Source organism: Notamacropus eugenii, chromosome 4 (assembly GCF_028372415.1).
Source record: "Notamacropus eugenii isolate mMacEug1 chromosome 4, mMacEug1.pri_v2, whole genome shotgun sequence".
Classification (NCBI taxonomy): domain Eukaryota; kingdom Metazoa; phylum Chordata; class Mammalia; order Diprotodontia; family Macropodidae; genus Notamacropus; species Notamacropus eugenii.
This window is the reverse complement of record NC_092875.1, coordinates 164,551,137-164,623,225: the sequence shown is the minus strand read 5'-3', so window position 1 is coordinate 164,623,225 and position 72,089 is coordinate 164,551,137. Positions and strand designations below refer to the sequence as shown.

The 72,089-nt window shown below is 36.6% G+C and overlaps 1 long non-coding RNA gene across 1 annotated transcript; it reads left to right on the top strand.

Annotated features, from left to right (window-relative positions):
• Positions 1–41,867: 41,867 nt before the first annotated feature.
• LOC140500751 (uncharacterized) lies at positions 41,868–71,807 on the top strand. Its single transcript, XR_011965858.1, has 6 exons — positions 41,868–43,157; positions 58,713–58,746; positions 59,957–60,092; positions 61,071–61,174; positions 69,481–69,535; positions 70,052–71,807. It is a non-coding gene; the product is annotated as an uncharacterized lncRNA (long non-coding RNA).
• The last annotated feature ends 282 nt before the right edge of the window (positions 71,808–72,089 follow it).

The window sequence follows — 72,089 nt, the reverse complement described above, 5'->3', positions numbered from 1 at the left end:
GTATGCTCCTTGACATACTTAGACTTTTCTTTTATCACCATCAGTCAACAATACCTTCCTTTTAGAAGTTCTTTCCATCTACCCTGTCCATATCCATGCTATTATTATCATCAGGTTAGTCTTCCTACTTTGTCAAGAAGTGGTACATAGTGGTACAATATATGATACATACATAGTCTTTCTCTCAACCCCATCGCCTAGCTCCATACTTGACACTGTCAATACATACATCAATGCCCACTAGAGTATACTGACCTCCCAATTTACTAACCTTTTCATCTCTCATGACATATTGTATTGCTACTTCAGGAAACCACAAAGTCGGTAGCATCTTAGATGTCACCATTATCTATAATAATGTTATCTCTATGATATTGACCTCTGGGATTCCTCTCCAAATTTTTCTCCTTATAATTCTCCCTCTGCCTCATTTCTCCTAAATCTATTTTGTCCTCACTTGACTTCAATATGTTCCTCTGTCCTTTCCTGCGATCCAGACCTCCATCAGTGTCCTTGCTTCACGATCCCTTCACCTCCTAGCAGTCCTCAACTTTGGGTTGTGCCCACCATCTGCCTTCTTGGCTCCTACATATGCACTCTAAATTTTGCTACAGAATATCACACAACTGTTCTAAGACCACTCCAATTCATATTGTCTAATCTCAACTGGGCCTTCATTGCTCTGTAGCAATACTTTTATTTCCCCCTGAATCACTAGTATGCTACCTGCTTCAGCTGTTTCACACCATTTCTACTCTTCTAAAATACCCAACCGAAACCCCAATTCTTATCTCTTAGTAGATGACTTCAGCTCCAAATTTACTGATATAGGGATACATAAATGCATAGAATCTGTTTTCTCACAATGATTGGGACCAAAAGAAGTTTTTCATCATGGGAGGGAGGGGAGGAGGCAAAAGAGAGACAGAAAGAACTCTCTAGAATACATTCCTTGAAGTGTTTTGTATAAGTTTACATCATAGCAGCCTGAACTTTCAGTAAGGACAGTTTAATACAGTATATGAAAGATGAAAATATCAAGGTTAAAGGAGTTATGGGAAGCCAGGCATGCTAACTGACCATTGGTGGAGCTGTGAGTTGGCCAATCTAGAAAATAATTTTGAATTATGTAAGAAAGATCATCAAATTGTTCATACCTTTTGACTTAGTGATGCTATTATTGGGCATTCTCACCAAGGAGAGTAGAAGAAAATATCTCATTTTAACCACATTATTCATAATTATCTGTGGTGGCAAAAAGAAAATAAATAAAAACTAGTGGGAAATGGATGCCCACTACTTGGGGAAATGTGTAAGTGAATTACACTCAAAAAATATGCAGTTCAGAGGACCATGAGAAGATTCAGATGAAGTGGTAGAGAGTGAAGAAAGCCAAACCAAGAGAAAAACAATGGCTGTAATAAGGTAAATGCCAACCTTGATAAAAGGTAATTAAGTTCAGATTAAAAGTAACAAATAGCTTTGGTTCCAAAGCACAAATTGCAAAAGATGATTCCTCTAGGGGAGGGGGAAGGGGATGGGCTGTGGGTTGCAAATGCAGTTAGATAACATTACTGCGTTGTTTGGTTTTACTTAAATGTTTTTCTTTTTTTAATTCTTTCTTATGAGTAAAGTCTCTACTGGACAGAAATGGCTATGATGTAAAAACTACAAGATATGAATAATACTAAATTAAATAATTAATAAGAAAATCAGTGTAATTGATTAATTGAAGGAGGTTGCAAGAGTTTCATCATGGTGGTAGTGAGATGCTAGTGGTGATAGCCAGCAGATTTGGATTGCAGGACAGAGTAAAACAAGAGAAAGATCAGAAGAAATGGAGGCCATATCTACACCATGCTGAGAGCAAAGACCAAAACTGTGAAGGCCAAGCTGGAGTAGGAGGAGATGTCCAAGATATCTGACAGATACCTGACTTAAGCCTACTGAAGCTTCAGTTCTGAGCTCTCAAAGCTCTTGAGCTGTTAAGCTTGGATGGAAAGAGGGTAGTGGTTAAGCAGAGAATGGAATGGATGCTAATGTCGAACACCTTCTCTGGGATGATATGTGTGTGTGAATGTATATGTATATATATGGATGTATATGTGTGTATATATACATATGTGTGTATGTGTATATATGTATATGCATGTGTGTATTGTGTGTATATATTGTATATATGTTTGTGTGCATATACGTGTATGTGTATATACATATGTGTATGTATATTGTGTGAATTATGTGGATATATTTATGTGTATGTATATGAGTGTTTATGTGTATATATGTGGGTGGGTGTGTCTGTGGGTGTTTGTGTATGTATATTCTGTGAGTGTGAAACATGGGTATATGTGTATATTTACATATAAACATACATATATTTATGTCTATATATACATATGTATATATATATATCCATGCATGCACATATATACACACACACATACACATATATGTGTGCGTCCTTCAGCAAGGTATATGTAACAGAAAAAATACTACGTTCTAGAATTGTCAGTAAATTGAAGTTAAGGTCACCAGTATTTTTTTTTAAATTTCTATCATTTTCTACCTCTCAAAAATTCTTGAACAGCACTTCCCTTTCCCTGGTGCCAAGATACCTCTCCTGTTCTCCATGATCTTTCCAATATTACTGACAGTGGTTCAATAATCACACCTACTGAATTCATTCGGTACCTGAGGATATAGTTCATCTGGGTCAGGCAACCTGCATTCATGAAGGCAGCTAGGGGCTCCACAGCAGTCCGAGCCCTGTTGAGATTAGATAACATGATTTTATAGTGGACCCAGTTGGCACAATCATGCATCCTCCCCCAGCATTTAAGTAATAGAACCAAAAAAAGAAAACAGTGCTGGTAACCCCATTCAGAGTATAGGTAGGGCATAAACTGTAGTAGGGCAAGGATGCAAAGGATTCAAGGGGAAAAGATAGACCTATTATTTCTGTAAGGCCTGTGGAGAGGACAGGGGAAGAAGGAGAGTGTATCTAATAAGGGACTAATCAGGAATGACTGGATGGCCAAAGATAACTCACCAGGCAGGATCCTATCAAAAGCTCCTAAATAGGACTATGGAGGAGATGGTAACAAAGAGGCTAAATTCTGTCAATTCTACTTCTATTGCTTCCCTGCAGCAGCTCTCTCCCCTTCTTTTTATTGCTATTATGTTCATCTCACTCATACTGAGACAGCTCCATCTCAGAGGCCTCTATGTTATATAAGTGGGAAAGCTGGCTGAGTTCTGTGTTGGAAAAGGAACCTTCTCCCTGAGCTCTGGAGCAGTTGATATGTAAGAGTGATTGAGGAATGTTTCTGCCAGGTCTCCAGGAGAGGCAAAGGAAGGGGAAAAACATTCATTAAGTACCAACTCTTTACTAGGCCCTGTCCTAAGCACTTTATGAATTAGAGAACCCTCCTCCCAAAAAAATACAGCCTACTCAGTGGATAAATGACACCTTCCTTCTATTTCTCAGAAGTTCAGATTTGAAATATAGGAACAAAGGAATCTCACATCAGTTACTCCCACTAAGGTGATAATTGTTTTCTCCCTTCCATCTTCAGGGGGTCAGCTCTACAGAGCAAAAGCAGGGAAGAAGTTTGAGCAATTACCTTTTGAATTTAAAGGGTATAAATCATCAAAGCTGGAAAAAGCCTCCACAAAAGTCCTGCTCCAATAACTCAAGCACATCATGGGGGTGACCCCAGGATCTCAAAGGCTTTGCCAGGGAAGTTGTGACAAGATTTGCCAAGCTAAAAAAAGCTTCATTTGCCAAGGGTGGGGAATCTGTGGCCTCAAGACCACATATGGCCCTCTAGGTCCCCAAGTGCAGCCTTTTGACTGTATCCAAACTTCACAGAACAAATCCAAAATTTAGATTGACTCAAAGGGCTGCACTTGAGGACCTAGAGGGCCACATGGAGCCTTGAAGCCAGAAGTTCCCCATCCCTGGACTAGACCTATCATTTCATCACTATAGTGAATTTCCAGAAGAGAGAATTCCCTCTTCCAACACAGACTTTTTCTACATTTTTCTCTACAATTTATAGTTGTCAGTAAATATTTATTAAGCATCTACTATGTGCCAGGCCCAGGGAATATTAAAAAAAAAAAGCAAAAGACAGTCCCTGCCCTTAAGGAGTCAACAAACAAACATATATGGAAATAATTAGAAGAGGGACTATACTACAAAAGAGAGGTTGGGAAAGGCTTTCTGTAGAAGATGGAATTTTAGTTGGGAATTAAGATTTTGACTATTATAAGTACCCAAATTCCAAATGACCTATGAAGGAAGATGCTGTGCCCATCCAGAGAAAGAACTGGTAAATAGAAGTATGTACCAAATGATTTTTATATATACATGTGTGTGTGTTTCATATATGTCTACCAGTGCCATGCCAGGAAACTGAATTGCTTCCATTTGAACTGTCTTAGGAAGATTCTGAAGATCACCTGGTAGGATAAGATACCAGACACTGAGATCCTTGCTCAAGCTGAACTGCCAAGCATTCAAACTGTGCTTCAGAGAGTGCAACTCCAAAGGGTTGGCCATGTTGTTCGAATGCAAAATGTATACTTGCCAAAACGACTATTTTATGGAGAACTCACATGGGGCAGGCAATCACACGGTAGTGAGAAGTGATGCAAGGACACTCTCAAGGTCTCTCTCAAGAACTTTGAATTTGATTGTGCAACATGGGAGATCCTGGCACAGGACCACGCAGCATGGTATGCCCACATCAGAAAGGGTGCTGTGCTCTGTGAGCAAAGTAGAATTGAGACAGCACAAAAAAATGCAGGGTGTACAAATTTGGAGTATCCACCCCAAATATTCACATGGACAATGTGTGCTCAACCTGTGGTAGAGCATTCTAAGCTCATATTGGTCTGATCAGCCACAGTCAGACACTGAAATTTCACTTTATCATGGTGATGTCATTTTGATCCTCTTCAAGAATGGACAATCACCACCACTACCACCATGTATATATGTACATATGAATTTATATATGTGTGTGTGTGTGTGTGTATCTAATTTGTATCTAATGGTAGTCCTTAGGGTGGTGAGGGAAGAAAAAGAGGAAAAAGACTTACATGATAACTTTAATTATATATTTAGCAGGCATAGCAAGTTGTACATAATAGATTTGCAGTTTCATATAAAATCATCCTTTTTTTTCTCTTCTACTGTTATAGAAATGCTTGTTTTATTCCTTAAGTTCAGAACAAAATTTTTCTAAAAGATGATTGATAGGAAATTTTCCAAAACAAATTTTTTTTTAAGATTTGTTGAGAGTACTAAGAGGTTAAGCAATTTGTCCAGGGTCACACAGCCAATGTGGGTCAGAGGCAGGACTTTAAACCCAGGTCTTCCTGTTTTCAAAACCTGCTCTACCCATTATACCATGCTTTTGTTCATAATACATTAATGGCTTGTTGAATGATTGATCCATGTCAGAGACCAATTGGTCTCTTGTCCTAGGACCATCAAGCTAAGTTTGGGCTGGCTCCTCGGTGATCATAATTATGGCCACAGCAGTTATCAAAAAACCATCTACTATATGAGCTGCCTCAGTAGAAAGAGTAGTATAAACACCCAGGAAATCATGAATCCTTGCAGTAGTGAAATATTGAAGCTGTCAGAAAGCTCATATGTTCCTAATGAGAATTTTTCTATTGCTACCAGAAGTGTATGGTCTTTATCCACTTTCTTCTTTCCCTATGTTTCTGAAGAAAGTGCATTCCTCCCCCAAGTCCATCCCCTTGATGTAAACAGTACTCTTTGCTTTAACATCCACCACCTTCATCAAGGACCTAAGCAGGGCTGCTTTACTCCTGGAGCAAAACTAGAGGAAATGAGAATATATTTAGGTAAATTTAGGCCAGATGTAGGGAAAAACTTCCTGAAATAAGTTAGAGTTTATCAATAGACAACATGGACAACCTGTGGAGGTGGTGAATTCCCCCTTTCTTGGTGGTCTAAAAGCAGAGACTCTGTGATGACTTGTTAGACATGTTATCTAGAACGGGAAAGGTTGGGGGAGAGCGAACGGTGGAAATTAAAGCTTGAGAGCCAAATCCGATGAACTAAGAATGGTTTTTAAGCAATGCGCAAATCTGGCCCACCACCTGTTTTTCATAAAAATTTAAAAACCATTCTTTGCTTGTAGGCCATAGAAAAACAGGTAATAGGCCAGATTTGGGCTGTATTTTGCCAACCCCTAATATAGATGATCCTAGACCATGATTCACATCCTTTCTATCAACCACCAGGATTCTGGGGATGCTGGATACTTCCCTGCTGCCATTGGGTATATACTCTCCCTCTACTGTACATTCCTTGTTCATGCTACAGTAGTAGGAATTAAATTAATATAAACATCTACTGGAAATGACTGACTTCACTGCCTTATTTCCCCACTCACAATCTCTGAGACTTCCCAGACCAGCTCCTCGCCACTACTCCCCATATGAAGTGATATCTCTTTTAAAATAAATGTAAGAATCTTGAGGACAGGGACTATATATCTCACCTTGGGGTGTAGTAATATCTAACACTTATATAGTACTTACTTATGTGCTTTTACCAAGGTAGGAATAAAGGAATAGTGGGGTGACTATTCTAAGATTGTTATCTGACAGAATAATTTTTTTAGTTCTATAGTTAACAGTAACTCCTAAATTATTTCTTCTATCTGCAATGTTATTACATATTTTCTTCCATCTGTTGTAGCTTAAAAGAAGCATAGAGACATAAAGAGATTAACAACTTCTTACATAAATTTCTTGATCTCTATATATGCATATGTGTGTGCTTGTACCTGTATGTGACCTTGTGTCTGTTTCATTAGAGTAAACATATCCTAAATTCACAGGGATCATTCTCATATGAAACCATATTAATTATCCTAGTTCTCTCAACATTTCCTCTCATTAAGACAACAGATTTTATTGCCAAAATTAGACAATGATGTTTTCACTTATTGACATTTTTTCACCTGTGGCATGCCAGTAAAATTGGACTACCTTTGAGAGGCAGGCCATGTAAATTCCTTGGCCTCTGAGAAGAACTTCTGTTGTCCTGTCCCACCACCAATGAAAAATTTTAAAAGTTCATAACACACTATAATTGCCCTAGTACAATGTTTTGGTAAGAGGTCTGTTCTAGGTAGGAGTCAGAACACCTGGGTTCTTGTCCTAGTTGGATTCCTTGCTAGACACGATCCTTGAGGAAGACACGTAACCTCTCATACAATGATGAGTACCTTACAATGTTGTGAGAATCAAATTGGATAATGAATACAAAAGTAGTTTTGGAAGTTTTACGGCACAATATATTTGTGAGATTCTATTCACTTTACTTAATATGTGCTCGATACCTGTTTTGTTGAATAAGTTCATCCTCCGGTATTTGTCATTCCAGCAGTTTGATTTTACTCCTCCCATCACCAACACAGATTTCAACCTCTCTAAAACTTAGGAAATGAACTTCAAGTGTTGCCTTGGAAAACACCTCATTCTGAAGCCAGTGAAAATTCAGCTGTGTTGGTCCAATATACCTCACCAGGCCCACATTAATTTCACTCTGTTGAGAACTGTCAGAATATATGCTTCACTGGCATTAATGTCATAATGAGAGGCAATTGGGTATTTGCTACAAAGTTACAAATTTTGAAAGTAGCAAATATTTCTTGTATCACTTTATCAAGTTTATATATATATATATGCATGTAAAATATAGAACATGAAAAGTATGAAAAGCAAGGATAATGAGATAAATGAGAAAGTGACTGAAGTTGTGTTCATTTCATAAAACACAATAATCGAGTCCAGAAGCATTTATTAAGTACCACTATATGGCAGGCATTGTACGAAGAAAGGCAAAAACCCTCACGGAGGTCACAGTTTAATGGGAAGAGACAACATGCAAACAACTATGTACAAACAGATATAGGCAGGATACATTGGAAGTGAGTAACAGAGGGCAGATAGAAGTAAGGGAGACTCACAAAAGGTTTCTCAAAAAACAAGAGGGGATTTTAGTTGGGACTTGAAGGAAGCTAGGTAAACCAGGAGGTGGAGGTTAAAAGGGAAAAAATCCCAGGCATAGAAGTGCTGCAATAAATAAAGAAATAGTCAAACCCTAAACTCTGGCAGTCACAGTTTTAAGAAATCATGACTGACAGGGCTGTTGAACTTGGAACTGGGACTGTGCTCTATTGGAATTGAGCTAATCTATGAACCTGATCCTCTTCTTCATAGAGACTGAAGTGGTACAAAGAGTGGAGATGATTTTGCCTCCCACATCTTGGGGGGAGGGGGGGAGAGTAAATTTGTACATTTATGTGAGCATTCTGAAGTAAATATTTGTGTGTAAAAGCCAAAAAATAAGAATAAGTAAAATCGTGGCATTCTCCTAACATGTCAGAACTAGTTTATGCTAGAAAAACCAGCATGGTTTGAGCTCTTGACCCTGTGTTTGAAGCATCCTTATTGCAAAGCTGTCATGTACTGGAGCATCGAACAGTTGAATCATTTGTTTCCTCACCTTAATTTAGAAACGACAGGAATAGAAGATGATGTAAAACCCATTTGGAGATAATCGGACCTTGATTACAAGTACTTAAGGTCTCATATGCATGCAGGTTCATCAGAGATGCCACCGAATATTTCAGTACCTGAAATTTATCATTCTTGGGCCCAATTACTATTTCATCATGGCAGTATCAATGTCATAACGAAGGTACTATATTTTCCCTGGCAAGTTCATATGGGTATTGATGCATAGTTTCTCATCAGTGTATGTCTGAAGTTAACATCTTTCTTTTAAGAATTCATTAGCTATGTTTTGCATTTCTTCTCCTGTAAAATAGATTTATTGCTTGCCTTTTCAATGGGTCAAGGAGGGGCAGGAGAAAGGGAAGAATTTTGAAATCAAAATGTCTATAAAAATAAATGCTAAAAATGCACTAGAAATTCTTTAAAAATTATGTCTCAGTGGTGACTGGGAATATTATCAGCTCTCCATGATTCTCAGACCTTCTAAAACATAATTTTGACCCAAGAAAGACTGAGGATCACTATGGATATTCTTATCCTTGTATAAAATTTTTTTAAACTAAAATGTTATGAAATAAGATCTGTCTTTCATAATCACCTGTAAGAAGTTTGCTTATTTGTTTGTTTGGAGATCTGTTTGTTTTTTCCCCATAGAAGTGACACTAACATATGACATCTTCATTTTGAAATGAATCAATACTTCTTTTTTAAGAACACCTGCGGGCAGTAGTTATTTTCAGCCCTTCCCATTACCTTGAGATTACCTAGTAATGAATACTGATCAGCTTAGTAAGCACCAAAAGAATTTTCTAAATTAAATCCCTCTGGGTAGATGAATCATATTTTGGTGGAAACATCAATCACAATTTGACCTTCTCCCACTCTGCTGTTTATAGACTACATCCACCTTCCAAATATGCATAAAGAATAACTCATTCTTAAATTGTCTCATATCAGTGAAGTATGTGCAATGTACTACTGCTCAGAGACAGTCTATTTTGAAAGAATCCATGATGGATTATTAGTTTATAGAATCTGTCTTTACAAATGAGAAGACTAACTCATAAGTGGCATGGCCATGAAGATAAATGCTATAATAGTCCATTTTATATATATATTAGGAACCTTGTATTAAATTTTATCATTCAGTTTTAGAATTCTTTCCTATTGAAAAATTTTCCTTTTATGCACCAAGACAGGAACAAACAGGAACCGTCTAAGAGAGGAGAGCATGCAGATGAAAGAGGGCAATAAAGGAAATAAACATGTTCTAGAGACACCTCCAACACTTTGCCTTCTTATGTATAAAGCTGTCACAACTAAATTAATAGCCCTAGAGGTCAGTCATTTTATAGCTGTTATGAATGAGCAGGGTTGCCAAGTTGAGAACTTTGAAATCAGGCTCCATTAAAAAAACAACTATTTTGCATGTGAATTACCATAGATTGATTTCAAATGGATTTACTACATTAAAATAAAGCTTTGGTTTTCAGGAAATGTATTCATGGAAATGTGAGGAAAATGTCCCTTGCTAGCAGCTTTCTTATAAAATACTGTTTTTCTCCTGACAAAAACTCTGACCCATTGTATGGTGTTGGTGCTTTATTTTTCATAGGCTGTCAAGTATTTCCTGCCAAAAATTACTAAGGATGAACTTAAAAGAGTAATTTTTCCAACAAAATAGTGAGGTCTGCTCACAACAGGGCATATGTTCTCCTGCTACTATACCCTGATCATTTTATGTGACGTGAGTCCAAATTTTGACTTTTTTTTTTCAAAATCAAACCAATACATCTTGGAAAGTCATGATAGCACTATCATCAAAGCTCCAGGATATGATGAAATAACCTCTTCATAAGATAATTCTGGAATTTAAATAACCAAACATTTTTTGGATAGGGTCCATGGCAGGATCTCTTCACATCTAATTTTATTCTATAGAAAAGAATAGTTATGTTAGTTATAACTAAGCTGCATATGACCAAGACAGAACCTAGTCCAGATGTTACAGTTGCAAAAATGTGGTCACTTGCAAAGCTAGATACAGTGAAATTTCTACTAACCAGAATCCTCCTGAATGCTCTCATTGAATTTTATGTTTAATTATAAAAATCTTTTCATTTCAATCTTCATAATAATTTTTCTGAAATTTATGGATACATTTCCTGAGTCTCTTCAGACCTTTTTCCTCCTCAATAAAATAAGGAAATTTAGCTCCATTCTTATTCTAAGATTCTGAAAGTAGGAAGATTATTGAGTATAATTGACAAAGTCAGCTTGCAATCCCTACAGAGTATATTTCTGAAAATCAGTTTTCGTCATAGAGTATTATCTGCATATATATGAGATGTACATTTATAAATACACATATATACATGAAGATAAAGATATAGGCATAGATGTGGATGCAAGAGACTGACATGAAGATGAAGATGTAGGTATAGATATGGGTGTAGATGGTGCAAGAGACTGACCAACAGGGAATACTAGATTTCTAAACACCACTATTGAATCAATCTGTAAATGAAAGGCTTAAAGTAGCTATAAACAACTGAGTTAATCAAGTTGGAAAGAGTGAAGTTCTTTGAGTCATTCAATGGAATCGAATCATTAGATGTATTACAATTGGTTGAAAGAATTAGACATATTTCTGGGCCTGCATGTGCCAGATAAGGTGATTCTAGCAGAAATATTTTCCCAAATGCTTTGGGAGAGTTTGAAGGAACCACATCTTTGCACCTGTAATCAGAAAACAGCGGGAAGGTGGATAGAACCCAGAAGGAATGTCACACTCACCTTCACTTCATTGATCATGTCATTGAAGATAATGGACTGGTAAAAAAAACAATACATCTAGATGGGGACAGAGAGAGAGCAAACCAGAAAAGCTGAAAAAAGGCAGCATCGGGTAGCATGACTTCTTCAAGATAAAGATGGCTGCAGCTGCAGGATTCTACAAATGCCCCAATTCTAGGATCCCAGAAGAAAGCTACAACTCTGACTTCCATTAGGACTCCAGAAAGGAAGAAATGAAATTCCATCCCAGCAGAAACTGGTAGTTACCACTTTGTGACATGTGTTTCCTAATCTTAAACTTACTTTCTCCTGGACTCTATATCTACTTGTAAGAGAATGACCAGTGCTTGCAGGGAGGGGTGGAGTAGGGTGGAAGATGAAAAAAGGAAATGTTTTATACCAACTACTCTTATTGGACTACTTAAATAAATCTGTTCAGTCATTTTCAGTCATGTATGACTTTCTGTGACTCCATTTGAGGTTTTCTTGGCAAAGATACTGGATCAGTTTGCCATTTCCTTCTCCAACTCATTTTACAGATGAGGAAACTGAGGCAAACAAGATTAAAGGACTTGCCCAGGAGCACAGAGCTAGTAAATTCCAGAAGCCAGATTTGAGTTCAGGAAGATAAATCTTCCTGATTTTAGGCTCAACTTTCTATCCACTGCACCTCCTCACTGACTCATCTAAGTAAATACCCCTAACAAAAAATAAACTCTGAATGGCTAATTGATATCTACTGAATATTGGAAAGCACCTAGTGTGGGCTCCTGAACAATAATGTTTGAAACCATTCTCAGTCCCTCAAAGTTATCTATAGAGCATTGAGAAAAGAATTAGTCAGCCACCCTATGCAATTTAACTTGTCGGTTCACTTGAGGTTTAGGAAAGTGAGAGGAGTACTGAACTGGAATGCATTCCCTTCTCTTCTCCACCCTCAAGAACCCTCATTTTCCTTCAAGGTAGAGCTTATGCACTGTAACTTTTATGAAGCTTTTTCTGATTAGCCAAATTTTAGTGCTTTTTTCTTCCTCAATTAGCCTATTATTTTATTTGAATATATGTTTTGTTACCTCCCCCAGTTATATATAAGTTTCTTGAAGGACGAGGATTAGTTCTATTCTATATTTCCAGCATTTTTTAATGAATAACTTAAGCATAATATATTCATGTGTTTTTTTCTCTCTTATTTTTCCCAATTAAATATTTGAAAATTTTAATATCCATTTTTTTTTAATTTTGAGTTGAGTATTCTCTTCTTTCCCCTTGGTTTCACATAAAGTCGTGTCTCTTTGTGCTGTCAAGGTAAATCCTTCTATGTGCACTTTTGATTTCATTCCATGTAGCAGATTGCCCTCTCAGTCATCCCCAGTGTCTCACTAATCTTCAATCTATGTCTACTGGCAACTTCCCTGCTGCCTACAAACATGTCCTTGTCTCCCCAATCATTTAAAAATCCTCCCTTGATCTGTCCATTCCCAGTAGCAGTCATCCTATATCCCCAACCCCTTTCATGAATAAAGTCCCTAAAAGAGTTGAACACTTCTATTTCCTCACTTCTCATTTTCTTATAAAGTGGCTACAGGTCAGTCGGTTTACAACTTCATCATTTAACTGAAACTCTTTCATCCAAACTCACAAATGATCTCTTAATTGCCAAATCTAATGACTTTTTTTCAATTCCTATTCTTTTTGACCTCTCCTCAGCATTTGACATGATTTTGACATGACCTTTTCCTAGATACTCTTCTCCCTAGGTTTTTATAACTTGGCTCTCTCCTAGTTCTTCTTCTGGTCATCTGACTACTTCTTCTTAGTCTCCTTTGTTGGATTTTCATCCAGATTATTTCCACTAATGTTGGGTTTCTCCCAAGGATCTGATTTGCCCTTTCCTCTTCTCCCTCTGTACTGCTGATGCCACAAGATATTTGGCATTTAACACCAGAATCTAGATATTTCACCTGCAAACATTTGTTCAAAATTAAGTTGCTGGAATTTATTTGAAAGGAACTCTTCATCCACTCTTAGAGGTTTGATTCTAATATATATATATATATATATATCATAAATATTATATAAATTATATCATAGAAATAACTAGTACATAGATATTGATTCTAACATAGTCTGTTTGGAATTTCCTGCCAATATGACTGTGGCATCTAAAGAGGGATCATAGACTTAGAGCTGGAAGGGACTTTAGAAGTCACTGAGTCCAACTCTCTCCTTTTATGGATAAGGAAACTGATACCCAGAAAGGCTAAGTGAGCTGCCTGGGTCAACCCCCTAGTAGATATCTGAGGCAGGATTTGAATTCAGGTCTTCCTGACTCCCTCCCTCTCCTACCCAGTGTCCAAACCACTGCACCATACTGACTCTCTGACATGTTGTTCAGTTTAATAAAAGTGTGAGAAGACACCAATTCCTCTATCTTAAGTTACTGCCATTTCTAATGGTCTTTTATCAACTCTGATCTTTTTTTATCTCTAAGCAACTTTCGGTACTATAAATCCTCATCTTCTCCTTCATACTAATTTCTTTGTGTTGTGTTGTGTTCTGAAAATTGTGTTCTGAAAACACTGCTCTTTCCTGGATCTACTCTTACCTATCTGACTGATCCTGCTTAGTCCCCTTTGATAGATCTTCACCTAGGTTGCCCTTTCCATGCTCCCCAGGCTCTGTCTGGGCCCTCTCCTCCTCTCCTGTACTATTTTTCTTGATTATCTCATCAGCTGTCATGGATTCAGTTATCATCTCTATTAAGGTTATTCTCAGATCCAGTTATCCAGCCCTGACCTTCAGTCTCACATCTCTAGTTGTCTACTGGGCTTCTCTAACTGAATGTTCATTAGACATTTTAAATTTAATATGTCCAATGCTGAACTTGTTACCTCTTCCCAAAGCCTCCCCTCTACTGAACTTCTCCAATGTCATGGAAGGCACCACCAAACTCTCAACCACTCAGTCTCACATCCTAGGGGTCATCCTTCACTCCTTACTCTCACCCCCTGATGTCAAACCTCCTGCCAAATCTCATCATTTCTACCTTCCTATAATTCTTATTGTGACAGCACCCATTTGTCTTCTCTGACACAAACATAACCATGAAACAGACCCTCATCATTTCACATTGTACTAGCTTGCAGGTTGATCTACCTGCCTCAAGTCTCCCATACTAGTCTATTCTCCATTCAGTTGCCAAAGTGATATTCCTAAAGCTCAGGTCTGACTGTCATTCCCCTACTCAATGAGTGTTAATGGTTCCCTGTTGATTCTAACATCAAATATAAAATCCTCTATTTGACTTTTAAAGGCCTTTACAACCTGGCCCTTCCTATATTTCCAGTCTTCTTACACTCAACTCCTCTCTACATATGTTGTGATCCATCAATGCTATCCCTCTTCCTGTTCTTTCTCACCTCCTTCAAGTCTCCCCTCAAATTCTACCTTCTGCAAAAAGTCTTTCCAGGACCCTATCAATGTTAGTGCCTTCCTCTGAGATAACTTCCAGTTTCCCCTACATACCACTGGTTTGTATGTTATTGTCTATATTTGTCCCTCATTACAATATGAGATCTTTGTGGGCAAAGGCAATTTTTTGCCTTTCTTTGAATCCCTAGTACTTACACAGGGCCTTGCACATACTAACCACTTAATAGAGGCTTGTTGACGTGACTTCAGAATCCTTCAGTTGTTTTTTTAATATCACTCAAAATCTAATTCTCTATGTCATAGCACAGTTCAAGTATACTTCAATAATGCTGTAGTAATAGCAAGCCAAACCATTTTAATACGTATTTAGGAATGTAATCAGGGCCTGAATCACTCTTTCTTTCATCCCTCAGTAAGAGAATGATCCAAGCTCTTATAACATTTCTTCTCCTACTTTAGATGTGGGTTGTTGAACTAAATTGTCAATGATGAAATTTTTTCACCTTAGGAAATGTTATTGGGACCCAAGATATAGTTCTTTATAATATATACATTTGGCCCTTTATTTAACTTGTAATACACAGCATTTCAGATAAGAGTTAACTCATCGTGTTCTTTGTTAGGAAGTGATAGCATCATAAAAGGGCCAAAGTGCTTCATTATAAGGGAGTGACTTGGGTGAGAGAGAAAATAGGCCACATTAGACCTATCACCGTGATTTATAAGAACTTAGATCATCCTCTCTTGTTTTTGGTTTTATTTTGTTTTTTTCAGAATTGTCTTGGGTTAGTAAAACTTAACTAGGTGTTCTAAAAAAACTCAACAGTCAATATTACAAATCCATGTTCTCCAGTTTGTATTGAGCAATTATTCATTTGTTGTGGGAATAATGGCTAATGAAGGCTTAGTCCTTGAAGTATGCATTTTGTTCTTCTGCCCCATATCCATCGGGAGGGTTGGGAAGGCTGCTTCTGGAAATGTATGATGGTACATAACAGCTGACCCTCCTCTCCACTTCAGTTCAGTGTTCCTACCTGATTACTATGTGGTAATGCAAAGACTTTTATTTTTGGCTGCTAAACTAGAAGTGAAGGTACAGACAAAAGGCTCCAACAGAGGAATCAAATACCTCTATTCCTGCTGACTTGAGAGTGATGAGGAAGAAATGCTATAAGCCTCCAGGAAGAGACAGCTCTTCCCCCAACTGACCAGCATGTGGCCATGAACACATGCTATGTGTTTCTTCTGTCTCTTTTGTGTATTATATTCATTCCTGGTCTTAGGTGAATTTGTATTAGAGATGAAACAAACCAGGCTATGACCTTGTAAACTCTGAAAGACCAGGAGAGGCACCAAAGATACAGTGATGGGAAACCACAATAGTGTTTGCCAGACCTGTGGCAGCAGAATCTGGCGAGGCAGTATAACACTAAGATGGGAAATGTTCAATATCAGACCAGCAGTGAACTGACACCTGCCTAAACACCATGCCCTGTGAGTATAGGAGCAACACATTCATCAGCTATGCTAAATCCAGAAGTGAACTCAGTGAGAAATACATTATAATTACCACTTTAACTTTGATTCATTTCCCTCAGGAATCAATGTAGTCAAGGAGTGGGCCCCAATTTAGGGGGAATATTTTGAAGGCACTACTTTGATGGCAGAAGGTAGGGGAGTGTATAGAGGTAAGGGTGATGCTTTAGTTTTTTTTTTTTTTCTATATCTCTTCAATAAATATCCCTTTGTAAGAAGTACAAAGTTATATTACGTTTTCACTTATGTAAAATCATCAACAGGTCCAAAAGTAAATGACCTAAAAATTCCTTTTTATATATTGACATAAATTTTATATGGCATTTTCCTACCACAGAGGCTAAAGAATAAAGGTTTTCTCAAATAATTTTTACGGTGCCTTCTATTGTCTGTTGCTATTGGATTTTAAGAAGTCCTTCATTTGTAAATTTCACTAGCTTAGGGTCTAATTATTGTGCCTATTATTCCCACTAATTACTTTTCAGTTCTATGATCTGTAAATACTGAGATTACGTTTTCATCTTTCAATACTATTGTCCCATGAGGAGAAATTCTAAGACTTTACGAATTATTTTTATTTATTTAACTAAGCGTAAATGATTTAAAGAAAAAAAAACCTTGTTTATTTGGGATGTTTGAACCTCTATTGGAGGGTATGGTTGTGTATGTGATTAAGAATTAATACAAATTTAAAATGACTTTTAAAATATAAATGCAATCAGATGCTTTAGTCAGCTCTGATCCCTCTATGACAATTTGGAATTACACTCAACATTAGCAAAGCAATCTTTTTCACCTGATTTTTTTTTTAATTTTCAGAAGACTATTCGTGCATTTTTATAAAGTGTTGAATTTTAGGGTCTAGCAAAGTCCCAGACGAAAACACCAGACTGACATTTAAAAAGGACAGTTGGCTAACTCTTGTTAAGTAAGTGATTTATCAGATCACTTGTTACATGCTCTAAGGATTTATTTCCCCAAGTCCTTAATTACTTGGACTATAAAGTGCCACACAACAGTCAGTTGGGATAATCAGTTGAATGGCCCTTGGGTTAATCATATAATAGTCATAAATTTGGATGACAAGGGAGGAGAACGACATATCAAGCCTCAGGATGTGGTATGGAGCCAAACCCAAGGAACAAGATGAGTCATTTGGAGAAGTTACAAAGAGAAAGCGAATAAAGACGGGAAAATGAGACTGACAGACAGATTAGAAGTAGGGAATTTACCCATCTGCAAAATCAGAACAGTAATATGATATCTACCTCCAGGAGACATTTGTGAAGGCAGTCATTTAGCTTCACTTAAATCAGCACTTAATTTGAGAGACAAAGCTATGGCTATAGGAAAGTCTTAAGAATTCTTTTTGGATTTTATGGGACACAAGTTAAGTCCAAGAGACTGAGAAGATGATATATTCATAGCAAAAAAAAAAATGGATGCATGAGTAATATTTTTAAAACTTTCTTCATTCTCCACCATTATTAAATCAAAAAGGTAGAATGGTAAGTGATCAAAGAATATGGACAGATATTTCTCAAAAGAAGAATTGCAAACTATTAACAATCATAAAAAATGCTAAGTATCACTAATAATAGGAGAAATACAAATCAAAATAATTCTGAGTTTCTCCAAGTTAATTGGCACGGATGATAAACAAAGACAACATTAATATTTCATGGGAATCAGAAAGCAGACCACCTTATACATTGTCACAGGAGCGATAACTAGCTATGCTAAAAGATAACTAATCATGATAGACATAGAATTCTACCTCTATCCCTACTACAAGGAGCTCAACTGCAGAAAGACTCCACTTACATCAAATGTTCATATCAGTTCTTTGTGTATAGAAAGCCTAGAGGGAAAGTAGATGACCTTGCATTTTGGAATTAAGAAATCACAGTACTTGTATATAATAGAATATTATCATACCATAAGAGATTATGGCAAATATGAAAAATTTTAAGAAGTAATGAAAGACTTGTAGTGACTGATACACAGGTTATTAAACTGAATCAGGAAAAAAAATACATACATTGACTACAATAATGAAAATGAAAAGGACAAAAAAGAAATTAAACTCTTTGTAACTGTAATGGTCAAGTTTAGGCCTTGAAAAGAATAAATGAGCTTCCCTTACTTTTTGCAGAGCTGAAATTTACAGATTTGAAATATACATGCAATGAATGAATATTCACATATATAAAAGGAAGGAAACAAGAATTTATTAAACACCTACTATGTGCCTGACATCTAAGAGCTTTATAGAAGGATAGAGGCCATTGTCATCCCCATTATTACATATGAGAAAATGAGGGAACACAGAGCTACCCAGGGTCAGATAGCTAGTAAGTGTCTGAGGCCAGACTTGAACTTAGTTCTTCCTGACTCCAAGCCCAGTAGTCCATCCACTGAGCAATCTAGCTGATTTTGTCTATAATAGATGGTTGATCATATAATCATACATAGAGAGTTGAGAAGCTATTTAGGCCAACTGCATTACTTTATAGACAAGAAAATCAAGTCTCAGAGAAGTTAATTGATCCATCAAAGATCCACAGGAGCAAAGGGGAAATCTGAAGCCTTGTCCTCAAACTCTAGTTAAAGGTATTAATTTTCCCACTATAACACACTGCCTCTCATGCAATGGTTGATTTTGCTCAATTGCTTTTTTTTCTTCTTATATTATGTATCTTTCTGAATATCAGAGGGAAGAGGAATCTATTTGGAAATCAATATGATATAAAAATAAAAGGAATCCATAAAGTAAGATTTAAAATAGATAACTCACTTGGTGGGAAAATTAATAAAAATTCAATTACATAGCATTTTATAAAAACATTCAGAAGATAGATGTTGAAGTATTTTTGTAGAGTGCAAATATATACAAATATATACAAAAGTGTATTATACACATATAAATGTATATACATTTGAACCCATCAGGGACAGGGAACTACTTAATTTAAACATTTTAAAATAAAAAGTAGGGTCACCAAAAAGGAAGGAGAGAAAGATAAAGGAGGAGGGAAGAAGAGGAGAGAGACAGAGAAGAGTGTGTGTGTGTGTGAGAGAGAGAGACAGAGAGAGAGAGAGAGAGAGAGAGAGAGAGCGCTTTTTTTTTTTCTAATCGACTGATGGGAGAACGCCTTTTGCTAAATTTAAACACATTCAGTGCCTGAAGGTTCTCACAGGTTGATGGGCACCTAGCAACAGCATAGGGTAATTCATCAATGTTACAGAGCACAAGTCACAAGCCAGGCAAACAGCTGTTAACAAACGTGATGCATTTTAAACCACCATTTGGGTTCTAGTTTGATTTCTTATGGCATGTCACTTTAATCTTCTTCTGGGTTTTTGCTCCACTCAACCAACAAAAGCCCATAATGTTTCAGAAAGGAGGAATCAAAATACAGTGTTTTCTGTTTAGTAAAGCATGCCACCTGTGAAAAGAGAGAGAGAGAATGTCATAGCAGCAGAGAAGAGGCAAGAATTCACAAATACTAGAAAGGTTAATATTAAAAGACTCAAAAGAACATTAAGTTCTGAGATGCCTATGACTGCTCATAATACAAGATACACCAACTACACAACCATACTGTGTATCTTAGATCAAATTGTTCTGTTAGTGTGCTTTTTTTCCACTCATTCATTCAAGCATTTTTAAGGGTTCTCTCTCTCTCCCTCTCTCCCTCTCTCTCCATATATAGATGTAGATATAGACAGATAGATAGATGATAGATAGATAGATAGATGGATAGATGGATAGATAGACAGCATCATGCTAGACACTGGGGAAGATTCAGAGATAAAGGGTAAGTTTCAAAATGATATTTTATTTGGGCGTCAATAAAGATTGGGCATCAAAGAGATAACAATAAAAGACTTCAGTATGGCTGAATTTGATTGCTGTGTAACTATTTTAAGCAAAATACCTAGAAGATCATTAAAGTGCACAATTAAAGGAACTCAGAAGGATTTTTTTAAAAATAAAATTTATAGGGAATAGCAACTTATATTAAATCACAGTGCTCCTTGGAATATACAAATCACACACTTCTCCATTTGCTGACATCATCTTTTAACCAGCAGTATACCCTTTGCTGAGATGGTCTCAGTGTTATCCTAGTGACCTAGAAATAGCAGGTGACCCTGAAACTCAAATTGCAAAGTTGTTTTTATTTTTTAACATAGGACAAGCGTCCCAAAAAATTGGGGTGAGGGGTGGGTTATGAGACTCAGAGTACCATAAGGGCACCATTGGTAAGGCTATGAGGGCTGAGGGCTGAAAGGATAGAGAGAAACTCACCTGAAGTACAATTTCTGGAAAGGAATTCATTTCTTTCAGATGGCCTTCTGTTAAGGAGGCCCCCAGAGCCACTGAGAATATTTTAATCTGAAGTATGACCACAAAGAAGAGGAAGTTCCTAGTATTTTCCATTGTAGTTATTATTAACTAGATGCTAAGCTCAGCTGTTTCTATGCTTCTAGACAGACAGCCAGTGCTGTCAGCATCCACTAAATCTTAGCACCATGGGACAAAGACCCCTGCCATTCTCTGTTTATAGCTCCAGGAGATTTCCTTTCAGCCTTCACAGTGGCAAAAGAAGAATGTTTGACAACTTCACATTCTAGCTTCAGTGGGTCCTCTGATGTAGCACCATCTATTCCCTCAAAAACAAACAAAAAACCACAACAAAAGTTGTTCATTTTTACAACTTTGTTGTTACAGTATGAATCGATCTCCTTAAGATCAGTTCATTAAACAACCATGATTCCAGAGGATTGATGCTGAAGAATGCTACACAGACAGAGGTATTGGCTAAAGTTGCAGAACGAGACACACATTTTTGGACATGGACATTTGTGGGAATTTGTTTTGCTTACCTGTACATATTTCTTTCCAGGGTTTTGTTTTTCTTTTCTTTTTTTTCCAATGGAATAGGGAAAGTTGGAGACTGTATCATCAAGGCAATATTTACAGCACTGATAGCAACTATGAATTCGCAAGTATAGTTCTGAATCACAAGTATAACAGACTTTCTATATAGATAGCAGAAGAAAAACATTTATTCAGATGCCAAAAAAACCAAATCCCAACATCAGAAAGCCAAATCCATCATAATAACCAAGAAGTCAATACACATTAGCACAGCAAGGGACAATGCCATTCTAAGCCTTCTCCCCCCAATATGAGTAAGCAATCCAACATACACAGGGGGCCCTGCTACCACAGGTCCTTTGATTTGATTCTCTAAAAGGAAAGGCAACTTTTGAGGGGTTAACAATCACTTAAATCAAGCACAGGTATCAGAAAAAATCAAAATCAAAATTTCAGGGACATCAAAAATCAACAGACAGCATTTCCAAACTGCCCGACCATTAACATACATACATCTTTACCAGAGAGGGAAGCATTAGGGGCCTGCTTAGCAGCTTCCCAAACTCTCACCTGGCACTCAAACCTTCTTCCAAAAACTAAACCCTGAAGTAAGACCTCACCCTCAGTGTATTTACACACTTTCAGAGCCAGGGGGCATGACCCCCAGACCCAATGCCTCAGCAGAAAAAACAAATGGTACTTGGAATCCTCCTACAAAACAACTCCCCTAATCCAGCTTCCCTCAGTGGGTAGGTCCATCAGTAGGGGAGGAAGATCTTCTTTAATCACATTCAAATGGAGGCATTATACTACTTGATTATACTAAAACAAAAACAGCAAAAGATTCTACTTTGCTTGGGCCTCACACACCCCTGCAGGGGCCTTTCCACAAGCAAACATTCACAACTCTAGTTTTCTGCCTGCCTGTTTCCTCTCTCCATTATTCTAACTGTTCTCACCAACTTCCTCCCAGCTCTGCTCTATCCTTCCTGTTCCACCCCATATTGTTAATGTATTTTTGCTTAATTTGAAGATCTTTCCCACGAATTAATAGGCCCATGTGATCACCTTAAATCACAAAGAAGCCTAAGTCACATGTGGAGAGAGGAGCTTGCTGAACAGTTAGAACAGGAAGGGTGGAGCAGAGCTGGGAGGATGTTGGGGAGAGCAGTTAGGGCAGAGGAGAGAAGACACAGGCAAGCACATTTAGTCTTGTGAGTGTGTACTTGTGGGAAGGCCCTGGGGTGGGGGGGGGGGGTAGGGGGTAAAGGGGTTTAAGGGAGGCTTGGGAATGACATTGTGCCCTATAGTGCTAATGTGTATTGACTTCTTGGTTACTATGACGGATTTGGCTTTCTGGTGTTGGAATCCAGCTTTTGGTGTCTGAATAAATGTTCTGCCTTCTATATGGAGAATCTATTATACTTTGTGATTCAGAACTGTTTGCATATTCATAGTCCCTATCAGAGCTATGAATATTGCCTTGGCAATACATACCCATTCAGCAAGCTCTTCCCACCACATGTGACTTAGGCTTCCATGTGATTTAAGCAGGTCACTTGGGCCTATTAATGGGTGGGAAAGATCTTCAAATTAAGCAAAAATACATTAAAAATACATTAACAATACATTAGGCCCCAGAACCTTTCTTATCCATTATATAGGTTAATGAGGCAACTGGTGTCAACAGAACTTTAGAACAATATAACAGGGATCACACAGAATAAGGACATAAAATAATATCTTAGCACATAAGCACCCCATCATTCCCTCCTCAAATGGGACCTAAAATCTTGAGATAAAGGGCAAAGATCACTTCTTCCATAACTACTTTCTACTGAAATTGGATATAGAGCTATCCCTGCCCCAATAGGTCTAATTCCAGAGGTTAGTTCTTTATCTGACATCTGCAGCTTGATCTATGCCAGATCCAGGGGTGACACATCACAATCTTGGACAGGGGGGTAACATCTGGCTTAAGTGATCAGGTATCTACTGACAGAGGGTACTAAGACTGCCAGAAACAAATCTAGCAAACAAGTTTAACAGACAAAAAGACAAAAAGAAACAAGGAGACAATAACCAGAAGCAGTGTTGATGTAGGGTCAGCCATGCTTCTGAAATCCATGAATCCGCTATCATAGCCTCATTCACAGTAGAATAAATGAGTTAAGGGGACAATTTGGTAATCATCTTCTCCTGGATAAACAAGGATCACACAAAATAAGCACATAAAATGTTATCTTAGCACATAAGCACCCCGTCATTCCCTCTTCAAATGGGACCTAAAATCTTGGGATAAAGCATGTAGAGGGCTGAGCTCTGGACTGTGGCCCCCTGGTGAGCCAGGAGACGCCCAGGGGTGAGAACCTGCCTGTGGGTGCTGGGAACACCCCTTACGGAGCTGGCTTTGCCTCCAGGGTGGAACATGGGAGGAGCTACGGCAGGGTATATAGGGGAGAACAAGGGAAGGTCGGGAAGAGTGATGTAAGCAATAAAGTGAGGAGGGGCCAGATACCTCCAAAGACCGAGAAATCAGTTGGCTTACAGGAGAGGTAAGCCTCCAGGCTACGGCTCGGGGACGAGCAAAAGCCCAAAGGTCACTTCTTCCATAAGTACTTCCTACTGAAATTGGATGTAGAGCCGTCACTTGAACTATTCTATCATTTTTACAAAACTATACGGGTTCTTCACCTAAATTTTGGAATGTCACAATAATTTCTACATGATAGTTAGAATCAATCACTCCAGCCAAAACACGTATTCCTTGGGTTGCTAATCCTCATTTAGGTAATATCTGTTCAAAATGGCTTTAGTGATTCTCATACGTATTCCAGTAGGGATTTTTCTCATTTCTTTTTTATCTAACCTAAACTCCTCTAAACAATGTAAAACATATCCTGCCAAACCAGGTGTCCCTGGATATGATGCTGGGATATATGACCTCACAGTCCAATACTCTATATTTGAGATTTCATGTGTCATTTTCTAATTTGCAGGTTTGGGGTTATCATTCTGGCTAGAAGTGTACTTCCTCCCAGTGGTCTATTAAAAATTATATAGAGCAGTGAACAAATTATCTTTCCAATGTTAATAAGAATTGTGGTGGAATAGAAGGATACACCTCTAGAAGCTCTCCTCCCACAGCCCATAAAATACCTGTAAAAAATGACTTTAAACAAATTCTAGAGATGCAAAAGTCACAAAATCTCTGAAAGAAATTTCCAGCCCAAGGCAGCCTGGGAGGCTGACAGGAAAAGTCTATTGCACCAGGCACAGAGCACAGCACAGCACAGAATGGGCCACGTAAACAGCAAGGATAAGAATGGAGCAGGCTTCAAGGCACTACCAGCAACAACTGTGGGTCCCAGATTCCAAAATTCACAAATGTCAAAGATAGCTTCAAAAGTCAGTGAGAAAGCTCTTTCACTTGGGTGAGAAGGGAACACAGCCAGGGGTCTAGCTCTGGCTCCAGGCAGTGTCAACCTCCATTCTTGGAGCCCTGGCCCAAAGCCCTCAGGGGAATTGAGCAGTTGATCTGAATCTCAGCCCTGAGTGGCTGCCTGGGGTGAGGAGGAGGGCTGGAATTGCAGAGCTGGTAGAGGCTCTGGAGAGGGAATCCTGCTCACAGACCAGAGTGCAGGCCAGAAAAGGAATAAACTCCTCTCCCTTGATTGTACCATCTTGGAGGAACTGAGAACATACAGGTTCCCATAGTATACTCTCCCCTTGACAAAAATCTCAAAAGTCAAGTAACTGGCAGGGAAAATGTCCAAAAAAGGGAAAAATAATAAGACAATAGAAGGTTACTTTTTTGGTGGGCAGGTATTTTCTTCCATCCTTTCAGATGAGGAGGAAAAATGCATAGCATCAGAGGCAAACCTAAAAGTAAAGGCTTCTGCATCCAAAACCTTCAAAATAAATATGCAATGGTGTCAGGTCATGGAAGACCTCAAAAAGAATTTTGAAAATTAAGTAACAGAGGGAGAGGAAAAATTGAGAAGAGAAATAAGAGTGATACAAGAAAATCATGAAAAGCAAGTCAACAGCTTGCTAAAGGAGACCCAAAAAAAAATGCTGAAGAAATTAACATCTTTAGAAATAGACTAACTCAAATGGCAAAAGAGGCCCAAAAAGCCAATGAGGAGAAGGTTGCTTTAAAGAGCAGAATTAGCCAAATGGAAAAGGAGGTTCAAAAGGTCACTAAAGAAAATAGTTCTATAAATTTAGAATGGAGCAGATAGAAGCTAATGACTTTATGAGGAACCAAGAAATTACAAAATCAAACCAAAAGAATGAAAAAATAGAAGACAGCATGAAATATCTAGTTGGAAAAAAGCAACTAGCCTGGAAAATAGATTCAAGAGAGACAATTTAAAAATTATGAGACTACCTGAAAGCCATGATCAAAAAAAGAACCATAGACATCATCTTTCATGAAATTATCAAGGAAAACTGCCCTGATATTCTGGAACCAGAGGGCAAAATAAATATTGAAAGAAGTCACCGATCACCTCCTGAAAGAGATCTAAAAAGAAAAACTCCTAGGAATATTGTAGCCAAATTCCAGAGTTCCCAGGTCAAGGAGAAAATATTGCAAGTAGCCAGAAAGAAACAACTTGAGTATTGTGGAAATACAATCAGGATAACACAGGATCTGGCAGCTTCTACATTGAGGGATTGAAGGGCATGGAATAGGATATTCTAGAAGTCAAAGGAACTAGGACTAAAACCAACAATCACCTACCTAACAAAACTGAGTATACTACTTCAGGGGGAAAAAATGGTCTTTCAATGAAGTAGAAGACTTTCAAGCATTTTTGATGAAAAGACCAGAGCTGAAAAGAAAATTTGACTTTCAAACTCAAGAATCAAGAGAAACATGAAAAGGTAAACAGCAAAGAGAAGTCATAAGGGACTTACTAAAGTTGAACTATACATTCCTACATGGAAAGACAATATTTGTAACTCTTGAAACTTTTTTAAGTATCTGGGTAGTAGGTGGGATTACACACACACACATGCAGAGAGAGAGAGAGAGAGAGAGAGAGAGAGAGAGAGAGAGAGAGAGAGAGAGACAGAGACAGAGACAGAGACAGAGACAGAGACAGAGACAGAGCATAGGGTGAATTGAATAGTATGGGATCACAACTTTAAAAAATGAAATTAAGGGGTGAAAGAGAAATGTATTGGGAGGAGAAAGGGAGAAATGGAATGGGGCAAATTATCTCTCACAAAAGAGGTAAGTAAAAGACTTTTCAGTGGAGGGGAAAAGGGGGGAGGTAAGAGAAAAGACATGAAGCTTACTCTCATCACATTTGACTAAAGGAAGGAATAAAATGCATACTCATTTTGGTATGAAAACCTATCTTACAATACAGGAAAGTGGGGAAGAAGGGGATAAGCAGGGTGGGGGGGATGATGGAAGGGAGGGCAGTGGGAGGAGGGAGCAATTAGAAGTCAATGCTCTTGGAGAGGGATAGGATCAAAAGACAGAATAGAAGAAATAGGGGGCAGGATAGGATGGAGGGAAATATAGTTAGTCTTATACAACATGACTATTATGGAAGTCATTTGCAAAATTACACAGATATGGAATATACTGAATTGCTTGCCTTCCCAAAGGGAATGGGTGGGGAGGGAAGGATGAAGAGAAGTTGGAACTCAAAGTTTTAGGAACAACTGTTAAGTATTGTTCTTGCAACTAAGAAATAAGAAATAGAGGTAATGGGGTATAGAAATTTATCTTACCCTAAAGGACAAAAGAGAAGATGGGGATAAGGGAAGGGAGGGATGTTAGAAGGGAGGACAGATTGGTGATAGGGGTAATTAGAATGCTCAGAATTTTGGGGTGGGGGGAGAGGAGAAATGGGGAGAAAATTTGGAACCCAAAATTTTGTGGAAATGAATGTTGATAACTCAGATAAATTTAAATTTTAAAAAATAATTAAAAGAAATGCAAAAGAGAAAAATAAATTAAAAAAAAATAAAGGCAAGAAAAACCTTTTTCAATGGAGGGGAAAATGGGGAAGTGAGAGGGGAAAAGTGAAGCTTACTCTCATCATATTTGGCCTATGGAGGGAATAACATGCACACTCAATTTGGTATGAAAATCTATCATACACTACAGGAAAGGAGGGGAGAAGGGGATAAGTGGGGTGTGGAGGGGATGATAAAAGGGAGGGCAAATGAGAGGAGGGGTAATTAGAAGTAAACACTTTTGGGGAGGGATAAGATCAAAAGAGAGAATAGAATAAATGGAGGGGTAGGATAGGATGGAGGGAAATATAGTTAGTCTTTCACAACATGACTATTATGGAAGTCTTTAGTAAAACTATACATATATAGCCTATATTGAATTGCTTGTCTTCTCAGTGGGGATGGGTGAGGAAGGAGGAAGGGAAAGAAATTAGAACTCAAAGTTTTAGGAATGAATGTTGAGAATTGTTTTTACATGTAACTAGGAAATAAGAAATACAGGTAATGGGGTACAGAAATCTATCTTGCCCTACAAATAAAAAGAGAAGATGGGGATAAGGGAAGGGAGGGGTGTGATATAAGAGAGGGTAGATTGGGGGAAGGTGTAATCAGAACGCATAGTGTTTGGGGTGGGGGGAGGGGAGAAAGGAGGAGAAAATTTGAAATTCAAAAGCTTGTGGAAATGAATGTTGAAAATTAAAAATAAATAAATAAATTGGAGAAAAAACAAACTCTGGTATGTTTTTAAAAAATTATTAGAACTGAACTACCTTAACTGTTCTTTCAAAAATTCATTCATTCTTTCAATTATCCCAGATGCTTGTGGATAATATGGAATATGATATATCCATTCTATATTCTTTAATACACAATATCTCTTCATTTCATTAAATTTGAAATGTGACCCGTTGTCACTTTTAATCTGCATTGGGGTTCCATAATATAGACTCATGACACTTCGAATTTTACAGACATTTTTCTGGGTTGCATTCTTATAAGGACAAGCCACTAGTACACCTGAATAGGTGTCAACACAGGTACATATAAGTTTGCAGTCTTTATCTTGGGGTAGGGGGTGCAATATGATCTATTTACCAGATTGGGGCAGTACCTTTCCCCTTGCCATCTCTCTAGTTTCTTCCTTTTGCACTTGATATATACAACATTGCTCTGCTGTTTGTTTTAACAATGAATGAGAGACACTAATATCTCAGTCGTATGACAACTGGTATGTGGCCTAGACCCCTAAATGGTCAACTGTTTGATGAACCCATTTTGCTAGTACCAAATCATCAGTTGGTATCAATGTAGGGACAACATGTTGAATAGCAATCTTTCCTAGTTGATTAGCATGTGCATTGTACTCATATTCTGGTATGGTGAGGGTCACGTGAGCAGCTACATGAAACACTGACAAATTAGTCACAAAAGACATGTCCCATATATCTTCCTATATTTCTTTGTTCCAGACTTGTTTGACATGAATTTCCCAATTTTTATTTTTCCACATGGGCATCCATGTAGCTGACCCATTAGCTACCACTCATGAATCAATGAATATATGACACTATCCTCCTTGTTCTCTTTTGATAGCTTGATGTATTGCCATAAGTTCAGCATATTGACTACTTCCACCTATCCTAGTACTTTTCAAAGTCAGCCTACTATGTGGATTATAAACTACCACTTTCTAATGTCTCTTGTGGCCCAAATATTATGCTGTTCCATCAGTAAACCATGCACGTCTGTTTTGTTCTTCAGTTAATCCATCATATCCCTCATTCCACTTTATCAGGGACTATACCAACAGTTGCTTTGGTTCAGGGGGTGTACCATTTTCTTTGGTATCTATGTTTGCTATAGATTCATATAAAGCAGAAACTCCACTTTTGCCTGTTTTATATCTATTTTGAATATACCATTTCCACTGAATTATGCTAGCCTTTTGCATATGTAAAATTCTGTGAGTATCTAGGCTATTCATTACCAAGGTTATGTTGGGATTATAGGCCTTAATATTACCTCATGTCCCAGGTTCAGTTTGTTCAATCTCCACCAAAGCCCCAATATACAGCTAACAACTACTTTTTTAAAAGGGTATATTGAATTCCAGATGAAGGGATTTTCCCAGAATAAAATCTTAAGGGTATATTTCAGCTTTGTTGTTTTTGCAATAAACTCCAATTTGCAAGTTCATCCTGTACAGTCATTTGTAATTCCAACAAGTTACTTTGCATAGACCATAAATCTAGGATCAATTGTAGAAACCTTAGCTTCTTCAAAAGCTTTACTATTCTCCAGTCCCCAATCAAATTCATACTTTTTCCTAGTAATTTTATATAAGGGTTTCAAAATTTCTCCTAGGTGCGGTATGTGATGTCACCAATATACAAATAGTCTTATAAACTTTTGGCCTCTTTCTTATTGGTGGGGATAGCAAAATCCTGAATGCTTTATTGGGCTTGCGGTAGAATCTCTCATAGCCCTTTATGCCATTACATACCCCAAAATTTTACAGTTTGAGCTGATTCTTGGATCTTTGCAGGGTTAATTTCCTATGCTTTGCTTTTCATATGCTCAACTAAAACCATCAAACTCTTCTCTACTTCTTTTATATTGTTTCCCTGTATCATAATATTGTCTATGTAGTGGGTAGGCTATATACCAGGTAGCTCTAATTCATCCAAATGTTCAGCCACAATCCTATGACACATAGTGGGGCTATGCAGATATCCTTGTGGAAAGCATATAAAAGTATATTGTCAGCCCTGCCAAGTAAAAGCAAATTAGTCCCATTGTTTAGAATCTATTGGGATAGTAAAGAAAACATTGGCTAAATCAATAACTGCATACCAAGTCCCATCATATTTCTAGATCTTTTCTATTAAGAAAACAGCATCTGGAACAACAGCATACAAAGGAGTAGTCATCTTATTCAATTGTCTATGATCCACTGTTATCCTCCATGTCCCATCTGACTTTCATACTGGCCAGAGAGGATTATTCCATCGAGTGATTGTAGGGACTAACACTCCTGCCTTAACACATTCCCTTGTAGTATTGGTAATTTAATTTTGCCTACCTGGCACACAACACTGCTTTAAAGTAATTACTTCAGAAAGTTCAGGCAAAGTGATTGAGTCCATTTTTATTTTACCCACTAAAACTGCAATAATTCCTGTCTTCCTTAATGCAAATTGATATCTCCCCTTGGGTAAATTTAAAGTCACACCTCTCACTCTATCAATTCTGATTGTGTATTCAAGAATGGATACAATCACCTTGGTATAGTCTTCCTTATGTAAATGTCCAATTTTCATCATTAATTTGACTTGTTTGACTGATATTTCAGGCCTTCCCAGTCTTGAGATAGTGATAAGAGTTCCGTGTTTAAAACTGTTTAAGGTTTTCCATATATAAAAGGGTTCTCTGCCCCATTATTTATTAATGCCCTAAGTGCAGTATTTGATCCATTTTTCCAATACATGATCAAATTGATATGAGGTCTGTAATCCTGTCTGTGTATTTCTTTAATCTGGGCTGGGGCTCCTTCAATTTCCTGTTCTCCTTGAAGTTGTGACAAACTTGGATACAAGAGTTCAGGAGGATCTGTAAGGACAGATCTTACTTCTCTATTCCATCTAGTATCAAACCCCTTTTCTTGGTACATTTTATATAGTTCATTAATTGGAATACCATCTATATTTCCAAAATCTACACCCCCTACCCACTCTCAATAGTGCAGTAAAAAATTCTTTTCTTGTCAATCTATTCTGACTTTGAATTCGCTGGCTATTTACTCTTCTCTCTTGAAGAAATTTATCTTTTTCCCAGTCCCCTAAGTCCCTTAACTATGAAAACTTGTCCAGCATCTCCAAAAGAGGGTGTCCCATTTCCCCAATTATTAGAGTCAGAACTAGGTGCTTGTATTCAGGAGGAGCCATCTTCACCATTATATTCCTATGGGAAACTGCAAAGGGGGCATCATAGCATGCATCTGCATTTCTGATCACTATGGAAGTTTTCATTACCTCCTCCTTTAACTTTCTCAGATAGTCCCTAAGTGAATATCAGCGTCTATCTCCAGTAGGCTACATAGAGCCAGTAGGATACTGCTTACTGCAGCCTTCTACAGCCAAAGTTAACAGATTAGTTGTATTGTTACCTCCTTGCATACAAAAGGATTCTAATACCTACAAAATCCAAACAATCCATACCATCTATAGATACTCTTTCAGCCCCTTCATCACTGATTCTTACCATCCAAAATATTAATGATTCTCTCATCCTTTGGGGGAACAGATTCAAAATATTTGTGACCTCCTATAGAGTAAAATCCCCAATTATCTCACTAACCACTATGTTGCCCCCCTGGTTCTCTTGTTTTTGTTTTAGTATTGAATATGCTTCTGTCTAAGAGGCCTCCCTCTCTATCATTGTTTCATTTTCCTCCTCTGACTTTGTTATATTTTCCTGCTGCACACTCTCCTGGCTGTTGTCACCATGGCAACTAGGCTGGGTCTGTACAAAGGTTGCATGCATACTTCTTTTGCCAAGTTTTCGCTTCTTCTGACCTAAATGAACAGTCTTTTCTTCCACCTGTGACCCTCCAGCTTACTCTCTCAAAAGGGGAGCCTGAATGCTGAGAATTCTCATGCAAACTAGCTAACTTTTTTCCAATGGAATTTTTTTCCTTCGGTGGCTCATCTCTGTTTTACATATAATATAGTAACCTGTTAATAAAATCCAGCCTCTCCTACACACCCCTGGCAGTTCTTTTCCTGGTTTTATTGGTATTCCTTACAAACATCTTTCCAAATCTCTAGCTTCTCCCTCCCATAATCTCAGTTCCCAGTTTTCACAGGGTCTGGTGTTTTTAGTCCATTCCCTTGCTAGGGAGGAATAAGGTAAATCCTCCCATTTGGGGATATTCATTTCTTCCTCTAAAGCCATTCTGCCTCCAAATAGAGATTTTATACCCTGTGATCCTGTTCATGATGGCCAAATGTATCACCAAGGCAATATTCACAGAGCACTGATGGCAAGTATGGATAAGTGAGTGTAGTTCTGAATAGCAAAGTGTAAGAGACTCTCTCATATAGAAAGCAGAAGAAAACCATTTATTCAGATACCAGAAAGCCAAATCCCAACACTAGAAAGTCATATTCATCACAGTAAACAAGAAATCCATACACATTAGCACTGCAGGAGACAACATCATTCCCGAGCCTTCCCCCCACTGCTGATGCCTTCCCACAAGTAAATTCTAATGATCCTAGTTGTCTGCCTTCCTGTGCCCTCTCTCCTCCACTCTAACTACTCTCACCATCTTCTTCTCAGCTTTGCTGTACTGTTCCTGTTTCACCCATGCAGCAAGTTCTCCCCACCACTTGTGACTTAGGCTTCCATGTGATTTAAGCAGGTCATATGGACCTATTAATGGGTGAGAAAGATCTTCAAATTAAGCAAAAATACATTAACAGTACAGAGAGGGAGAAAAATACCTTTTAAGTGAAAAAAACAAACCCCAGATGATTCTTATTATGTTAACTCACCATGAGAAGTTCACTTCCATATTTGATTGACGTGCCAATGTCACTAATCCATCTATGCTCTAGAGATCTTTTTTTCCTATCTTGCCTCTGACATCCACTTAACTATATGACTCTGAACAAGTCACAACCTCTGAGCCTCAGTTAGCTGGTGTGTAAAATAAGGATAATAATACTAGCCTTGCAGGATTGTTGTGGAGATAACATGGCATAATGTAGATAAAGTGCTTTGTAAAACTTTAGAGAACTATACACATGTCAAATGTCATTGCTGTTGAGTATAAGCTTTGTTGGCTGAATTATAGTAACTGGAAGGTTAGATCTATTGTAAACTTGGACTTAGTCACAGAATTATTTGTGAATACTACACTCATTCTTGGTAAAAGTTAGCAAATAATTGATGTAGACAGAGAGATATTCAGAATATATTTTTATTTGCTTTCTCCATAAATGCCTAGAAGAATATGGTCAATGAATTTGCCTCAGTAGTAATTTAACAGGAGGGGCTTCTTTCATTGAAAAACAAGTTACTTGTTAAGGAATGAGAATACTGATGTGCCTCGTGGACCAGTCTCTTTTGACAATCCTCTTCAGTGTGTCCTTTATAGTTTGCCTCATCCTTTAAGCAACATCATTTTTTGAGGGTGATGTGGCACAGCAGTGACAGTTTGGATAGCTATAATACCCACAAATTCCTTAAGCTCAATGGACACAAATCATCTTTGACAATCCATATGCTTTAAATACCTGGTGTAAAACACTGATAGTAGTAAAGGAGATTTAAAGTAGAAGAAGGAACATTTCTTGTCACTTTGAGAAATCTAACACAATTATAAGTTCCTCCCCCAGAACTATCCAGCAGAATCAATATGGATTTTTTATCAAGACTCTTAGGTCCCATGGAAACTCATATCTATTGCATGGTTCAACTTCATTGCTACAAAATTACTCTAGGCAACATCTCATCTTAGAAAAAAAATTTAATGGTATAGCAATAGAAAATGAACAGAAGAGTAAGGAATTCAAAAGGGAAAAAAAATCTGCCTTTGTATGATAGTGTACCCTTCCATAAACACATAAGTTATGAATCTCATTTCTTGCTGAGACCAATAGAAGTCATAGGCACAGAGGAATTCCCAGGTATTCATAATTTGATGAATTATTTGTTCATTGTTCTTAAAGCTACAGGGAAATTTTAATTGTAAGTAAAATCAGTTAAATTTTTACTTTAAAATTTTTTAAGGATAATTTTTTATTCCTTTTTTATGTCCAAATTCTCTCCCTTCTAATACCCACTCCCCCACCAATGATAAGAAAAGGAAAAACCAAACCTATTACAGCTATGTATAATTGTACCAAAATAATTTCCACATCAGTTATAGGAAGGAAGGAAGGAAGGAAGGAAGGAAGGAAGGAAGGAAGGAAGGAAGGAAGGAAGGAAGGAAGGAAGGAAGGGAGGGAGGGAAGGAAGGGAAAGGAAAGGAAAAAAGTTGGACAAATTTTCAATCTACCTCAGTTCTCTACGTGGAGGTTGACAGTGTATTTCATCATGAGTCCTTTGGAATTGTGCTGGGTCATTTTATTGATCAGAATTATTGTCTTTCAAACATATGTTGCTGTTACTGTATAGGTTATTCTGTTTCTGTTCACTTGACTTTGCATCAGTTCACATAGGTCTTCCCAGGTTTTTTCTGAAACCATTGTATTACCAAGGCAATATTCACAGCACTGGTGGTGACTATGAATATGCCAGCATAGTTTTCAAATGCAAAATATAAAAGACTCTATATATATAAGGCAGAAGAAAAACATTTATTTAAATATTGTAAAGTCAGATCCCAGAATGAGAAAGCGAAATCTGTCATGGTGACAAAGAAGTTAATAAACATGATCACAGCAGAAGGCAAAACCATTCTCAGACTCCCCTTCCTCAGTCATGGCCTTCTGACTATCAACTGTCACACTGTGTCAGTTGGCCTGTGTCAGTTGGCCTGTGTTCTTTCTTCTCTGACTTGACCCCACTCGCTCACTTCCTTCTGGTTCCACTCCACCCTTCTTGTTCAGCCTCTTCATCAAACTCTTCCTACCACATGAGACCCAGGCTTCCAGATCATATGGGCCTATTAATTAATGAGAAATATCTTTCCATTTAAATTACTATTACAACCATCTCCTTAATCTTTTCTTAAATCAAAATAGAATTCCATCAATTTACATTCCATAAATTGTTCAGCTATTCCTCAATTGATGAGTATACCCTCAGTTTTCATTTCTTTGCCACCAAAACCGAAAGAAGCTTGCTATAAATATTTTTGTACATTCAGGGTCTTCTCCTCTTTCTTTGATCTCCTTGGGGTAGAGATTTAGTAACAGCATTGTTAGGTCAAAGAGCATGTACAGTTTAATATCCTTTTGGACATAATTCCAAATTGCTTTCCAGAAAGTTCAGGCCAATTGACAGCTCCACCAACAGTGCATTAATGTACCTATTTTTTAACATTCTTTTCAACATTTGTCATTTTCCTTTTTTATCATCTTAGCCAATCTGATGGTTATGATGTCATTTCAATTTGTATTTCTCTATTTATTAGTGATTTAGAGCATTTTTCATATGGCTATTAATAGCTTTGATTTGTTCCTCTGAAAACTACCTATTCATATCCTTTGACCTCTGATCAACTGGGGAAAATCAATTATATTTCAAAAGACAATATTTGGAAAAGCTATGCCTGAGTTTAGGGTTAATGTAAAAGGAAAACAGTTTCTAAAGGTTAACACATTTCCTGCCAAGGTGACACTCTCACACAATTTTCTCAGGACTTAGAATCACAAGAGGACTTCTGAAATAAGTCAAGTGGTATTTTACATTTATACATATTGCTTTCTTTCCCATAGGATTCAGAGTCATTTAAAATGAACTCAACATATTCATATATACACACAACTGAAAGAGGGAGAAATTTCAAATTAGTTTCAAGTGTTTTGAAGACTTGCATTAAGAGAGATATTAAGTGTCATTTAAGTTCAAATAACCTTCAAAAAGAATATGAATAACCAAGTAACACAAATCATTAAAGAATACATTCAGACTTTTATTTAATAGGGCAATGATATCCTTCCTATGCATTTCAGAAGCATGAGAAGTTCAGTTTCAAATAGTTTTGGAAAACTCCCTGATCCTCAAAGATTTTTCCTACCTTTATACTTTTATCTTATTTTTTTTAAAACCATCAGTATCTTCATCAACATCTTCATTTTCCCAAGAACACTAAAGACCAAAAGACACAATTTTATTTGGTGGACATCTCTTTTATCTACTAGATTATTAAATATACACTTAACTGTGTTTAATTTCCCAGCTTAAGAACAGAAGCAATGTGCAATATAAATTTGGCAAATCAACAAATTAAAATTAAGACTCAAAAAACTATGTCATTATTGCATAGAGGTTTTCATTGCATAATTTTTCATATTAAAATATGAAAATGCCAGAATATTTTACTATTTTATAAATAATTCTGTTTTCTCAGGGCCTATCCTACACTCTAATTATAGCTATAATAAGATCTTCACAAGGAGAGCGTTTCCAATTGGTTCTGTGTAACTTGTTCCAAATGTTCTAAATTTGTTCTAAACATTTATTAAAAAGTATTTTACATATAATCCACATATAAGTTCATTGAGGGAAGAAATCATGCATTATTTTATTCATCTTTTATAATTGGCAGTACCTAATAAGAGACTTTGATGAAATAATTTAATCAATGATTGCTGAATTGAACTAAGAATAAAGCAAAATGGAAACCTAGCCCATTGAATAATTAGGTTTTCTTCAACTTCTTCGCTTGGAACTAATTGAAAAATATGTAGAAATCCTTCTCATTTTCCTGTTATTGAGAGATGACATATTATAGGGACCAGTCATTGAAAGTAAGTCTCAGTTTCCTCTTCTGGAAAATGAAGGGGTTGGAGTATATGGTCTCTAAGGTCCCTTCTGTCTCTAAAACTACAATCCTATGATTTCAAAATATATTCATTAAAAATAAAAATCTTTCTTGTTCATGTAGTTATCTTAAATCTCCTTTAGAGGCTAGATTATACAGATTAGTTGCCAAATTTATTTAATTCAGTAGGTGACCTGTTCTATGACTCTATATTTTAAAAAAAAAAGCAGCGAGGTGGCACAGTAAAGAGACATACCTGGAGTTAAGAAGACCTGAGTTCAAATGTTACTTCAAACACTTATGAGCTCTGTGGTCATGGGCAAGTCACTTAACCTTCTTTCCTTCAATTTCCTCATCTATAAAATGAACTGGAGAAGGAAATGCAAACCACTCCAGTATCTTTACCAAGAAAATTTCAAGTGAAGTCACAAAGAGTTGGATAAGACTGAACAATTTTAAAAATTAATTTGAGGTTTCTGAAACACCAAAACATGGACTTTCATCAGAAGGAGATTTAGGCTTGTTTTCTTGACTCCAGAAAGAACTAGAATCAGTTCAATTCCACAAGCATTTGTGTATCTACTATGTACAAAGCCTGTGCTAGAATGCTGAGGGAGATATGAAGTTTAAACAAGACAGTGTCCTTGCCAACATAGAGTCTCCCTTCTTGTGGACCCTTGGTTAGAAGATAAAAAAAGGTAGATTTCAGTTTGAAGCATGAAAAACGTCTTTAAAAAAAGAGCTATCTAAAACTAGAAGCTGTCTCCAGGATTAGTGAATTCCGCCAACACTGTAGTTCTTTTAGTAGGGGATGGGTAACCACTCATCCTTCAAAATCTTACCTAGACCTGGGATTCTATGTTCGATGAAACTTATTTAAAAATCTAATCACAGGTGAATTTTACAGATCAAATTACAATATTCAAAGAAGTGAATCGTCAAGACTGGTAAATTCATTCATATTACTAATAATGCTTGGTTGCCATAGAAGTATTGCTGAAGAGAGATGAAATTTCAATTTCCGTAATAACATTATTGGCATGAATCAGACTCCAAAGGTTTCATTCATTAGGTCAGCATTTTTAAAGTTGCATCTTTCAGGAAAGAAGCAGTTTTTTCTAGTTATCCTTATTTCTCATTACTGAGTGTATATATATGCATATGTCAGCGAGTAGTAGTTCACTATTTATCTGATTGGATTTTTGTGTTCCTTCTTAAAAATCATTGAGTTCTTTCTCCATATGTCAGTGGGACATTTTACAAACCTTCTGCTTTGAGGTAAAATTATTTCCTTCTCAAAAATCCTTTGAGTAATAGCCATCATTTTTGGATAAGTTTCAGCAGGATGCACTTCTTTTGGTTTCTGTTCTCAGATTAATTATTGAAATATTAATTAAATTTCCTGTAGTGGGTGCTTGCTATGTTATTGTTAGTTTACTGTTAAATTAATCTGCCAGAGTGACATACAAGTCCAGAAAACATAATTTCATGTATTACTATGTTTCACGATTTCATATTTGCGGAAAGCAATATATTGACTGATTAGACGTTGAGTCAGGTACTTGGAAAATTATTTCTTTTTAACAGAGACTTGTTAACATGCTTATGGGAAGCAAAGTTCTTGATGCTAAAATATTATTTTATAGGAACATGCAGTTTTGATCTACATTTTGATCTAGGGTCTTCCCATTCTTCATAACTAGGGGAGGGCATGTTGCTTTAAATGAGACATTGCTTGATATATCTCAGTGAAACTTCAATATAAGAAATCTCTTTACTGCCAAATACAAGTTGTGGTCAAAAAATCTTAATCTTCTAAAAAGAGCCCACAGGAAATTAGGTTCTGAACAGTCCAAATACAGTGAATAAGATGATGGTCACTACTGCAGGTAGACCTCATGATACCTGTGTTCTTCCCAAACCCTCCTCTCCATCCCCCTCTAAACAAGAATCATTACTTTGCCTGGTAGAAAGGATTTTTGCTTCTTTTATTTTGTTCTTTCACAAGTATAATGGCCAGGTCTCTCCTTTAGAGTAAACAAGAGCATTTCTTGAAGACACAAACACAGGCTCTTGACAATCTATTCCTGAACCACTCACTCCCTGAAAAACTAAAGAAAAATGAAAGAAAAAAAGAAAGCATTTATGCAATACTAAATGCTTCATCCAACTCTGATAGTATATTCAATGTTTTATTCTCATAATTCCCTGTCTCTGCAAAGAAGAGAGGGATATACATTTTTTCCAACTTTCTCTTGAGCTAAGGTTGGTCATTATAATTATAAAACATTCAGTTTTCTTCTTTATTCTTTTCACGTACACTGCTGTAGGCTCAGATTTATTAGTTTTCTGTTTCCTCTTATTTCACTCCAACTTGGTTCATAGAAGTCTTCCAGTGCTTTTCTCAGTTCTTTGTATTCATCGTTTCTTAAGGCATGGTATACTTACATTATAGTCAAATACCCCAATTTGTTTAGCCATTTCCACTTGGCAAGAACAATGTTCTAACTTTTGCCAGAGGTTGCATAATCCTTTGTAACCCATGTATCTAAGCTCTGACATAATGAAAACCTAAAATGAAAAGACCTGATGACCAAATGGAGCTTATATGAATCTATAAGTGTCTTTTTAAAGTTCTGATAGAAAAGATCTTTAATGTTTATCTTTTTCAAAGCATCCACACAACCAAATGGTAAATACAAACTGCTAATGTATACTGGGAATATTTTAAAATAATCATGACTCTCCAACTTGTGGTCATCCAGAAAAGAACAGTATATTCAGTTGTTAAGCCAGACATCCTGGCAATGCCTGAGATGTGATTTCCTAAATTGTGAAATTACCAATTGTCATTTTTACATTTTTATTAGCCATCCAAACAAAAAGAAAAATATGACTCATAATCTTAGATAGATACCTTATGGCCACATCTAGACTAAATGCTTAGAGGATGTTTGATGAAAAAACTAAAGTAAAATACAATGATCTAAATATCTTTCATTTGTACTCTTGTAACCCAAGAACGAATAAACTGACTTTGGGCAAAAAGATCATCAGAAGGGGAAAATAGTCTGTCAGTTTTCCATAACCAGTTAAAAAGGAACAGAAAACAGATAGATACATAGATATTCACAAATTACCCACCAAAATAAGTAGATTTGGAGTTCACATTATGTTAAAAAAAAATACTCTGCATTTGCTATGGATCATTAATGGAGACCATCAGATGAATGTAGAAATTACTTTATTCTTTTTATAATGGAAGCCTAAGTTCAAACTAATTCAATAAAAATTTAATGAACACCTACTATATGTGAAATACTATACTTAACACTTAATAAGTGATTGGTAAATTATTTGCTTAAAAAACTCAGAATGATCTTTTTCAAATAAAAATTTAGCACTATGATGAGCTGTTGGTATATTGAAGCACTTAAGAGTACTAGATATTAGAACTCTGTGAGAAACCATTTTTATTTGGTTCTAGAAGGATGAAATATGTCCAGCATGTCCATTTGTGCTCCATGTTAAAACTTACATCTTCAAATACCCAAAAGAAAAGCATATTTGGGAGGATCCCACTATGAAAATAATTAGTGTGTTCAAGGGTCATTTACTTTTATCAATATAAAATCTTTCCCTGACCCCACTAAAAATGTAAAGTCATCAGATTTACTCTGAAGTCCAGATATGTACTTTGAAGGCATTTTATTTCTCCAACAAACTGCCTGATGAAACATCTTCCATTTGAACTCTGATAACCCAAAATGAATAAACTGACCTTGAGACGAATAATCAACAAAAGGGAAAAAATATGTCTGAAGTTGTCAATCTTCCATAACCAGTTAAAAGAGATCTAATGGGAAAACACACATACACACATACACACACGCATACACACACACACACACACACACACACACACACACACACACACACACACATTCACCTACCAAAATAAGTAGACTTGAAGTTTGTTATTGTGAATTTACATTTTATGGCACATGTTAAAAGCTCTTTTTAAAGCCAAGTGATTGCAGAATTGAAATTCATTTGCATTACTAAAACTGTTAGCCAGGAGAAAAAAACTTCAAAAGATTTTTCTCTTCCCCTTTGCTCAAGGCTTTGTTAATAAGAAAGCAGCACAGTTTATTTACTATAAGCAATCATGACTAATAGTGTACACACTTGTTTCATTATTTTGTTCTCTTCCACATTCTACAAATTTATCAGTCATTCTCACACCTCATTACCTGGAAAGATACACATTGGAATACATAATAAAGTGTCTCTCAAAGGTCCCTGACTTTGACAGGAAGCAAGGTGCAGTTTTTCTATTTCAAATGGAAATCAGCACTATGTTAAGTGATGCTGGACAGCGTTGTCACTTGTCATCAGTCTTTCATGGACAACGTTCTAGACCAAATGAGAATCTGTCCTTGCCTGGGTAGACTTGTCTTGATTCTGGAGGTACTGTTTGAAGAAATGGTGCTGTGTGGGCTTTTTTGTGCATGCTTTCTCTCTCTCTCTCTCTCTCTCTCTCTCTCTCTCTCTCTCTCTCTCTCTCTCTCTCTCTCTCTCTCTGTCTCTTTCTCTCTCTGTCTCTCTGTCTCTGTCTCTGTCTCTCTCTGTCTTTGTCTCTCTCTGTCTCTCTCTGTCTCTCTGTCTTGCTGTGTCTCTCTCTCTCTGTCTCTCTCTCTGTCTCCATCTCTCTCTGTCTCCGTCTCTCTCTGTCTCCATCTCTCTCTGTCTCCATCTCTCTCTGTCTCTCTCTCTCTCTCTCTCTCTCTCTCTTTTTCTCTCTCTCCCTCTCTCTGAACATCAGGTACCTGTTGGCCCTGAGTTATAAAAGAATATACTAAACAAAATCATAATCCTCAGGCTTACGGCCAATGGACAATTTTATCCCTTCTTATTCATCATGTAATCCTTCTTCCCACATTTGCCTCCTCTAGTAATTCCTTGGGTAATCCAACCTTTCAGAAACTCCTTGGTGTTAATTTACTGAGGAGATCAGTCATCTACATTTATTTCAGTTTGGAACAGATAGTCTTTCTCAAGTCTGTCATTTATCTTTGAGAAGGGAAGTTGCCTTGTCTTAAAAGGCTATGAATTATCAAATAAAGATTGCTCTATATTTTTGGAGGTGCCATTTGTTTTTGTGGGAATAAGCCTGGTACTAAAGTTTATCCAAAGATTTAGCTCTCCTTCATTTATTCATACATTTCTTAATTCCCAAGGAATTATTTCCTAGATTTGATCCTAACCTTAAAGGAGGACATCTCCTGTGCTTTAAAGTAAAGAAAATCAATGCGCATTAGAGTTTACCAGAGTAGAAGTGAAAGGGACCTAGCGCCTTACTTTTTTTCTGTTATTATTGGTTGAATTCTGCCTTTTTGTTTTTACATCACATTCATTTTGAAATATAGTCCTCTCCCTCTCCCTCCTCCACCCAATGCAACCTTCTCTCATAACAAAGATTGAAAAAGAAATAACAGTTCAGCAATATTGTCCAGGTTGCACAGCCTATGTGACCTGCCACTCCTGTAATTCCCTACCTTTGCAATGAAATGGTACAGTGCATTTTCTCATCTCTTCTCTAGGCTCAGCTTGGTCGTTATAATTATTCAGAGACCAGTGGTGCTTTATTTTTTTTCCTGTTTGCTTTGTTGCAATCATGCTGTACTTCTGTTTCATTAGCTCAGCTTAAACTATTTCCCAGAGTTTCCTAGTTTTCAAAGCTTTAGACTATTTTTTATAAAAAGGATTCAGAAAGTAAACTGAGTCACTGAGGAGGAGGAGGAAGAGTTGGAAGAAGATAACGAATTATCAGGAAACAGTGTAGGGGTTTTTTAATGAATAATTTCAAAAAGTTTCATGTGGCAAGGAGCAAGCAGACCATACAAATGGCCTGCTTTGCGTACCAAATAGAATTTTTGCAAAAGAAAATGTACTACAGTCAAAAATCATTAATACTTTTTAAAGGATGATATCAGCCAGTTTGCTAGTCTATAAGATAAAGATACATTGTGTCTTTCAGTCTTATCCAATCAATTAACAAGCACTTATTAAACACCTAATAAATACCCAGTACTGTAATGGGTGTTGGGGATATGAGACCCCCCTTAAAAAAAAAAGATACTTGCTGCTTTCAAGGAGTTTACATTCTATCAAAGGAGACAACAGCTATATAGTCTCCACTCAGTTCATCATCTCCTCCAGAAAATAGAATTCTATCCTTGGAACCACCCAAGGCTTTGATAGACAGGCTTTGGCTTTATCTTGCCCATATCTAGGCTTCCACAGTACTTCTCTGCCATCTCCATGCCATGCCTCAGGATGTGTCCCTCCCTCCAATTCGATTTATCAACTGCCTTTTATGTACTGTCTTTTTACAGGAACTGTCTTGTTTGCTTATATTTGGATCCCTGCACTTAGAAAAGTGCCTGGCACAAGGTAAGAACTTAATAAGTATTTTTCCTACCATTTGTTGCTGTTGTTTTTATTAAGAAGACCTTAGATTTGTATTGTGCTTTATAAAAGTCTGTTCATGCACATTATTTCTTTTGAACCTCACTGCAACTCTGTGAGATATTATCAACCCCTCCACCCCTGCCTCGTTTTTCAGTTAACTTGTTTAAAAATGACATTTTGGGGCTGTTGGCACTTCATTCAAGCATCTTCACATCTTTATCTTTTTTTTCTAATTTGGTAGTGATATTGACCTTTTTTTTAAGTAGTCATGGTTTGATTGCACACTGACAGCTGATTAGGAAAGTTATGAGCTTTTCTTTCCCACACGCAAAGATATAATATATAATATAAAAGATACTTCCAGGGAATTTGTTATTTGTTAATTTTTTTTAAAAAGCATTTGATTAAGAAGAGCAAAATTAACCCTCAGAGACTCTCCTCCAATGAGATGTCTTTTACCCAAATATTAAGAACTTAAATGATTCCTGGATAGATGAAACTATAAAGCTGACTTTGTTCAATGATCCTTTAAATACAGATATCAAGGAAAGTATAAAACTGGGAGCCATTGTGTTCTCTTGGCATGAAAAATGCCCTATACAAAGTCCAAACAGCAAAGGGAATTCTCTATGGATAAGATTCTCTAGATGTTCTCATTTGTAAATGAAACGGTACTAATTACAATGTAGTCCTGGAACATTGCAGGGTCCCCTTAATGGGATCCACAATGCATCCACTCAAAAGGAATTCATCTAGCAATCCATACAAGAAAAATCAAATAGATAAAGAGTGGATTTGCCCAGATTATGGCATGTAGGCAGATGGGTAGGTCATCAAATTAGTTCCACCATTCTAAACAGAGTCAGAACTGTAGAAGGACAATGGGCTGGAACCAGAATTCACTGGGAGATTATGCAATGATTCTAACTTTTTAGGATCTTTTTAAACCAAATATTCTTCCCTTGATTTTATGTAGCAAATCATAGAGTATTACCACCTTAGAAAAGTAAAAATTTAAGGTGACCCAAGCAACAGAAAGACATGTGGTAGGTATAAGAAGAATGGATCATGTTACCAATTAAGATGCATGCACTAAAAGTAGTGCATCATGAAGGTCAAATAGAATAGGAAAAGATGAACAGCAATCATGTAGTGAATGAGAGACAAAAAGCATAGCACATCAAATGTTGAACTAGTACTCATCTAATGTCTGAAGACCAAAGAGAAGTTTTGGTTGGACTAGTTCCAGTTCAAGTCTCAATTGATCAATTAGAGCTCTTTAGATTAAGAATAAAATTGGAATAAATAGAGAAAGAGCAGAGAGTGTTCAGACTGAAACAGCCATATCCTATAGGCCATTCATGAGACAAAAACAGTTCAAAATCTGATTCTCTAGGGTATTTTAGTATCTGGCAGAGATCCAGATTCTAGAGGGCAGCAAACTTAGGAAAGAACTTTCCAACCAGATCCCTTCAGGTGTCACTTGGGGAGGAGGGGAGAAGAGCACTTCATCTTGGTCTCTTTCTTCCAAACACCACTCACCAAGACTTTCTAAACTCCAAAGGGTCTAAAGGATTCAAGCATCTTCTCATCTTTACATTTTTTTCTAATTTGGTAGTGATATTGACCTTTGCTTTAAGTAGTCATGATCTGACAGCACACAGACAGCTGATTATGACAGAATCCTGCAATAGTCATCTGCTTCTTTTTTTCCCACATGCAAAAATATAATATAGAGAATACAAGATACTTCTAGAGAATTTATTGTTGGTTAGTTTTTTTCATCTTCCCGTTGGGTTCTGGCATCATGCCTTACAACAGTGACTGCACTAGGAGGTATGTGAATTCTCAGATTTACAAAGAACCCAGCAAATAAGGTTAAGGCCAAATGTAAACTTCTTCAGCACTCCACGAATGAGAGAAAACTATGTCCAGTAACCAGGAGTTGTGACTTAACCCTTTCACACGTGTCTTTTTTGAACTTCAACCCATTGTTATTGAACTATATATATTTATAGGACAGTATGTCACAGAATATTTTAAAGGGCATGGTGGTAGGGGGAAGGTGTCTTACAACAACTACATTCCACCTTAGTAAATTTGCCTTTCTAAAGCCAATTAAGTCTAACTAACTCAACTCTATCTCAACAGATAATCATGGAGGAAATCCATGTCTATACACTATATAACTGTGCTATAAATGCTAACTATAGTAGCCATATTCTAGGGACCTGACTCATGGGTGGGAATGCTCCAGATTATTCTCTACATAAACCATAGCAATATATGAGAATCCCAGGGGTCTTCTAGTCCAGACAATCAGTGAGTCAACAAGCATTTATTATGTTCTTATTCTATGCCAGCCTCTGGGCAAAGAACTGGGAGCAAAAACCAGCAAAAAGAATGATAGCCCCTGCCTTCCATGAATTTACATTCTAATAACAAGCAATTATCCAACCTCTGAATGCCTCCACTGATTAAAAATTAACTACTTTTTTTCTCTCTCCACTGATTGTTATCCCAGTGTTCTGAGCTGTCTCTACCACCCCTACAATTCAAGGATTTTTCTCCCAGAAACATGGTCATTCTACCATATTTTATATATACCTTTGATGCCAAATATTCCTTCTTCCATTACAATGCCTTATTCATTATATTTATTACCCCCACCTTATTCAGTTGTGTATAGATACTGAGGTCACACCTATTATTGACCTCATTCTTGGATATTGTCTCCTGTGAAATATTGGATCTTTCCACTGATAGCCATCTAATGCCATACCTGCTTGCTCTTTGTTATATGTTTCTTGGATAGATAGTATTTTTTTTCTTTCACCCCTCTAGTTTCAGTATAAATCCACATCAAATCTTCATCGATGATATAAATATAATCCTTATTGAATAGAATATAAAATAATTTAAGTCTTCAATATAAATATAAAATATATGCGTATATATGTATAGATAGATAGATAGATTGAATAAATTTTCATCAAATCCACGTCTCCTGGCAAATGTAATATTCAGATCCTTCACTAAATGTCTTCCAATCCTGACTGAGAGCCCATATTGCTATGTCTTAAGACTCAAATCATGGTTCAGAAATCTAAATTTCATTCAGACACCAAGAAGCAATGTGGTCAAGTAGTGCAGCTATGTCAAGCCCTGTTGGCTGCATATTTACTTAGAAAACTTCAAATTAACATTCTCTATGTCACCTTGTATTTTCATTTATTTGGCCAAATATTTCTTAATTTCATTTTAATTTGGTCATGGCTGTATTCAGGAGTTTACAGGCTGCTGCAAGTTTGATTCCTCTGGCCTAGTGGAAAGTGAACTTGGACCTGAAGTCCAAAGACATCTCAGTTCAAATCCTGCCCCTGGACCTTAACTAGTTCCTCAGTGGTAAGCAGGAAATGTCACCTCTCTGCGTCTCAGGTTCTTCATATACAAAATAATCATGATAATAATATTCAAAGTAATAAAAATCAAATACAAAATGTAGAGTAGCCTGCAAATCTTAAAGTGCATACATATAATCTATTATCACTATTCACAAATCTTCCTTTATTTTCTGAAGTCATCACTTTCAATACGCAACAGTGATCAAAATAACATCTATGCCTAAATTATTGAAACAGACTTCTTATAGGCCTCCTGCCTCTAATCTCCTTTTATGGAGCCTCCTTCACACTGCTGGCAAAAAATTCTCCTAAATATATAGTTCTAATCATGTCACTACTCTGTTTTAGTAGAAACTCATTGACTATGTATAAAAGAGAAAATCTTTACCATAGAATTGCAGATTTAGGGATGAAAAGAAAATTAAGGACCACCTAGTCCAATGCATTCATTCTATGGATGAAGGGAATAAGCATTTATGTAGTACCTACTATGTGCCAGGCACTTTAAAAATATGATTTCATTTGATCTTCATAATACCTTGGGAGGTAGGCACTATTATTATCTCCATTTTACAGTTGAAGAAACTGAAGCAAACAGAAGTGACTTACCCAGGATCACACAGTTCCTAAGTATCTGAGGTTTTGAATTCATGTCTTCCTGACTGCAAGCCCAGAGCTCCATCCACTGGGTCACTTAGCTGCTGATAAGATGAGGGAACTGACATCCAGAGATTGACAAATGACTTGTCCAAGATCACATAAGTAGTAAATTGGAAAATGAGGATTTGAACTCAAATCATCTGACTCCCAATTCAGCTGTCTTTGCACTGCACTGTGTTGTTTATGATTGAATCCCTTACAAAACTTGGTTTTAATTTACAATGCAATCCTATTTCTTTCTACTATTAACTATGACAAATACCTTTAACAGAGTGCATGGCATATTGTAAACATTGAATAAATGTTTGGTGACTTGCTGACAACGAATATCTATAGGAGAATAAGATCCCTAGGAAGCGGTTGTTCAGACTTTGTTCAAAGACCCAAAGGGAGGGGGAAGTGCATCACCTTTCAAGCAAGTTTATTCCCCTTTTGGATTGCTCTAATTTTTAGGAGTCTTTCCTTACATTGGGCTGAAACATGTCTTTCTGTAACCTCCACCTATTGCTCCTAGTTCTGCCTCTAGACAAACAGTACCTTCTTCCACATGGTAGCACTCCAAATACTTGAAGACAGCTACTGACCAGCTCCTTCCCCCAAGTCTCCTCTTCTCCATCTCTAATCCTTTCTAACAATCTTTGACACAAATTTCCACCCTTGGGATTTTGGTTGCTACCTTTTCAATCATTTCCTTTCCATGTTTATCATGGATAAACAATATCATCTCAACGTGAAACGAGAATAAAGTAACAAGTCATGATCAATTACCATCCTTCTGGATGCTGTTCCTCTTTTAATATAATATAACAACACATTCTTTTTTTTTTTAACCTACCATTTTGTTTAGTTTAACTAGTTTGAATTTAAGGTCCACTAAGAACAACAGATAATTTTCAGATAATTTATCTGTTCACATCTTTTACTTGTGGAGTAGTTCAAATGCAGGACTGAATATTAATTAATTTTTACAAAACAAATATAGAACTTAATTTCAATATAAATGCAGGACTAAATTTCATTGTATTATATATTCATCATACTATTCTAGGTAGTCAAGATTTCTATTGATCCTGACTCTGTAGCTCAACATATTAGCTATTCCTTCCTTCTTTGTGTCACCAGAAAATTTGATAATCATGTCAGCTATGCCTTCATCCAAGTCATTAATAAAAAACATTAAACAACACAGAGCAATATATGTCCCTATTAGAGAATCAAAGGAGACAATATTCATAAAGTGTTTTGTAAACTTTAAAGGGCTCTATAAATGTCAGTTACTATTGCTGTTCTACACTAGTGAAAACACTCTCCCTTTTGAAAATGAATTAATAACTACCCTTCAGGGCAAATCATTTGGTAAGTTTTTAATTCACCTTATTAAGTGATTGCCTACCCTATATATCTCCATCCTATCCACAAAGAAAACAAAGAAACACAGGACCATAAATTTAGGGCTAGAAGAAATTTCAAAAGCCATTTTTTTAATCCAATCCACTCATTTTTCATTTGAGAAATCTGAGGCTGATGGAAGTTGGGCAACTTGCTCAAGGTTTACACAGGGAGTAAGAGTCAAAGGTGCAATTTCAACCCATTCCTCTGACTCTAGAACTAGTGCTTTTTCTAGTGCATGTGCTTCATGAGGGACTTTTTTCCTATGAAACATGTTCTATTTCTTTTCATATATTCTATGTCCTAACCAAACTTAACAATTTATCATTTCCTGTTATTCTGCTCTGTCCTTCCTCCAAAATATTTGCATATGACATCTTTCGTGTCTGGAGTGGATCTCTCACGTTTTTGTTTGCTGAAATCCCTATTCCTTCTCAAGGCTCAGCTCGTGTATCACCTCCCTGAAATACACCCTCCCATCTCCATGTAGTCTCTCCTTCATTAAATCTCTCCTGGGGCTGTTTGACCTTTCTTATTCCCTTATTCATGCTAATTTGTATTATAACCACTTGCCTATCTGTCTAATGACCCCATTAGGTCTTAAACTCCTGGAGGGCAAGTCAATGTCATTTTTCATTTTTGTATGTCTAGAATAAGCATTGCATTTGTCACATAATAAATGTTTGTTAAATTGAACTGTTCAACAAGTTTCAGCTTGAAGACCTTTAGTACTAGGGAATTTGCTATCACATGAGGCTATCGGTTCTACTTGATGGTTCTAATTGTTCGGAAGGACTTTTCTTCCTTTTATTGAGATCATCATCATCATCTACATAGCACTTTAAGACTTACAAAGCACTTTATAAATCTTCCTCCTCATAACTACTTCCTACTATTCTGAAATCTGTCTTCTGGGACCAGGCAAAATAAAGCTAATCCTTTTTGTTTTCCAGTGATATACTTAGCAATTAGTTTTTAGATAAGGCTTTCATGTGTGTGTGTGTGTGTGTGTGTGTGTGTGTGTGTGTGTGTGTGTGTGTGTGTGTGCGCGTCTATGTGTGAGAATTAGTCTACTCTCCAACATGGGGAGTGGGCTGAGATTTAGGATCACAGAGATTTGAAGGACTTCCTCAGCTTCACAGAGGATCCTTGGGATAGAGAGTTCCCAGGAATTCAAGGTATCATGTGTTGGGTAGTTCAGGGACCACGAAGTTTGGGGGCTCCAGAAAGGGGAAGCTAGAATAAGACAGAACAAAACAATAAGACAGAAGATAGGAAGGAGTACGGCAGAAGTAGGCTGTATCTGAGAGCAAGCCAAGCCAGTAGCTGTGGCAGCTGAGTAAGAGGAAAATCCTGCCAACAATTCCTTTTCAGTCACCTGTTTCCCCAGAGCACAGATATGGGGAAATTTTTATTCAAAGTTTAAATCTACATTCCCTTCTTCACTAAGCTCCTGACCATACACTTAAGAAGGAAAGTTGCAATTCTATGCTTGAGCCTTATCTCAGCTTTCTCTGTGTTGTTTGAAGGTATATTTGTGCTCACATAGCTAGCAAATCACATAGACATCATCATTGTTTTTGTTAATACTTTTAAGTACTTGATTTGAGATTGAGGAAAGAGATACCAGCCCATGGAAACATTAATACAATTAATATTCATATAACACTTTAAGGTTTATAAAACGTGTGTATGTATTTATGTGTATGTATGTGTATTTGTGTTTATATATGTATATGCATGCATATACATGTATATGTATGTATATGCATATTTTATATATATATATATATATACATACATGCATTGTCCTTTGATCATCACAATAAGCCTGTGAGGTAGTGCTATCATTATTTTGTAGATGGAGAAACTGAGCCTGAGAGCAGTTAAGTGACTTGCCCAATAAGTGTGTAAGGTGAGAATTGGACTCATGTCATCTAAGTTCAGAGCTCTATCCATGGTGCTACCTAGCTGCCCAATTGTCCTGATTCTCTTAAAGGCAGGAGTTGAGTAGAACAGTTTTGGCAATTGAGATTATTCCAGAGCATATTCACCAGGCCGCCTTTGAACCTGAAGGAGAATTAATAAGCAGATAAGCCAGTGGTAGAAAGGGATGGGGATTTGTCCCTAAGTTTACCTGTTTCATAATTGCTATCACCCCCATAGAGTTTATGCTGCTAATTTACTCTTATCTTGTGTTGTTTGTAGTAGTCATGGCTCATGCAGTACCATTTACATTGCCCAGCAGCATAATGAGATGCAGAAGGCAGAAACTGGAGTCCAGAAGATTTATGATTTGAAAATCCTGCCTCAAACACTTACTGGCTGTATGACCCTGGGAAAAATCACCATAACATATATCAGTTTCAATTTCCTCATCTGTAAAATGAAGATATTAACAGTGCTTACATCACAGTGTTGTTGTGAGGATCAAATGAAATAATGACTATATGAAATAATATACACAAAGTATTTTCCAAACTTCATATTCCTGCATAAATGTATTCTCATTGAAAGTAAATTGAAAAAAATTGTCCATGAATAGCGTTGGTAGCTTCCCCATGGAACCCACTATTACCTGGCTGTATACGTTTGGGGTACCATAATATAACATTAGTAACTTTTGCTGTAAACCTTTTCTCTCTTTCCATCAACTTTCCACCAGGTTATTTTGACAATCTAAGAAAAGGAATCAATTTAAAATAAAAGCTGAAGTCCTCTTAAAAATGTAAAATATTGAATCATCTTTCACTTCTAAGAAGGTTCCAGTTACTGGTTAGAAGTCCTCTTTATGCCCTCTTCAAGGAAACAGAATTTTCTTGAGTGCTTACAGGATGAAGCTAACAGGAGCACCATTTAACACCTACATTTTCCCCCTTCCTTTGGCACATAGTCTGCATGAAATTGCTTTGAAAGCTTAGAAAACTTTGTACTCCTTGTACTCTAATTAAAGTACACGATACATCAGGCCTTCCAGTCACCAGTGTGGGCACACAAAATTACTATTTGATCTCAGACACTGAGTACTTGGGTATCAGAATGAGTGCTTCTAGTATTAAACAGCACAGTATATACGAGAAGGAGTTAAGAAAAAAGGTCAAGGCTCAACAAAGCATATGTTGGGAATGAAAAATGTCTGACAGTGTCAAAGAAATAAATGTCACTGAAGGATTATTTTTGAGACTGTAGTCTGTCAGCATTGACACAACTGCATGGCTATCCAGAGGTGCTTTGGCATGTACATCCTAGGCTTCACTTTGTCCTATAAGAATGGAAGAATATATATATATATATCTTAGTTATATTATTCCATGCATAGCCCTAATGCAAATTCATAACTCTCGAGGTCCCTTCAAAGCAATTGGCATTTCACCCTTCAGCATGTTTGCTGATATCACCATGTCCCTTGAAGGAGAACAAAATTAAGCTTAAAGTTCCTGATCTAAATAGGATTGCCAGAGAGTTCTTCTGATTCTGGAGCATATTCAGAAGGAACCCTCTTGCAATTTCTTAAATTAAATCCCCATGAAAAGCATGCCAAAGCTCACTGCCGGAAGAGCTCTGTCTTTCTGTACAACTCAGCAAGCCAGAAAACTGTTGTTGCTAGGCACAAATTGTTCTGTGCATGAATATAAGGCAAGAAATTTATCCAGAAGGAATGGACCTAGCCAGTTAGCAGTGTTCCAAAGCTGACACCACCAAGAGCAGGGTAAGGAGATGGCACATATAGGCCTCATTTTCCTTCCTTCAATACCCTTGGAATAGTTGATCCTAGTGGGATGATCTGGCCAAGGCTACAGACAGTTTAATAACTTAGCTTACATAGTTTCAAATTGCTTTCTAGTTGTTGAACGAATTCATAACTTCACCAAAAATGCACTGCTATGTCTGTCTGATCACAAGGAAAAGGAAGTATTTAAAAGAATGTTAGCTCACCTTATTGGATCAACCAACCTAATGGCCCTAGAATGTAATGGCAATTCTTGGGACATTAAAAAAATGACGCTAGAAGAGAACTTTAAACTCAACTAATTAACCCTCTTGTTTTACTTATAAATTATTATTATGCTTTATGTCTTCTCAGGTATAAGTTTAAAAGTTAAGCAAAACAAACCAACACAATGATTGCATCTGACAGCATAAATAATTTTTTGTGCCAACACCACCCTCACCCCCATTACCTTCTTATTAAAAGAGGGGAGATATGTTTCATCATCTCTTCTCCCTAACCAAGATTACAGTTGTTCAAACTTGGAATTGACCTTTTAATTTACATGATGACAGTCCTTCTGCTTATTGCTATCTTGGTTTGATTTAATTCACTCTCTAAATCATATGTCATTTAATGTTTCTCTGAATACGTCTCATTTATTTTTTTCTTGCAGTGAAGTAATATTATATTACATTCACATACCACAATTTAGTCATTCGTTCCCTAATTAACAAGCACTCAATTCGTCTCTAATTATTTGCTATGACAAAAATGGCTGCTATGAATATCTTGGCATATGTTAGGCTTTTTTCTTTCTGTCTTGATCTCCTTGTACTATAAACTCTATAATGGGATCACTGAGTCAAAGAAGCTTAATGCTTCTTCTTACATAGTTCCCAATTTTTTGGAATGGTTAAATCAATTCACAGTTCTACCAATACTGCATTAGTGGGCTTATCTGACCACAGCATTATCTTTCCTCTAACTTAATATTTCTGTTCTTCCAATATCTTTGTCACTTTGTGAAATGTTGGTTATTTTAGCATGTTTTTTCTTATCATTAATTATCTGGAGTATTTTTTCATGTAACTGTTGATCTCAATTCTTTTAAAAACTATTCGTGTCCTTTGCCCATGGATCTAGTTAACAACCCTCTATTTTTGTTAGATAAGGACCCTGAGAAGACAAGTGACTTTTCTGAGCTCACTGAGAGTAACTGGCAGAATCAGATTTTGATTCTCTCCAAGTCCAATTCCAAACATTTTTAACATTTTCCTTTACAACTCAAAATACCAGCATTGAGATTTAGAAGAATGAAATGTCAACCATAAGCATTTTCAATAAACTAAGACTAAAAATACAATTCCTCTTTTCTTTCATCTACCTGTAATTTAATGTTGTCAAGTATAACAAAGGTATTAGTAAAGCTTTTCACGAACATTGATCTACACAACCTTAGAAACACTTATTATATATGAGATGTTAGAAAAAAAACACCACCCTTTCTATATTTGGGAAATTGAAGCACAGGAAGGAAAAACTAAGGCATAGAAAAGTTGCTTTATAACCAGTTATTAGTGACAAAAAACAGTACAATCTGCACCCTTTGCTTTCTTTCCCCACTTCTGTGTCTGTGATGATTCTATGCTGTTTTATGCCTTATACCAACCCAAAACAAAATTTTGTAGGTCATCTTAGAAGCTATTCAATCTTTACAAATCCTAAATACATCTCTCTCCTCCACACTTAACATGACTTTCTTTTTTACCTTCTGAATCTTCCCTGACCTGATAATGGCCTTTTACTTTAATTCTTCCATAATAAATATTATCTCATTATGTGTAACTCTGCTTAATTGGGGTCCGGTGCTAAGAATTCTGGGGGGTTTTTTCCTGTTTAATTCTGGTTCTCGCATTTGATACTAATACAAACCTTACATGAATTCATTGATCATCCTTTATTTTCATCATCCTAGTTGTCTAATAACATACATCAGCATTTCTACTTCTCTTCCTCCCTCAATATCAATACAAACTCTACCTACTTCTAGCTATTACGCTTCCCTTACAAGGCCAAAAATTATGGACAGGAAAAGCAAGAAGTGGCATATATGGAATTATTTAGGATCCTCTGGAAGGGTCTTCTGTCCCATAGCATCACCCCTTTATAATTTTATATCCCCATAACCTTGGACAGATTACTTCACCTGAGTCTCAGTTTTCTTACCTCTAAAATGAGGTAGTTAAGCTAGATAGCCTCTGAGGTATCTTTTAGGTCTAAAAAGCTCAAGATCTCAAATTCCACTATTAGAAATACACTCTTTTGGATATCTCTTCTATCTCCCCTCTCTTAAAACATCTCCCAGAGGGTAAAACTTTGAATTAATTACCATAGAAATGGCAATGACTTCTTTCTTTCTAAAGGGAAGGCAGGGTACCAACTGAAAAAGTGAGAGACAAAGAGACTCAGGGGTCATGGATAAATAGTGCAGAAAAATCTGTAGATGACCACCAAAGAACACTTGCCTCCTTCACAGTTTTGCCTTGGATTGGTCTTGAAAGTAACCAAACTCAGTTTTAAGTCCCCTGCTGTCTAGTTTATGTATTATAGTAAAAGTTACATTTCTCTCTGCCCTTTCAGTCTCTTACGTCCCAAATGCCATATTCACGTTCTGATCGTCTCATGCCAGTAAGGCAGTAATCCCTTTCTAATTGGCCTATAAAGACACCACCCTCCAGTTACTTCAAACACTTCTAGTGACAACTGTCAATTTTTTTTCATCCTCAAGCCTTCAGCTTTGACAGTTTCAGTCATGGACTCAAAACCTTTCATTGGCACTCCATGATATGCTAGGCCACATCTAAATGTCTGACCTTTGCATTCAAAGCTGCCCTTCAAGGTTATCCCTATCAATTCAGTCTCTTTTCCTCTCCCACTGTTCCCTAGAGGATAGATTCTCCTTTATCAGAGTGTGATCTTACTCACATATCAGGTCCCTGCCTCTAGACTCCTACCTATGCCATTCTGACTAGGTTGAAAAGTATTCTTCTTATTTGCCAAACACTTCAACATTTCTCCCTTTTTTTTAGAAAAAAAATAGGTACAGTTTTGCATCTTCCAAGAGTTTTTCCTCCATTAATCTATTCTTTATGTCTTATTGTTTGTGTGATTTTGTAGGAATTTTGCAGAATATCTTGGAAACTATTCCATCTTTCCATAGCCTAAGTAAATTTCCCTCCTCCACAAATAACATTATATTCTTTTCTTCTGTCCTCTGAATCTTCACTGACCAGTTGATGACCTTCCATTTTAATGCCTCCACCATAAAATAGATGAAGTCTTTTCACCTATATTATCTAATTTGATTGTTACAATGACCCTGGAAAGTAGATAAGAAAACTATTATTCCCATTTTAAAGAGAAAGAATTGAGGCCCTGAGTGATTATGATTTACCCTGAGTCATGCAACTATTAAGTGACACAGGAAGCACTTGAATCGAAATCTTGGGATGCTAAGTCTAGTGACCCTTCCACTATACCAATTAGCTAAAATGTAGGAGATTAATTGATCTGTCAATCCACCAGTATAATCCTCAATATATCTCTTAATGTCTTCTTTGGGAGATTAGATTAAGCATCCATATTTATAATGAAAACATGATTTTACTCATTTCTCCCTCTTAGATGGGCCCTTGAAGGTTGAAACTTTACCAGGTAGCATCTAGTGTTGGAACAGTCCAGTGAGTGAGAGTTTTTTGTTTTTTTAAACCATTTCCATTGATCTAGGAAATTTTTGATATGGAACTTTCTCTGCTAATGCAGATTAATCTTAGATAGTTGCCTGGCCAAGAAGCATTCTACATCCCAAGAAAAAAAACTGTCTCTGAGCAAGCTATCACAGCCAAAGGCAGATGGGATGCTATTCCCCAAATGAAGTAGGTTGCTGTGAGAGGCAACTCATTGGAGGTCCATGAGTAAAGCCTGGAGAACTATTTCTCCTGTACACTGTAGGCAGGATTCTTTTTCAGAAAGGGATTGTATTGGTTTGTCAGCTCTAAAATTCTGTATCATAGTGGAGAGAACCCTAGACTGAGAATCAGAATTCCTGAATTTGAATAATGCTTCCAAGTATTATTATCTATAGGATCAGGCTAAATCACACAGCCTAAAGAAAAGCCAGCTGTCTGTAGCAGTCACAGCTTCATATACAACTCTTTTCTATTCTATGTCATTTATAGAAGTGCTCGTTTGATTTCATATTTGTTAAATTCAGAATAAAACATACAATTTTAAATAGAAATATAAAAAATAAGTTAAAAATAAAAGTATTTTGTCTGGGGCACTGAGATGTTAAGTGGCTTGCCTGGGTTCACATAACCATTCAATTCAAATTTTACTTCAGGACCTGCTCCCTAAGCACATCTCCATGCTGGCTCTCATGAGCCTGAGTTATACGTGTGAAAAAGGGTAAAGGGTTTTAGTTGGCTACAAACTCAATTTGAGTCAACAATATGCTATAACTGTCAAAAATAGCTTATGCTTTCCCTGGGTTGTATTAAGAGAAGCATAGCATCCAGAAGAGAAAGGTGACAGCTGTTACACTCTGCCTTAATCAAACCATATGGGGAAAACTGTATTGATTTCCAGGTACTATATTTCTGGAATGACATTGACAAGCTATAAGGCATCTAGTTCAGGGATTGTTGACACAGGTGGTATAGCAAATAGAGCCCTGACTCAGCCCTGAGACCGGAGTAAGGAAAACATGAGTTCAAATCCAATCTCAGATACTTATTATCTGTGTGACCTTGGGGAGTCAATTCACCTCTGTTTGCCTTAGTTTCTCCATCTGTAAAATGGGACAAAAATAGCCCTCACATTGCAGGATGGTTATGAGGATTAAATGGGATAATAATTGTAAAACATTCAGTAAAGTGTCTAACACATACTAAGCGTTATATAAAATTTAGTCATAATTATTATTTTTATTGTTATTATTATTCCAGCTGGTGAAATGACACATATTTAGTCTGTATTGAATTGTTTATCTTCACAGTGGGGATGGGTAGGGAGGGAGGGAGGAAGAGAAGTTGGAATTCAAAATACTAGAAACAAATGTCAAAAGTTATTATTGTATATAAACAGGAAATAAAAAACACAGGTAATGGGGTGTAGAAATTTATCTTGCCCTACAAGAAAAAGAGAGAAGATGGGGATAAGGGGAGGGTGGAGTGTGATAGAAGAGAGGGTATATTGAGGGAAGGGGTAATCAGAATGCAAGGTATTAGGAGGTGGGGGACAGGAGAGATGGGGAGAAAATTGGACATGTTACAAAGTGATGTAAAAGCAATTAGTATTAAAACAATTGACTGAATTAATTACTGAGACTAAATCAGAGACGTCTTTAGTTTGGGGAAAAGAATTTTAGTCTAAATTTCCTAGGGATGGGTAACATCGGGTAAAATTTGGCATTGATAAAAAAAGTTAAGGTTTTAATGGTAAATTTGATTTTATGATTGTTATTTAATCAGGAACTAGAACAGGTATAGAAAGGCATGTAAGCCACTTTAGACTTATTCAAAAGATATTCCTTCGCCGATGTGAAATTATAGTCATATCTGAAATCTGGTTATTGCAACTTGCTATTTTAAGATGATATGGGAATATTAAGTGACTGTTCTGAGTCTAACTCCAGGTATGGATAGCAAGAAAGGTGGGCTGAGCCTCCAATCCATGATGTCAGTAAGCCTGTGAGATGCTGGTATGAACTGAAAAAGGTGATCTCATTGGAAGGGTGGGAGAGCAGCTGTCAGCCTGGGCTGAGGTAGGATTCTCCTGACTCAATTTCCCCACTGACACCTGGCAGACTCTAAGCCTCACTGAATGCAAGTTGACAATCTACTCTTGCCTGAAACTGACATGAAGTTGGGGAGATATTGTTTCCCTGCAATGTCCCTACTCTTGGTGGCAATTTCCTATAGTCAAAAGGTTTATAAGTTTAATACCACATCTATTAAATTATAGATTGTTGGTAGGGGAACATCCGAGGTTAAGTCTAAAATTAAACTATTAGGCATAGGACTTTAGACCAACAACAATAAGTTAGGGTCCTTTAATTCTTAGTAACAGTGTGGAGACAATTAGGTCAAGGGCTTGTGAAGGTAGCATACATAATTATTATTTGTGTCTCAACTGGTTAATGTTAAAAAAAAATTTGTTTGTGGTCTATATTGTAAATGCTTTAAAAGAAGTATCACCTGATCAAAAGCTGGAATTGTTTTATGTGATATGAGCTGTGTTAAAAATGAAAAATAAAAAAAATAACATACTACAAAGTTAAAAGTATACAAAAATATCATTCCTCTTCTGCAGAATCAACACAAAGATCAAGAAGGCTTTACCTCAGGTCAGTAAGAATTCAGGTAAAAATTCTTCCCCAAAGGCTAAGCATTTCATACTTCAAGTAGCTGGAACACTTCGCCCCTCTCCTCCAACCACCACCTCTTAAAGGGTCAGAAAATATTAGACCAGGGGCAGCTAGGCAGTGCAGTGAATAGAGCACTAACCCTGGAGTCAGGAAAACCTAAGTTCAAATATGCCCTCAGACTTCACACTTACTAGCCATGTGACCCTGGGCAAGTCACTTAACCCCAATTGCCTCCCCCCCAAAAAAAGAAAAGAAAATGCTAAGTAGGGCTACCCATTGAGAAAGAGGATAAAAGAGTAAGGAAAAGGAGAAAACAGGAAGAGTTTTGCCCATGGCTAGGAAAACTTCATCCTTAAGAGTTCCACAAGCACAGCAGCTCAGCCACCCATCCCCTGCAATAATCCCTAGTATGCAAAAGCACAAAGACACCAACAGAGATTCCTTCCATCTCAGAGGTTCTGTGATTCCATGAGTGAGTACCCAATATATATTTGTTGACTGACTGACAAGTACAGTGATGATACCTGACTGCAAAGAAAATAAAGATGGAACCAAGTTACAAAGTGCCCTTGCCCATAGTCTTTTGTTCAAATGCAAGAAGACTCCTTGAGCACAATAAAAAAGGTAAACAACTATAACATGAGTATATCAAGGGTTGGCTTTATGAGTAGACCAAGTAGGAAGTCAACTATATGAGGGCACTTCCTAAAATCTTCCCCCACTGGACCACTATAGTTCCTGAGACCCAACCATAAAAGATTTGTTCATTTCTAAGGAACTCTCAGTCTTCAAACATCCCCTTTCTAAATGAAAATGCTTCTGGGAAAATGCTAGTAACCCTTTGGCAGACTTTGATTCATATCCTAGGTGATCTGCTAATGTTATTAACAGAGATACTCTTTTAGATAACTTTCTATCCTAGACCTCTGTAGGAGAAGAAGGTCCTATAGATATAGGTCAGGTACCAGGAACAGGAAATAAGATGTTATGTATAGAAATGGAGAATGAAACAGAAAGCAGGTCACAAAGATAAAAATTAACTAATTTTTACTTCTACCCAAGCTGCCCTTGAAAGATTTGTAATCTCCCTGTGGACTGGCTTCCTGCTACTTATGTCTTTCAACACAACATTCAACATGTTGAGAGGCCTTAACTGGATAGCTTCATTTCATTCTTCATTCTTATCCAGGAAATGCTTACTTGTTCTACGACCCCAAGTTCCTCTTCCAAAAATCCATGAAAGAATGAGTGAATGAAAACAATTATGATCACTTCCTAAGTCTCTCCCACAAGATGACTCTCATGGTGGACAGTCTTTGTATTCTGTAAGTTAAACCTCTATTACAGTTGAACAGCCCCACTTTTCTTCAGGGAATTAGGTACAGATTGCTTTGCCCATCTGTCTCCATAGAACTAACTGTTATCTAATAGTAGTTCCATGAGTCACTGGGTGATTCATTTTGGGGTGAATAGTGATACACCACCAGTTAGCTGAAGCTACCAATTAAAAGTGACCTTTGCTTGTGTGCCAGTGGCTGCCTTGGCCCTTGGCTGAATACTTTCAAATTAACAACAGGAAAGAAGGCATGACATAGCTCATGAGGAGGCAATATAACGGTTGAGACAAGGCCCTATTATACCGATGATGAGGAGAAATAGCAAGAGTTGAGCACTAGCTAAAGTTGTAAGCATAAAGAAGCCCTTAATTTGGCTTGTTAGCTTGTTCAACTCAGCTCTGCAGGGAGAAATAGGTTATTCCACATCTGAACACTGGAAAAGCTCCTGAAAAGAAACAAGTCACTTCTCTCCCACACTCCTTCATTGATTTTTCATTGTTTCCTGACCCAAAAAGTACTCATACCTAATATTAGTATGTAAGTTCCTTAAAGAAAGGCAATATTTTTCATTTCTGGCATTGTACACCTGGTACCTAACAAATTATTGGAGCTTAAGAAATGTTTTAATTGAACTGAATGCTATCTTTGGCTGAAACTAGCTGTCTTATCTTGGACAAATTATTTAATTTCTCTGAGCCTCAGTTTCTCTATCTATAGAATTAAGGCTGAGACTAGATGGACTCCAATGAACCTTCCAACTCTAAATTTATGCTTCCATGAATTCTCAAATTTGAAAAGAATAAGACCTAAAGAATCTTTTTAGGACAAATTCCGGGTTGGATGCTTTCTACAAAAGTGCCTAAGGGATAAGTTAGCACAAAATGTCACTCCAAATAATAAATATTTAGTGCTAGGTGCTAGGGATAGAAAATAAAACCAAAGAAAATAAAGATTTTCTTTCTTCAGAGGTATTTATACTCTATTGGCAAGGGATGAGGAAGCAGGAATAAGAAGAGGAGGTAGGAAGGGCAGTGGATAGATGAGAAAGAAGAGGGATGACATGTACACAGGTAAGTACAATACATGGTGAGTAGTAAGAAGGACAAAGGAGAGATCTGATTATTAAACAGATTTTTTTCACTTCTTTTGTACAATAAGAAAAACACAGTCAGTGAAAGGTTAGAAGACCTAGATTTGAATGTGGACTATAAAACTTATTAACTGCATGAACTATAAAATGCTATATAAATATCAGTGTTATTATTAGTAATAACATTAATATTATCATGATAATTATTATAGGCTTTTTCTTTATTACCATAAGTTTGTGGTATCACTTTATTGCCATCTTTAAAGGAAATAGAAATTCTCTATCAAGCTTCTTTCTACTGAATGTGCTAAGTTTTCTAAGAAGACAACCTTTTCCATTGGGAGAATATGCCAGTTGGCTCTGATGAGTACTTCTGAAAGTTATGTCTTTTCATGAAAACTGAAAGATCCTAACTGAAAAAAGTTCCAATTTTCCACACAGATAAGAATATTTTGAATGAGTGTAGTGTTAAAGGACAGACTAGCACAGTCTGATCACTGTCTTATTTCTCACATAGCTCTACTGACTGAACTTCTCCAAATACTGATAGAGAACAGAAGGGTTTTTTTTTTACCTCTTTTGACATATTCTTTTGGAAATATTACTCTTAACATGCAGAAAAAACTCTCAATAAATGTAATCAATGACATTTGGTGGGAAGGAGGAAAAACTGATTGGGTAATGAGGAATCATGGTTTCTTGCACTTACTGCCAAATGTGACCTTGGTGAAATCAATTTTTAATATCCCTAGACTCACATTTTTCATGCATAAAATGAGAGGGTTGGATATCATGATCTCTAAAATAATCTCTTCCAGCAATGACAGTCTCTAATATAATATTTTGTGTATATACAAAAATATTTAAGAACAGTTCTGAGGGATTAGAGACAAAAGTATTTTCAAAACCCAATTCATTAACCTGGCATCATTCTGGATGCATTCTTCCCTGTTCCTTCTATGCTTAGGTAAGTAGCATATAATAGTTTGTTTTGCTTATGTGTGTTCTCTCTCCCTCAAGTATAACACCTCAAGACCTAAGATCGCATTTTCTACTTCCATTGTATCTTTTATGACACAGAACTGAGCTCTATGCACATATTATGACAATCAATCAAAAAATATTTATTTAATCTCTTGTGCAAAGCACTATGGAGAATTCAAACACACAATTAGTATTCAGTAACTATTTGCTAAATGAGTGAATATGCAGTCCCTGAGTTTAATCAACTTAAAATCTAGTTGTATAGACAAGAAAAAAGACACACGAAAAGTTAGAAAACATAAGAAAAATATAGTTTAGTAATAGTACAAGAAATATAACAAGGTAGTACACAATTAATTTCATTGATAATGAGTTTGATAGAAATAAGAAGAGGAAACATTCGCTATGTCTTGGAACAATCTGGAAAACTTCACAGTTCAGTTAAATGCTTTATAAATTTAAGTTGCTGCAAATGCTTAATGAATGAACAAGTGAGTGAACAATCCATTCACATACCATTAGCTAAGAATTTCTAGTGAAAAGAATGAATTTAATTTTCTCATATGTAGAAAAGAGGACTTAAAGAAAATTTACCGAGACATGATATGTCTTCAAGAATTTGCCATCACTGAGGACAAGGGGTATTTGATGTGTTCTTCCTAGCCCCATAGCAAGGACCTAGGAGCTGCCAGTGGAAGAAGCAAAGAGAAAAATTTAGTTTGACACAGGGAAAAATTTGCAAACAATTGCAATTATCCAAAAGGGCCTCAGAAGTCAACAGGTTTCCTCTCCTTGGATGTCATTAAGCAGAGCCTGAATGAACATATGTGCATGCTGCAAACAGGATTCTGGTCAGGGTCAGGTTAGAAAAGGTAGCTTCTGAGGTCCTTTCCATCACTGCGGTTCTGATATTCTGCAACATAAGCATATCATTCATATTATTATTTTGAATTTCTGTAGGACAGTGCTCTCCTAGAAAGGACTATAGCTCAGAGGTAGAGGAGTTCTCAAATAAACTAAGAGATGGTTTTAGGAAAAAACAATAAAATTGATAAATCTTTGGTCAATGTGATTTAAAAAAAGAAAATCAAATTACCAGTATCAAAAATGAAAAGGGTGAACTCACCTCCAATGAACACGAAATTAAAACAATAATCAGGAATTATTTTTTTCCAACTGTATGCCCATAAATTTGACAGTCTTAGTGAAATGGTTGAATATTTACAAAAACATAAATTACTCATCAACAGAAGAGGGAGTAAAATATTTAAATAACCCCATCTCAGAAAAAGAAATTGAACAAGCCATCAATGAACTCCCTAGGAAAAAATCTCCAGAGCCAGATGAATGTACAAGCGAATTCTATCAAACATTTAAAGAACAAGTAATTTCAATACTATACAGACTATTTGGGAAATTGGCAAAGAAGGAGCTCTACCAAATTCTTTTTATGATGTAAATATGGTACTGATAACTAAACCAGGAAGAGTCAAAACAGAGAAAGAAAATTTTAGACCAATTCCCCTAATGAATATAGAGGCAAAAATTTTAAATAATATACTAGCAAAAAGACTATAGAAATTTATCACAAGAATAATACATTTTGACTAGGTAGGATTTATACCAGGAATGCAGGGCTGGTTCAATATTAGGAAAACCAGTGGCATAATTGATCATATCAACAACAAAACTAACAGAAACCATATAATTATCTCAATAGATGCAGAAAAAGTTTTTGACAAAATACAATACCCATTCCTATTGAAAACAATGGAGACCACAGGAATAAATGGAGACTTCCTTACAATTATGAGAAACTTTTACCTAAAACCATCAGCAAGCATTATATGAAACAGGTTTAAGCTAGATGCATTTCCAATAAGATTGGGCATGAAACAAGAAGGTCCATTATCACCACTATTATTCAACATGGTACAAGAAATGTTAACTTTAGCAATAAAAGAAGAAAAAGAAATTGAAGGAATTAGAATAGGCAAAGAAGAAACTAAATTCTCACTCTCTGCAAATGATATGATGATATACTTAGAGAATCAAATAAAAAACTGCTTGAAATAATAAACAGCTTTAGCAAAGTTGTAGGATATAAAATAAACACACATGAATCATCTGCATTTCTATATATTACTAACAAAGTCCAATAGCAAGAGGTAGAAAGAGAAATCCCATTTTGGGATTCTACCTGCCAAAACAAACTCAGGGACTATATGAACACAATTACAAAACACTTTTTGCACAAATAAGGTCAGATCTAAATAACTGGAAAAACATCAATTGCTGGTGGATAGGCCGAGCTAACATAATAAAAATGACAATTTTACCTAAATTAATTTACTTATGCAGTGCCATACCAGACTATCAGAAAATTATTTTCTACAACTAGAAAAAAATACCAAAATTCATCTTGAAGAACAAAAGGTCCAGAATATCAAGGAAATTAATGCAACGTGGCCTAGCCATACCATATGTCAAATTGTATTATAAAGCAACAATCATCAAAACCACATAGTACTGCCTAAGAAACAGAAGGGTCAATCAGTGGAATAGATTAGGGACTTAAGACACAGAAGTCAATGAATATTGCAGTTTATTGTTTGATAAATACAAGGATCCCGGCTTCTGGTATAAGAACTTTGACAAAAACTTCTGGGAAAACTGGAAAATATGATGGCAGAAACTGAGCATAGGCCAACATCTGATACCATATACCAGAATAAAGTCCAAATGAGTATACAGTTTAGGTATAATAATACCTATACCTTAAATATAGTATTATATATAGAGGTATATATAGATATATACACACATATTATAGATATAGTATATACGTTACTATATACTATATATAATATTATATAGTATAATAATACCTATACTGTACGTATAGTATACATAAATATTGCTTGTTTGGTTGGTTTTTGTCCATTGTTCTTAAAGACGCCCAAAATGACTTCACTGTGATTAAGTCAAGTTTCAACGTGCCCCACTGGCTGGTCAGACTAATACGAGCTCAGAATACACAATCACAGATTGGGCACAGACAGTCCATGTGAACATTTGGGATGGATACTCCAAATTTGCACAACCTACATTTACTTTGTGCTGTCTCAATCCTGCTTTGCTCATAGAGCACAGCACCCTTTCTGATGTGGGCACACCATGCTGAGCAGTCCTGTGCCAATGTCTCCCATGTCACACAATCAAATTTAAAGTTCTTGAGAGAGAGCTTGAGAGTGTCCTTGTATTGCTTCTTTTGACCACCTTGTGATCATCTGCCCCATGAGAGTTCTCTATAAAAAATATTTTGGCAAATGTACAAACAACATTGCCAACCCATCAGAATTGTGCTCTTTGAAACATAGTTTGAATGCTTCGTAGTTTAGTTCGAGCAAGGACCTCAGTGTCTAGTACCTTATCCTGCCAGGTGATCTTCAGAATCTTCCTAAGACAGTTCAAATGGAAGTGGTTAAGTTTCCTGGCATGGTGCTGGTAGACTATTCATGTTTCACCAGCATACAACAATGAGGTCAGCACAACGGTTCTGTAAACCTTCAGTTTGGTAGTCAATCTATTACCTCTTTTCTCACATACTTTTCTTCAGAGCCTCCCAAACACTGAGATAGCTCTGGCAATGCGTGCATCAACCTCATTGTCAATGTGTACATCCCTGGAAAGTACACTACCAAGGTAAGTAAACTTATCCACAACATTCAAAACTTCTCCGTTTGTTATAACCAATGGTTCCACGTATGGATAGTGTGGTGGTGGCTGATGGAGCACCAGCTTTCTTGGTGTTAATTACTAGGCCAAAATTAGCACAGGCAGTAGAGATTTGATATGTACTTTTTTTGTATCCCAGCTTCAGAGGGTTCACTGAGTGCGCAATTATCTGGAAACAAAAAATCATGTACCATCACTCCCTCCACTTTGGACTTGGCTTGTAGCCTTTTCAAATTGAAAATTCATCAGTACAGTAGCTGACCTTGATGCTGTGTTCATTCTCACTGAAAGCATTTGACAACATGGCTAAAAACATCATGCTAAAAAGCATGGGAGCAAGCACACAATCATGTTTCACTGCATTGATGACTGGGAAAGTACGAGAGCATGGGCCACTATCTAGAACCTGGGCAACCATGCCATCATGAACTGACATACAAGACTGAAGAACTTCTCTGGGCAACAAAATTTCAACATAATTTTCTATAAGCCCTTATGACTAACTGTGTCAAAGGCCTTGTACAAATGTTGCGTACAGACCTCTGTTCTGCTCCTGGCATTTTTCTTGGAGTTGTCAGGCAGCAAACACCAGATTGATTAGTGGTATTGGGTGTGTTCTGGGAGCACCAGTACCTTGGTATGATGGCTGCCGAGTCCTTTTCAGGGCTGTTTTCCACCTTCGGTGCCTACCTACTACACCCAGCTCTCACCTGTGGCTCCAAGAAGCTGCAGTGTGAAGAGCAGATACACCCCAATAAACTGTTTTGGCAGACAGGCCAAACAAGGTTGAGGGTAACTGAGGGGTCTCAAACCCATTTGTGGGTGAGGAGGGTGTCTACCTCAAGCATGTGAAGAAGTCCCCTGGTGGAATGGGAGGATGAGAAGAATTTGTTTCAATGGCCATGAAGGCAGCTAAAGCAGGCAATGTGGAGCGCTTAGAGGTTGATTAGACACCAAAGACGCCAGGGTCATCTACTGCATCCTGAGCCATAGCTAGTCATCTTGATTCTGTCCTGCCACTGAACTATGATGAACTATGAGGAGAGAGTGAAGCTGATGTCTTTGAGCAACTCTGTCTCATTTAAATCCAATTTATGCACAAATCAAAAGACATCACCCATATATAAATATACCTATACTATAAACAAATTAGGGAAGCAAGGAATAGCTTACCTGTCAAATTGATGGAGAATGTAGGAATTTATGACCAAACAAGAGATAGAGAACATTATGAAATGCAAAATGGATAATTTTGATTACATTAAATTGAAAAGTTTTTGTACAAACAAAGCCAATGAAACCAAGATTAGAAAGGAAGCAGAAAACTAGGGAAGAATCTTTACAATTAGTGTCTGTGATAAAGGCCTCATTTCCAAAATATATAGAGAACTGAGTCAAATTTGCAAGAATACATGTTATTCCCCAATTGAAAAATGGTGAAAGGATATGAACAGGTAGTTTTCAGAAGAAGAAATTAAAACTATCTATAGTCATATGAAAAAATGCTCTAAATCACTATGAATTAGAAAAATGCAAATCAAAACAACTCTGAGGTACAAAAATCACACCTATCACATTGGCTAATATGACAAAAAAAAGAAAATGATAAGTGTTGGAGAAGATGTGGTAAAGCTCGAACACTAATTCATTGTTTGTGGAGTTGTGAACTGATCCTGCCATTCTGGAGAGCAATTTGGAACTATGCCCACAGGGATATAAAAATGTGCATACCCTTTGACCCAGCAATATATCTTCTAGGGCTGTATCTCAAAGAGGTCATAAAAATGGGGAAAGCGCCCACATGTACAAAAATATTCATAGCATCTCTTTTTGTGGTGGCCAAGAACTGGAAATTGAGGGGATGCCCATCAATTAGGGAATGGCTGACCAAGTTGTGGTATGTGAATGTAATGGAATACTATTGCACTATAAGAAATGATGAGCAGGCAGACTTCGGGAAAACCTAGAAAGACTTATATGAACTGATGCTGAGTTAAGTGAGCAGAACCAGGAGAACATTGTACATAATAACAGCCACAGTGTGTGAGGACTGATTTTGATAGACGTGGCCCTTCTCAGCAAAGCAAGGACCTAAAACTTTTCCATAGCACTCATGATAGAAAATGCCATCCACATCCAGAGAAAGAACTGTGGAGTTGGATTGCAGAGTGAAGCAGACTATTTTCTCTTTTGTTTTGTTTTGTTTTCTTTCTCGGTGTTTCTCCCATTCATTGCAATTCTTCTTTGCAACATGACTAATGTGAAAATGAGTTTAATAGAAGTGCATGTGTATAGCTCATATCAGATTGCATGCCATCTTGGGGAGGGAAGAGAAAGGAAGGGGAAGAAAATTTAAAACTTATGGAAGTGAATGTTGAAACTGAAAATAAATTGATTAAATATTTAAATAAAAAATTTTTAAATTGCTTTTACATGTAATTGGGGAAAAGAAAATATTAAATGAATGTAAAGGAAAAAACACAGGAGAAAAACTGAGTGAATTATAGAAATTTAAAAGTCATATCCTTGAACTAGAAACATTTACAGATGTAGCAAATGGCAGAATCCAAGAATCTGAGGAAAGATCAATAGTTAAAAATAAAACCAATAACCAGCTTGGAATTTTGTTTATTGTATTGAAAAAAAAAATCAACTAATGGATAAGCAGAACAAAGTAGCAGATTTTGAAAACAAAGCAAGAATCAAGAATTTATTAGCACCCGAAAGGACAGCAAAAAATAAAAGCAAAACATTGTAGCCAAGGACCTATTTAGAGAAAAATTTCCAAAATAGACAATATCAGGCAATAAACCCCACAAGAAAAGAAAATATCCAGGACTTCAGCATGGGAGAAAAATGGATTGAGATCTCAGAAGACAAAAAAAAGTTATACAGTATATTTTAGTTTCTAATCACAAAAGACTTTGCAGAATAAATAAAACTCAAACAACAAACACTCTGCAGTTAGAGAGAATATACAAAACTTCAACATGGAAAAATCCAAACTACAATTCACTAAGATCTAATTAATAAACTACAGAATTACAAAGATAAAGAAAAAGCTTTCCAACCATCTTGAAAAAATTATAACTTTTTTAAATTTATAATTATAAAATATAATAAATTATATTTTAATGTTAAATTTATTCTCAAGCTTTTTAAAAAATGTGTTAAAAAATGAAAAATCCCAGTTAGTAACATGTACTGAAGTCTTTTTAAGAATAGATCCCAAAGTACCATATGCTAAATTACAGACTTATTGTTTATAAGTAAATAAATAATTTGCTTTGAAGGCAACTAAAACCTGGAGGAATTTATTATCAAAATTCCACATTTATTCTTCACAATATCCCCATTGAACTAGGTTGAACAATTATTATTAACCCTACTTTACAGAAAAGGAAATGAGAGTTCGTAAATTTAGTTAGCTAAAAGAACCAATAATAAAAATAATAATAGCTACTATTTAGATAGCACTAAGATTTGCAAAGCATTTTACCTACATTATCTCATCTGATCTTTATGAAAACCTTGTTAATAGATTCTATCATCCCTCTTTTACAGATGAAGGAACTGAGGCTAAGAAACATTCATTGAATTTCCCAGGGCAACACACCTAGTAAGTGTATGGATCAGGATTTTTAACTCAGATTTTCCTGACTCCAAGTCCAGTGCCCAAGCCACTATGCCACCTAGTTATATCTATCCTTACCCAGTAAGTAAAAAGTTGGTATTGGAGCCCCTCTTCTATGTCATCAAACTCTTTTAGAATAGGATAGTAATGTCCAATCCCCATCGTATTAGGCTATGAGAAAGTGTCTGATTTAAATTCCAATACAAGGATTTTAGATCTGAGATGCAGAAAAGTATCCTGACTCTAACGGTAAAGAGTTGGAACAAGATTCCTATGAAGAATATGAATCTTCTATCCAATGATGATTTGACAAAGATATGTTGGCTTAGACCTCCTGCGCAACACATTGGGGGATGGACACGCTGAGTTTTGAGTATTCCTTTCAAGTCATAATTCTATAATTTCTCCTTTCATCTTCAGTAAAATTTCTCTGAAATACTTAAGTTGGTTTCTTTTGGCTCTAGTGACATCTACTGCTGTTAATGATATTTTCTTTTCCAGTGATAAATATTCCCACAAATGGACACCAACAATCCCTTAAGCCCCGTGAGAATGCTGTCAGTTACAAGACCTTCTATTTCAGTGAACTGAGTTGTCAATAGTCACAAAATATGGATGCAGATTAAAAACTAAATGTGTATGTTTGTAAATTATTGAAAACCAATATATCAAGAGGACGAAGTATCGGCATGGCATTTGCTACTCATAAAACAACATGTCAAGTTTGAATGGAAACTGAAGAATCTTGCTCAGTTATTGACATGGTAAAACAGCAACTGCAATCATTGTTCCATTTTAATACATAATTTCTAAAACTGGAAGATATATGGGAGAAAAATGGTTTTAATGCTAGAAATGGTACACATTTGTTAAGCTAAATATGCTCTTTCCCTCCTCTTCCCGGAAGGACTGAAGAGTAGGAATTTCAAATGGTTAAACTGAAATGTGAGGGGGATGTGAATGGATTTTTTAATAATAACAAGTAGAGACAGCTAGGCAGTAGAGTAGCTAGTGCTGGGTTTGGGTCCTCAGGAAGACCTAGTTTCGGATCTAATTTCATATATGATCCTAGGTAAGTGACTTACACTCATTTGTAAAATGAGAATATTAGCACATACCTCCTATAGGGTTTCTTCCTCATCTATTAAATGAGAATAATAACAGCACTTACTACCTTTGGTTGTTATGAAGACAAAATGGAGTAATGTTTTTAAAGTATTATATAATTATTATTAATGTTGCATATTATAGTTATGATGTGTTTGTGTTTTTTCCTCCTGCTGAATCATAACCTCTCTGAAAATAGGGACCAAATACTCATCTGCCTTATCTAAATTTTGTATATTCTACAGAAGTTAGCACAGTTGTAGTAAAGCCTCCCCCATTCTACGATATTTGTCAATATTATAGTTAACAATTGATACTTTTGATTGGTTTCAATGGGCATTCAGGCATAAAAATACAGCCTTCCCCTACTTAGTTCCAACTTACAGTGAGGGTCGCTAGTTATTGGAAAGCAACTTTCTATTAGAAATAGAGCAGGGTCACCTTTATTCAAGCCCGTGATCCCCCTGTGGCTCATATAGACTGGATTAGTAGGTAGTTTGCTATTAAGAATTGGGCTACGTAACCTCAATTCAATAAAGGTCACTTTAAAAGCAGTTGGTGGAGCATAGTATAGAGAATTACTCCTCGGTGCAAATCTGGCCTCAGTTACCTAATAGCTGTGTGACCCTGGGGAAGTCACTTAACCTCTCTGCCTCAGTTTCCAGAACAATAAAATGGAGGCCATAATAGCACCTACTTTTCAGGGTTGTTATGAGGATCAAATGAGCTAATATTTGTAAAGCATTTATCCAGTTCCTGGCACAGAGTAGTCATTTAATAAATACTTATTCCCTTCCCACTCCTCTAAAGACAGAGTCAGAAATATTGCTCCAATCATAGGGAAAGTTGCTGACAAAAGAACATTCGATCTCAGCCAGAAATCCCATGACTACAAGTGAGCAGCAGGAACTTCCCTCTTCTGGAGTCTTCGCCTTTGATGTTGTTCTCTCTTCCCCTATGTTTGGCTATTAAAAAAGAGCAGACATTTGCTTTTGTTCTGACTAAATTCTCTGGCCTGTTTTCTTCTCTTACAGAGAAGGTAAATTTTGCACTCAAGCACAGGAGCACCACTCTGTAGACGCAAGTGGAGAGAGAATTAATTCCCTTTCTAGAAGCCAGTTTTACTCACATTGTGCTTGATATATTAGAATGGGAGCTCTTTGAGAGCAGGGGCTATTTCACTTTTTTTTATATGTATCTTTGGAAAGCATATAGTAAGCACTTGCTAAATGCTTTATTCATTCATTCCTATAATGCTATTTTGAAAATAAGAAGACTAGAAAACATAAAGTCAACTGGTGCTACATATTCCAAGATTCCCTATCTGGCAGGCTAACACACTCAGAAATCCTCTTTCTGTGTTTTATGAAGTTCAAGTATGAACAAAGGGAATCCAGGAAGGGAAGAAATACCGTGGCAGATACAGGAGGAA